We start from the raw sequence: 70656 nt of genomic DNA, 5'->3' as shown, positions 1-70656 counted from the left end.
CTATGGACCATCGCAGTCCTGCCATGCCCCTGGGAGGCAAAATTGTGCAGACAGCCTTCAGCTGCCAGTGAGTCTTCCTGCAGCCACGAGAGAGCTGGGGTGGGGAGAAGAGGTCCAGACAGTGCCATACAGCCGGCTGTGCCATCTATCCCGGCCTCCATCTCCCCTCTCCTCCAGCCCTTGCCACTCCCAGCAGCATCTGCGCTGGCCATCTTGGCTGGGGACCACTGAGGAGGGCAGCACTGCTCTCCAAAGAGGAAGAGGAGGCAGAGGGATGAGGGGATCGGGACTCCTGCATCATCCTGCAATACCCAAGCTCCCAGTAACAACTGATGCACCAGCCAAAAATACCAGCCAAGCAGCGCAGACGCTCTCCCCTCTGTACACCCATCCTCGGTGCAGACAGCTATGGCAAATCCAAAAATAGCCAAGTTAGATAAATACAGAGAGAAGAGTTTACAAATTTCCAAGAGGGTGACAAACAGCAGCGCTAGCTAAGGAGGGAACTTTTTTTAACCCAAAGCCTTTTTCTTTCTGCAGATTCTTTCCTCACACAGAATAAAAAATAATTTACTTCTAAAGCAAAGTGACCTGAAACTTGAAGACTGTTTGACTGACAGAAAGTGATGCTAGGGGCTGAGCTGCAGCAGAGAGAAAATTTGTGGCAAATACATGCCTGCAAGAGAGAGAACAGTCTGAGCCTCGAGTTTTCTTCGTCACAGTGCCATCGCTTTCTGCCTGCTGAAAGCTGGAGAGAGTAGCTATTTAGGAAGCATATAGGAAAAGAAATATGTAATCTAACTGGAACAGGGAACTGAGATACCTGTTTTTTCTCCCAGCTCTGCTGAAAGCTTCCTGCGTGAGCTGGATAAACCACCTTGCTTCAATGTACCTGCAGGGATACAGATCATGGCACTGGCTTCGCTGGAGTCAGTGAGGCAGGTTCACCTGCCATTTCAAGGGAGTAACACTGGAAAACCTTTACACACTGCAAAAAGAATATTTTAAAATCAGTCTTTTTGGTTGTATCTGATCCTCGTGCTGTGCTCGATGAGGGAAATGCATGGCCGTAGGTTGCCTGCTGGGGATGCACCATCCTCTGCCAGTGCTCCCAGAAAGGTGCACCTGTGGTTGGGGCGAAGGGGGAGAGGGGCTCGATGCCATCCTCATTTTACTGACAAATAGGCACTGGGTGCTTGCAAACATCCCAGCAGAGAAGCTGAAACTCCCTCCTGAGCTCCTGTGCTTTTGGTGGCGGGGACACTGGGGTGTCCAGCTACTGCGGCATGTGCAGGGCACCCGCGGGGACGCTCGCTCGCCTGAGCCACGGCTCGGCTTTCAAACCAGACCGGGCGCACTGGATGTACCGGAGACCCTGTCGGTGCCCCTTTCTGAAAGGAGCATTGTTATTTCACGGAAATGACCTTTGGAGTCCAAATGTCTTTATTTAAAATGAAACAAAACCAACCCTAACCACTCTTTAAGCAAAAACAAATTAGCTGTTATTGCTGCACAGCCCTAAATACGATGCGGTAATCTTCCACGCTTCTCCCTCTGACAGGTCAGTCAATACACGGTGCTGCCTTAACTCATCGCTACCGCTGCTCCCACGCAGGTGAGAACGGCAGGGAAATGGCAGGTCTCCTCCCACGCCTCGTATTTAATGTCCCCACAGAAAAAAGATCTTAAAATGACCGGAAGAAGAGGAAAGCAGTTAAGTTGGTTTAAAACTGTTGAGCAGGAAGCAAAAACCACAGCAAGTCTGTAGTATATTATTTGAAATTTTACAAAACCCACTGTCGTCTCACTCGGGCTCTCCTCTTCCTGCCATGAGTTGCTGGCTTTTTTCAAGCATCTCCCTTTGCTGTCACTCCAGCAGAAGGTTGCAGGAGCTCTGCTTCATCCACCTCTTGGCTGGGCAGTGAAAACGAACTGTAAAAAGCAAAAGGAAAAAAAAAAAAAAATCATTTGGAAATCAGTTGCTCTGGCTGAACCGCTTGTTCACTTTCTTTTTAGAGCATCTAACTCTTTGCTTGGACCTTCATGTCCAGAGAGAGCAAAGCACCATTTCCCACCCAAGCTTTGTAGCAGTAAAAAAGGTGTGAGCTCCTATTCCTTCTCTGTCTCCCTCCTCTTGTACAGACCCCTCAGACAAATAGAGTTTGCGTTAAAAGTTGCTGACTCTGCATGGTATTTTTTGAGCCTTTCCAAGCCAAACCGAGACTTTGCTTCCAAACAAACTTGAGTTTTCCATTGGGAGCTGGATAATCACAGTGTGGAGGAGGACACTAAAACCAGAGCTTGTGCTCTGGAGTTGTGTATGTCTAGCATCCCTCATCTGGGAAAATCCCAAAAGCCTGCTGGCTGCAAGAGGTGGGTGGTCAAGCGACCTGCTTGCTTTGAGGATGTTAGTATTTGACCAGCTATTTCAGGAGGCAGGAGGGGGCTGCCCAGGGCAGCCAGGAGAGTGGGGCTGACCTGGGGAGGGGGCTCTGGCACTCCTGTGCAGCCTCAAGGACAAGCACGAAGCGCCACTGGACACCTTGTCCCCTTGTCCCAGCACTGGAGATCAAAGTCCCCTGCACCTCGGAGGAAATCTCTGTGGGTACTGCCAGTGTCCACCCTCGGGGGTGCAAGTCGAAGGGGGCTGTTCGGAGGGGCACAGAGCAGGCAGCATATTTCTGCACCAGCCCCTGCCTGAGCCTGTATCCATGGCAGAAAGAGACTTCCCAGCCCGGGCAGACATGCTGTCTCCTCTCCCTAATTGCAGCCTTGCTCAGGACTCATGTGTCCCAGAGTGGGAGCTGGTTCCTTCCCCTCCATCGCATTGTCTTTTCCCGCAGCCCATCTCCCGTGGGGCTCACAGCTTTTGCTCCCCGGCTCCCAGCCCGGCGCTGCCTCACTGGCTCTGTCTCACTCCTTGCATCTCAGTGTTGTCTCCTCTACTTTCCCCTTCCTCTTCATTTAGATTTTCCTTTTGTTAGCCCCCACCTTGGTGTTCTTCCTTACACTGTCTTTTGCACAGAAGTCCAAAAAGCGGTGGGGCTCTGCTGGGGAGATGCAAAGGTGGGTTACCCTCTCCGGATGCTTTCCTCTGTCCCATTTGCCTTGTCATCTGTGCTGCTGGGCTGCTGAGGTCCCAACCGTGCCTGCCTGGTGGGGATGAGAGGCCCCGGAGCCCCGGCCGGACAATAGCGGCACTGTGCTGGAGAAAGCAGCTCTGTCAGGCTGCCAACACGCCCCGCATCCGCCGAGCACATGGGATGGAAAGGGTGTCCTGCTGCTCCCCTGCACACTGCTCGCTGGGCAAAATCAGGGAGAAGATGGAGGGAGGGATCGATGCCTGAGAGCAGTGTCACCTTACTCCCCCATGTGCTGAGAAGGCTGGTGCCGCTTTGCAGGTGTTGGACTAGATGATCTTCAAGGTCTTATCCAGCCTAGATGATTCTGTGATTCTGTGGCTCTGCAGTCACCAGGCACTGAATGGGTCAGATCTTGGACCTTCTCTCTGCTACAGGCTCCCAGGGGAACCTTGGGCAGGTCCCTTGGGCTATGCTGGTGCTTCGTGATCCCTGCAAGGCATCAAGGCTGCCTGGGCAAGCTGCACAGCTGGGTTCCTGCAGCTCCACACTCAAGGTATGGGCAGGGATTCAGGCACGGAGCCATGATGGTGTGTCACAGCCCCAGACCAACATGGTGCCATGAGATGCACCAGCTTGGGGGTCTCTGAAGCAGCCCCATGCTCTGTGGGTTGGGAAGACCCACAGACTGTCCCTGTGTCCTCTGCCTGGGTAGCAGTGGAGGGGACAGCAGCACAGCTCCGCTCATGGGGGTCATCAGACAGACTGACCTCCAGATCCTGACTGTGCTTCTGGCATCACTGCTGGGCTGGTATAAAAGGTGGCTTTCTTAGCCCTCTCCTCATCCATTAGCACCTCACAAAGCAATGAGTTATTGTAAAGGAGGGATTGCAGCATCAAAACAATATTGCTGCCACTTGCAATGCTGTGGTTGCACCCAACTTCCCTGAAGAAGGGCAGGAGGAGGCAGGCTCCTGCTGCAAGTCCAGGAGGAGAGCTGCTAGTTGCAATGTGATGGTAGTGCCGGGTGGGTGGTACGGGCTGGGTGCTTTGCTCTGTGGTCTTGCAGCAGCCCTGGGAGGGACAGGAATTGGGAGGAATGTGGGGGCTTGCCCACATGCAGACATTGCCAGCTGTGGGTCTCACCTAGAAAAAGAAAAGGCAGCTCTTTCCAGGCTTGCTGGTGCATTACCTGCTGTCATCATGCAGAAGAAATCACAATTTTCTTCCTTCTGAGCTGTCCCTAAAGTGTAGTTTGTGCTGAGGCAGAGGCAACCTTGAAAAGAGATTTTCCCATCAGAGCTATAAACTCCCTTTGAACCTTGACTCAGAAAACACTCAGATTTCTTTTCCCTAAGATTCCCACTGTAAAAGCCATTTGCAGAGCTTCCTGCTTCACAGCTCAAGGCTGTAACACAGTACAGGTGTTTTAGAGTCACAAGGATCAATGCCATGCTTTATTAAGCTGGGGCCCTTCCTGAACCCAGCCCCGCTCACTCTGGCCTGTCCAGGGAAGCAGTGGGTTGGTTTGATGGCATCTGGGGGAAGACACGCTGCTTGGTTATTGTAGGGCAGCTCGAGATCCTGCAGACAGCTGACCTGTAGGTGCAGTTTTATTATTGTAGTCTTGCTCTCGAGCGTCGCCGTGTGCCCACTTGTTTTGCAGTTTTATTATTACTGGCTTGCTCTCGAGCGTCACTGTGTGCCCACTTGTTTTGTGTATGACGGTGATGGTCTGGTGATGGCTGAATCACTGATACCGATCTCCCACATCTTCCTCTTTCCTTCCCACCTCCTGAAGGCCGCTGCAAGTGTCTTTTGGAGAAGGAGGAAACACAAAGCGCTCTGCAAGCCCACAGCAAGCAACAAAGGGCCTGTTTGGGTTTCCCTGCATGCCCTGATTCCTTCCATGCACGTGTGTGCGCACGCATGCTGTGGGCACCATCCCTATTAAAAAGCCTCCTCTGCAAACCTTCTTTTAGTTCTTCGAGAAAGGGAATACATGCGTTGAATTGAAACTGAGTCTTCTTGCTTCTCCCCTACAGAGACTAGCAGACCAGGCTGGGAGTTAGGGACCAGGAGAAAGTGGGGGTCCCAGGTGTCCCATCACATCCATGAGGGCTGTGGTGGAGTCACCCCCTTGCAGCCGCAGGCGTGCAGAGAAGCTCGCTCATGCGGAGCAGGCACAGCTCATACTGGGACATCCCAGGGCCAGCCCTTCTGTAGCCCATACAAATGTTTCTCATCAAGTACAAGGACATAGAGGAGGTACTGTAGTCCACACAAATGTTTCTCATCAAATACAAGGACATATAGGGTGTATCCGTTAGGTCAGTCTGTCCTTTAAGCTGTCGGCAATGATTTAGTGAGGAACTTCTAATCAGGAGCTACTGTCCTTGAAGAAGATCTGGAAAATATGGAAGCTCAGTAAAATTGTATACTGTAAATCAGCTTAATTAGAGATCAGAGTGTCCTTTGGAGGAACCATCCTCATTGTAATAGCAAAAATCACCCCCCCTGCTCTGATGACCCCTGCCCAAATAAAGACCCTCACCCTTTGAGCTTGCGCAGAAAAGTTAAAACACATTCTAAGTTTAAATTCAGGTGAGGAATGTTACTAACCAGTGAGGGATAAAGTGTTAAGAAACTAACCAATGGTCATTATAGTAAATGTGTATTCATGTAGTCTGAAGAGTTCGTTTGTGTGGTGTGCTAGCTTTGTGGAATTACCACCCAGCACCCATCTTTGTGCAAATATGGAATAAACTGATATCTCGGCTCTGGGTGTAAGACTGGCTTTTTACACCCTGGCTAAGGAAGCCTCTTTGTGGGATGACAGTTTCTACTTCCTTCATCCTCATCAAAAGAGGTCCAAATCCAGCTGGCTTCCTGGCAGCAGAGCTGGGAAGGGCCTGAGCACCCGTCAGGCTGCGAGCCAGTCACTGTGAGTGCTCAACGCCTGCAAAGCCTGGCTCCTCAGCTCCAGCAAGCCCTTCATCTGGGACAAAAGCCTCCAAACAATGGCCCGACTTCCCAGTGGCTGGTGACCCAAAGAATGCGGCGTCCTGAGGCAGTCAAGTACACAAGGATTAATGACAGCTAGAGGAAGCCGTTCTCCTGCCGAAACACCGTGGCATTCGTGGCATTCGGCAATACAATAGCCAGAAGGAGCACGTGGGCTCCTCGGCTTTTTCTCAGGGCCTAGGTAAATAATCTCCTTCCACCGGAGAAGTATGGATTCCCATAAAGCTGAATAGCAAAAGCAGTTTCCCAGGCTTATGGTTAATAATCATTGTTTCCCAGGCCACATAATTATTATTTTGACTGTCAGGAACCTGAGAGAAAAAGCGCAGACACAATATTTTCCCAATCAGCTCACTGAGAGCAATTTAATTCCACTTAAAAGGAGCCAGCTGTGAAACAGTAAGCACACTCCGACCCTCGGGAAAGGAGCATGGCCTGTGCCCACGCCACTGTGGTCCCACCGCTCCCTGCACTGGCGAGGACTCGGAGCTAATGGCACGTGACACAAACCACATCTCATGAATTTGTCTCTGGGTCTCCGCGCCACAAAAATGCTTTGGAAATTGCTGCAGGGCAGAGAGAAGTGGGGTGGGAGGAAGGAATGCGCTCAACCCGGCAGGGGAAAGCAAGGCAGCTTCTGTGCAAGGGCAAGGAAGAAGCAGGGTGCAGCGCTTTTCTGAAGCCAAGGTGCAAATATTTTGCATGGCTCACACAGGAGAAAGCAACAAGCAGCTGAGGGATGTTTGTTCACAGGCGAATTGGCAGTGCTGAAAGCCCGGTCTCTCCGGCTGGGGGTGGGAAAGCAGCTATGGGGAGCTGACAGCTTTGGGGCTTTGAGCAGGGAGAAAAGGAGGACAGGAATCCCAGCAGCTCCAACATGGGTAGATGGTGCAGAGCACCGGTTAGCTCAGCTGCTCGGTTACCAGCAAATTAATTTGCATGGCTGGAGAAAAATAATGCTGTGGGCAAAATCCTGCCTTTACAGGTTGGAGCAATTACCCCGGCAGCAGGGGTGGGACCAGCCTCAGACATCACCGTGAGGAGACGGAGAGGCTCGAGCCCGTACAGTCCCACCGCACAGCGGGGCACATGCCGGCGAGCCCATGCAAAGAAACAGGATACGTGCCCTGCTGCTCACACGTGCCAGAGCCGGCCTGCCACGGCCAAACCCTGCCCTTGGGAGCAGCAGGGCTCCGGCTCGGGGAGGAGCTGGCTCTGTGGCACAGCATGGCACAGCATGGCATGGCACAGCACACTTGTCGGGGCAATGTGGCGAGGAGGTTGGCAGGTTGCACATTGCCCAGCACCTTCCCTGCCCTGCCTGGGGGGGCTTCACCTGCTCCCCCAGCTGTGGTAGCATTGGGAGAGGGAAGACACAATACAAGTTGGTGAACACATGGCTGACAGGAAAACCTTGGACACCAAAAGGTGATGCTCGAAGCATGTGCAGGGTGAACATCATCTGTGCGGGTTTCCTGTGTGGTGGCTTTTTGGACCCGGACAGGTCTGCTAGCCCCACTTACCAGCAGTGTCATCATATTGTTGTCCAGATCTGTCCACGCTTCATGGCAGAGATGGTTTGGGAGAACAACAGCCGGGAGGGAGACAGTCGCTCAGGTGGATTTGTCCATGTCCTCTCTCCCGGGCTCCTCGGGGGACGTGTGGGTGTTCGCCCCAGCAATTGGAGCCTCCCACCTGTATCTCCTTTCACATCCCCTTGCCAAAAGGGTTTCACCTCTACATATTGTGTAACCGCCTTCCAGCGCCAGCACCAATTTTGGCTGCTCAGGTTACAAGAGCATTGCAAGAGCCATTTGAAATAAAGGCGCAGCATTTAAAGGGGCACGGCCACAGCCCCGGAGGGTCTGCTTGTAGCAGCACGGCTGCAAAATCGCCCAGCTAAATGCAAAGACTGGTATGTGCTGGGCTTTCGGAGGAATCCACGTTCTTGGAGAGTTAAAGCAAGATCGGGAAAGATTACTTTTAGCAGGTTTGAGGTGCAGGCAACCGAGGCGGTGACTTGCCTGAGGTTACACGCAGCAGCGGGGTGTGTAAACACAACCTCCTCCCCGGCATTAGGAACAGCGTGCTTTTGGCTGCAGTCTGGTTTCAAGGCGGTTCGTGGTGACTGTTGTCCTCAGAGCCATGCTATGGAGAGAAGAAATGTTGGCTTTTCTGCTTCCAGGCCTGAGTAAAGGGTTCTCCAGCTTCAAGGCTTTTCTTGCAAGCAAGCACATGATTGCTCTGAGGCTTGTGGGAACTGCAAGTCCCTCAGCCACTGCGGCTCTGCCAGCAAAGGGGGAGCCAAGTTCAGGGGTCTGCCTTGTGCCCGTTGCCAGGACAGTAACATCATCAGTCAAATGCAGAAAAATAAATGCCTTTTCTCTGAATCCAGTTCTAGGACAGATCAGTCGTCATGGGTCCTGTGGGTGAGATTCTAGCTCAAAGGGGAATCTTCTCCAAATAGACCTACTCCAGGGACTTTCCTGGTATAACGTCCTCTGCAAACCTTTCTCTGCAGATCATGATACTGTCATGGAAATGGGTAGTTGAAGTTCCTGGACTGTTAGAGAGGAGCATGGATAAACCACGTGCTGTAGCTCTCCCACTGCCCAGAGATGGAAGGAAGCTGGTGGTGCAGGAGAGCTTCTGGCACAGAAGGGTGAAGCAGGGTGCCTGATGGACATATAGACTGGCTCTTAGGAAGTATTTCTTTGCAGAAGGTGTTGTTGGGCGTCGGAATGGGCTGCCCAGGGCAGGGGGGAGTCCCCATCCCTGGAGGGGTTGAAGAGTCAGGTTGACCCAGCGCTGAGGGATCTGGTGGAGTTGAGAACGGTCAGTGTGAGGTTAATGGTTGGACTGGAGGATCTTCAAGGGCTTTTCCAACCGAGATGATTCTGTGATTCTGTCCCTGAGCTCCACGCTGCATGCATAGCTCTTGGAAAGGTAGGGCACAGGCCAGGCAGTGGCAAAGCAACCTCTCCCCATGCCTGCTCCTTTGCAGGACAGGACCTGTCTGGACTACTCACTCCTTGGCCATTCAGCTGAACTGGCCAAAAGAGGGGCCACGTCAAGCCAGTTGGCAAGGGCTGGGTTTTGTCAGGGGAAGTAGATGGCAGTGACATTCAGCTTCTGCCAAAGGCGGTGCCACAGGAGATGGGCACCTTCTATATGGTTTGAGCTTTGAGTAATGGGCTTGTTGATTCTTCACAAAGATGCCTGGCCCCTCTGAGCAGCCAGAAGCTGCTCCCAGCAACACAGACAACAATAACATTCCTGTTGCCTTCAACTGCTGTCGTATTTGAGCCATTGTATCTGTTGACAATACGCTGTGGGAAGAGCTGAGGTGCTTCCAAAAATGTCTCTTCAGAGCCAGCCAGTGAGTGATATAGTTCTTTGGTACCCTGTCAAGGCATCAGTGCAAACATCAGCTCATCACCCCGAGTGGCAGTGGCGGTGGCATGCTGGAGGGGAAGCAAGTCCAGGAGGGATGAAAGACGGAAGAGGGGGTGAGTGGAAGGATGGAGATGATAACCCAGACCTTCTTGCTTTTGTCTCTGACAGTCCTCCCCTCCTGTAGTCCTTATGTTGAGAGAACCTGTTTATATTTTGTTTCTGTTTTGTTTCTCTCTTTGGGCTTGATAGAAAAAAAAAAAAAAAGGCAGTGGATGCAATGGAAAAATGAAGTGAGAACAGCAATGCTCCTAGGTCACCCTCTTTTTCCTTTCCACTGCTCTTGCCAAGCACAACCCATTTCGGTCTCTGCTAACAATGCTCTGCACTACAAGCAAGCTCCCAGCCCTCCGGGGTGTGAGCTGAAACAGAAACCCCTGGCACCCCCCCGGGAAATTCAGCAGTGAAGGACTCGTATAACTGCCGTGAGACTTCTACCCTGAGTCCAAGGCTGTGGGGTGTCACCGTGCTGAGATGTGTGTGTCAGGGTACTTTGTGAGGGTTGCAAATGGCCTAGGAAGACACCACGTCCAGCATCTCAGCAAATGGCTAGCTGTGTCTCTGAGTGCGTGAGAAATGGCATGGCAGCTACGATGAGGTTGTTGATGAGCCCCGGGGGGTTTATAAACCAGTTATAAAGAGGTTGTTGTTAATCAAAAAGATACTTTTTTTTTTTTTTTTTTCCACTCTGCCTGTCCACAATCCTCTCGACTCTGAATGGTTTGCTTTTTGGTCTGTCCTGAAGAAGAGTTTCAAAATACAAAATCCTCCCTGGAAGCACAATCCAAGGTAGGGCCCCAGGCAATATCACATTCAGATGCCTGATCCCTTTCACTTGGTTTTAAAGAGATTAAATCTGAACTCTCTTTAGCAAAGTGACCTTTTGGCCTGCAGTCTGCAGACCCCCTATTTCTGAAAGGTCTGTGAAAGGTAATTAAGGAGAGCAAGCCTTTTGCTGCCTAGTTTAAATTCACTGTATGGGGCCTGAATCTTCAAAGGGAGAAAATCTTGTGAAGATCTGTAATCTGAAGGGTTGAAAGCCACCAGTCCAAGAAACAGGAGGCACTTACAGGAGAGATGGCTGTCTTGGCTGTGGAGTATCTTTTTGTTCCCAAAGGAGAAGTTTTGCCTGCTTTTAGAAAGCACTGCAGGACCTGGTTCCTCTCACAGTCCTCCCTTATGTATTGGCTATGGAGTAAATGGCGGATGTTTTCCTTCCCTGAATAACTATTTCCTTCCTAAATAAACCATGGGTGAGTCTGTTGGTTGTTTTGTTTTTTGGTGTTTTTTTTTTAATGGAAGAAACACAAACCAGTAGGAATCTTACAAAGCTTTTAATAGCTGCAGCTGGTCCCTGGGTACTGTGAGGACTGGTAAAATCACTGAACACAGAATTGGACAGGACCTTGGGATCAGCTAAACCATCCTCCTCTCTAAGGCAGGATTAACTAAACCTAGCCCATGCCTAACAGATGGTTTTTGACATGTCTTTATCAGCCCTCCAATCCTCCAGCCTACTCAGGAAGTGATTCACTCACCTTATTATTTAGAGATGGCTCACGGTATTGACCTGGATCTTCTCACTGTGTTTTAGGCACGTGAATTTGACTTCTCCCCAGTGGCAAAAGAGAACTGGTACTGCCTTGCCTTCTGCAGTGACCTTTCACATGTTTGAAGACTATTACTATGGCTCCTCTCAGTCTCCTGCAGACTGGTTGAAAACACAAGCTGTGCTTTCAAGACATCCCATGACAGTCGGTGGGAGCTGTGACGGGAAAGCAGCGGGGCAACTCTTCTACTGTCCGTGATGGTGATGATACAGAGGGAGTGGATGAAACTAGGCTAGGTCGAATGCCACCAATGTTCTGTACTCACTGAGCTCATTTGAGAGCAATTCATGTGCATCAGCACCAAAATGCCCTTTTGCAAACCATCCAAAGGCCTGAAGCTGTGATTCTGCAAAACTCCCCTCTTCCTCATGACTCACAGGACAAAGGAGCTGCTGGATTTGGACTCTGTTACCTGGTCTGTACCTTCTACTGATATGAACCCTGTGATCTCTTCTGCTCTGACTCTTACCTCTTACACCACTGAGCTCCCAGGAAGGCTTGGACTGAGACTCAAACACCTACTCTGCGTGGGCAAGTTCAGACACAGGTTTTTGAAAGCAGGTCTTTGCTTCACCCATGGCCAATTTTCATCTGGATGATTTGCCTCCAGCCCCATCTGTTGTTGTGGCCTCACACATACAGCTCCTGTCTTGTTCTTGCCTCCCACTCCTTGGCCTGCCAAAGTCCCATCCTTGCTACAAATACCACAGCCCTTTAGCAGCCAGGTACAGTGCTCCTCTCATGTTACAGGAAAATTGATCCTTTTCACCCACAGAGAACTAGAATTGCATTTAACTATTTTCTGAGTCAGTGCCACTCTTGAAGCTAATGAAATGTCAGGGTCCGGTCCATGGTTTCTGCAATATGGTAAACCTAGGCTGATCCCTTCTACGTAGGTGAGGCCAAACTTTCTGACAGGACATTGCTCCATATCTAACCTATTGCATGGACACATTTTCTATCTCTAATGTTGTTGTCTAACCCTCCTACACTTAAGACCCAGTGTCACCCCATCAATATTACAGTGGAGTTCAATATTGTCTCACTGTATTCAGCAAGACAAAATCATGTTTGCAGGTAACATTTCAACAGGTCTCCTTAGCCAGGCTGAAGCCCAGGGCATGTTTAAGGTGTTTGGCTGGCTGACTAAGTGCAGATAGCTTCATTCTGGCCTGCTGATGGCACCTAACACTGTGGCCCCATCCTGCAAAGGCATCCCTTTAGCTGCAGTGCCACAGCAGCCTTCCTGCCACAGACATACCTAATGGCACGCCTTGCACTTCTCCTGCAGCCAGGACCATGGCTTGTACCACCTGTGTGTGCTTGCACTGGTATCATCCTCTTCAGGCACTCAGAAAGAAGAGCCTCTGACCCACCAACAGTGTGGTAATGAAATGGTGGGTTTGGTCATACAGGTGGCCTGGGAAATGCCCAGCTCTAGGGTTTCCTCTGCCAGGTGGTTCCTTGCCTCTACCAGAAAAGGTTTCACCAGTGCAGCTTGATAGAGCATCCATGCTAGCATGGAAGTGCTACTGATGGGGAGGTTCTGCCTGTAGAAGGCAAAGCCAGTACGAGGCCCCTTGTGCCGGGGCTTTCGCTGGGATACAGTTGTCACTGCACAGTAGACCTTTTGTAATTCCCCCCCGTGCATACACATACAAGCTTTCAAAAGCAGGTGAGCGCTTTTCGCAACCACAGCAATTGTGTGCTGCAAATCATGGTGTGCTTCATGTTGGTGGTTGGGTGCCTTCTTCCAACAGGGGGGTGGTCACTGACACACATGAGGACCACACCATGACCTCAGCAACAGGCACAGCAGTGCTTCTGACAGCTTGGCCTCTCTGTTCTCAGCGCTCAACGGCTTTGCCTCCATCTCTAGAGCAAATGTTTCACTCACAGGTCCCCACTCAGGCTGCACACAAAAGAAACATCCTCAGAACCATAAATTATCTTGTATTACTTCCACTGAGGGCACAAGTGGGAGTCCCTGCCCTGAGACAAGAGGTTTCCAGTGGAGATCTGTGCAAACAGACATGCTCTGTGGAAACTACTGTGCCGGTCTGCTTTCCACCTGGGGTCTGAATGAGTCACCACATCTCTACTGCGGAAATACAGTTGCCAATACAAAGTCTCCTGATGGATACAGACCAAACACTCGCTGTCTTGTTGGGTTCCCGGCTCCAAATGATGATTTTTGAAGTCCCTGGCAAAAAATTATTCTGAACTCATATTCTTAAAAGGCAGAGACTGTTCATGCATTTCCTTATTCCAGAAAAGGCAGAAAAATTCTTGGATGGTGACCTACCCTTTAACATGCTGCCCTTGTTCAGAGTGGTTTTTTTTACACGGAAAGCCAGGTCTGATGGTTACTCTGAGCAGTGTGAAAATGTTGTATTATGTGGTTGTCAGAAAACCATGATGAGGCTTGTCCACTTGGGAAATTTTACTGACATAACTTCTCTGACTGTATGAATTATGCTGGTGTAGCTAAACAGATGATAGATATGACCACATATTATATGTCATTCCTTAGCTAACAATACCATGAAAAGAATATGTGGGCAATACCCTGTTTTGATGTCTCTGGCCTGCATAGACAGCGGCTTCCTCAGACTGCAATCAGTTCCCAAGATTGCACAAAGGTTATGGAGTGCCTCCAAGCTTCCAGTTGGGGACAACTGTTGTGTGCAGGGGTATAGCAATAGCTAAACTATGTAATTACTTATGATCACATTCACATCAGGGACTTCAGGACCAGGCCTTCGCTACATCTGCTATCAGTGTGAAGAAGCATGATCTTTTGCTTACTGAGCTGTGTCAGCAAGTCCCTGCTGTGTTGTACGTGGAGAAGTTGAAATAAACTACAAGTGGTGTAAAGCCCCATGTTTTTTGTTGTACAGTATAGCACTGAGCTACCTTGGGAAGGAGTTTCTGAATGCAGACCTTGCAAGAGAGGGGCCAGCCAAGAGAGTTTTGCAGCTGGCAGCCTGAAATCAGCCTCCCCAAGCACCTGCATGAAGAAAACATAAGGGTTCTCTGGTCTGAAGGGCCGCAGAGGCAGGTCCCAAAGCAACTGAGTCCTGTGAAGGCCAAGTAAGGCTCCGATCCATGCAGTGGGAGCTGTTTGGTAGCAAAGCCTAACAACTCTTTGCATCCTGCCTGGTCCTCCCTGCCTATGGACACCTTGCCAGCTTCAACAGCTGGTGGGGAAAGCAGGCTCCCAGCAAAGAGAAGCAAGATAACCCTCTTCCACACCACCCAGTCCCAGGTCACTTAGCCTGACCAGCTCCATCTGGTCAGCTCGAGATGGGCAAGACACAACTAAAGTAGAAATGTAAGATGTCTTTTGGGGGGGGCAAGGAAAAGACTCCAGTCTTTTATGTTCCCTTGTGCAAGGGAGTTGATTAGGAAAGGGCAAATCTGGGAGACTGAGTGCCCCTGGTGTAACTGAGATCCGTGTTATGCTAACAAGGAGCTTTGCTACACACAGCGACATTTGTTATGCCGCTGTTTGGCCAGGCTTTTGCTGCTCAGCCAGTCACGCAACAACCTCTTGCTCTCATTAATGCCAGATGGGGTTCCCACTGCCGCTCTCCTGCTGCTTTTAATCATGTGGCCACCAGCCAAGGACTGCTGGGGAAAACCCTACCCTTTAGGTTGGGTATCAGCTGATCCTAACTAAATCATAATGCTCTTGGGATGGGGGGAGGGGCATAAAGGAAAACAGCAGAAACGGGGACAATTTATGGGAGAAAAAGGATGAAGGTTGGAGGGTTAAAAGTGCAAGAACAGGGAGCCAGGAGGGGACACACTGCCGAGCCCTGTCATTCATGCTCACCTCTCCCTGCGAGCATCCAAAGTGTGGGGAGAGAAATAGTCACTGTGGTCACCCCTCTTCATCCTCCTCCTCCTGGGTCTGCAGGTGGTCAGGGCCAGGTGGTCAGGGCCAAGAGGAGGCTGCGGAGGTGTCACACGGTGAGGCCACTGGTGGAGAGGGTGCGAGCAGAAAGGTGGGGAGAAAAACATGTATCCCTCAGGGGAGATGGGAGAGGGGCTGGGGCATGCCAGGTGCATGTGTGCCAGGGTCTCTCTCATGCTGCAGAAGGGATTTGTGTCTGGGGACCTCATAAACCATGCTGTGACTATGCCTGTGACTGCTGCTTCTGCGGGCTGTGGAGGTGGCTCATGGAGCTAGCAGTCCTGCTGGTGTCCTTCAACATCTTCTGAGGGTAAGGGCTGACTCCATTTAGGGTTTGGGAAAAGGGAGCAAGTTGAGTCCAACCACCTGTAGCCCAGAAAGGCTCTGATTTTATTGACACCTGCCAGGACTGTCCTCTGGAGCACTGGGGTCTCTCTGCCATCTGCACCCAAGAGGTGGAGGATACACAGTGGGGACTGACCAAGGACATCCCTCCTCTGCTCCTTGGTGGTTGCAGGAGACCTGGTTGCTCTGAGATGTTCACTCTGGGCTGGAGAGGAATCAGTGGCAGAGACAGGGCTGGGCAGAGTGTGGAGCTGGTGTCCCCAGGGATGGCACAGGCAAAGGGACCCATGTGGCCAGCAGTCCTGGCCCCACTGATGTGGGCAGGGGAGGTGCCATGTAGGTGAGCAGATAGTCGCCCCATGCACCAGGTTTGCTGGGGGAGGAGGAACCTCTTCAGCACAGGACATGAGCAGCACCTACAAGCCCACCTCGCCTCGCTCTGCAGAGAGGCAGAGGGCCCTGGCAATTCAGAAGGTCTAGCCTGTCAAGACCAGCCCAGATGACACTTTCTCTACTGGGGTACTGCTGTAGCACTGGTACTGCGTTGCTATTTTTAGGGGCAAGGACACTTTGTGTTCCCAGGCATACAGACACAAGGTCAGTCTGACCCTGGTGCTCCTTCCTATTCCCCAGCCCCAGGCAGCTCCCCACACAGACCCCCTGAATTTCTCACCAGCCTCCTAGGTGTCCCTAAAAATCCCCGCTGTTGGCACATGGGGGCTTGGGAGGGACACAGGACACCTGGATGAAAGGACAGTGTGGTGGGATGACCATGGCTGGCTGCCAGACACCCACCCAAGCCACTCTCTCACTCCCTCCAACTCAAAAGGACAGGGGAAGAAAATAAGATGAAAAAAAAAAACCCTCAGGTCAGGAAAGCGACAGTTTAACAAGAAAAGCAAAAGCCGCACACAGAAACAAAGCAAATAGAGGATTTATTCACTACTTCCCATTGGCAGGCAGATGTCCAGCCATGCCCTGAGAAGCAGGGCTTCAGTATGCACAGCGGCTGCTTGGGAACACAAACGCCATAACCAGAAACACCCCTCCTTCCTCCTTTTCCTGAGCTTTTATTGCCAAGTACAATATATGGCACAGTCATATGGTATAGAATGTCCCCTTGGTCAGTTTGGCTCAGCTGTCCCAGTTGTCCTTTTCCAACCTCTTGTTCATCCCCAGCCTACTTACTGGTGGGGTGCAGGGAGGAGAGAGACAAAGCCTTGACACTGTGCAAGCATTATTCAGTAGTAGCCAAAACATTGGTGTGCTGTCAACACTGTTCTAGCCACAAATACAAAGCACAGCACCATACTGGCTGCTGTGAAGAAAGTGAACTTCTAACTCTGTTCCAGACAGACCCAGTACAGACAGTAGGCGTGTCTTGTCTCTTTTGGACACACACAATCTCTCACCTTTTTTTTTCTTTTTTTTCTGCACACTCTTGCCATCTCACTTGGACCTGGGTCTGCCCCCCAGCGATACCCATTTCTTAAATGCCATCATGTCAGCTCTATTATGTACACAATGAACCACTCTCTGATGTCCTCAACAACTTCAGGAGTGCTCCCACTCAGAGATGCCCATTTCCCTCATGCATGCTACCACGAACACCTGCAAATGAGCCATTACACACATTCGTGCTCATACACACCCATTTGTTCCTACCACAAATACAGCTTGTACATGAATCTGAACTTCTGTGCTGCCAAGCTACTTAGCAACCTGAACTTTTAACATAAACTAGACTGCACCGGTGAGCAGTATTTGCAATAAAAATCACATTAGCTTCCCTTCTGGCTTCCCATCCAGACAATGTGGCAGCCTGGGAGTCATGTTAGGTCAAGAGATGTAGAAGTCTGAACTAGCTGCAGCTGTCTCAAACAGCTCTGGAAGGATCTTTGTCTTTGTTCAGTTTTGATCCTGCTTTAATAGGCAAGAGTAGCTGGTTTGAGGAAGCATGCAGAGTCCCTGGGAAACCCACTGCTAAAGCAGACAGTTGGCTTTGTCTGGTGCCTAGGCATGTCATGCAGAATGGGAACTTTGTGTTTGCTTTTAGAAGATAACTAATTCATATAGGAGGTTCATGAATATTCATCTTCTGCTTAGGGTTGGGGAGAACAATCCCTAAAACAAAGAGGAAAATTCTTTTACCCTTCATTTGGGGGAATGCAGTTTTCAGCCTACGAGCTGCGAGTAGCCTGCAGTCTCTGTCTGTCTGTCACAGTAGTATCCATTAATGACATGTGTTTTTCCAAGCCTGAGCGTGCATTGCTTGTGAAAAACAGATGCAGTCAGCAAGGCTTGAAGTTAATGTTTCTGGAGGAAGGAGAGTTTGGAGGTGAGTCCAAGAGCAGAAGGAGCTGGGCTGAAGCCAGTCAATCTGGCTGTTGTAGCCTCTCTGGCTTTGTCCCCTTTCTATAGCTGTACCTGTCCTGGGAAGGTGTAGCAGAGGAGTCTCACAGCAGTTTGGACATGGCTTTTTCAGCACAGCTACCATAGCTATTCTCTGTGCAATGAAAAACAACCAGTGAAGACTTTGTCTTCACCAAAGAGGTTTGTCAGTAGCACGCTATTCCCAAAGTTGTATATGGCCTCCTTTCCCATTTTCCTTGCACAGCACACATTTTAGAGCTTAGACACACACAGTCAAGCTATTGATGGCAACAAACTACTAATAAATAATGATTGTACCTTGTTTGTCTACGTTCAATGACCCTGTTGTGAAGTCAAATATCCCTTCCCAGGCAATATGTGGCTGATGAGCAGGAATTTGCTGTGACCTCAGTGCATATCTAGGCCCTTGTATACATACTCCTCCACACAAAGGAGTTGTTGACATTGTCTGCAGGGATTTCCAAGTGAAATAAGCTTTCCTTGTAAAAGTGAAATAAGCTTTCCTGGTAAAAGTGCTCTTTTGCAGCTTAACTGTACCTACACTCGGGTTGTTACTGCTCTGATAAAGTGCTGTCTTCCCTCATGACCCCAGCCCCCTTCCAAAACGATTACACTGGTAGCACTTTTAACTACAGCCTTGTTTTCCTTGTCTTCACCCTCACAGGAACTCTCCAGGCTCCTGTAACTGTTCCGTGTTGTCCAACCAAAGCAGCAGAACAAGTTGGGTGACCACCCTGTGACTGATCACCACCCCGCAGCGGGGAAGGCAAACAGCCGGGGCTGGAACTGGGTGAAGTGGGCCCTGCTTGCACCAAATGAAGGTGGTGTTACTTTTGTGGCTTCCTGGTCTGCTCCCAAAACTCTGCTCCAGCAGTGGCTGGTGAAGATGGTTGTTAACTGTGTACATCAGTGCTACCTCCTGGGTGTGCAAGGCACCTGCCTGGAGATGCATGTGCTGGGAAGGAGGCTCTGTGTGTCCTCCCATCTTTTGCCACTTGCCAGGAAACGTGTGCAACACCAGCTCCCACAGCCAGGCCCTCCTCCATACTTCCACCTGTTGCCTTTCTTCTGCAAGGGTGTCTGCATGCTCCTTTCTCCCCTTCCCTCTTTTACCCCAGATCTCTACTTTCTCCTTTTGCTCAGCTCCCGATTTTCCATCCTGCCCCATTACTGCAACCCTGCATTCCCCCTGCAACCCTGCATTCCCCCTGCCTTCCTTCAACCCCGTCTTCCCCCTCCATCACCATTCCTCTTTTTGTTTTCCCAGGAGAAGGGCTACTCAGGTCCACTTGCTGACCAAGGAGGAGGAATAGGGATGAAGGAGAGACATGGGCCATGGGCAGCAGGACCTGGCACAGCACCATATGCTGCTTTTGCCCCGTGCGGTGATGGAGAGGGCTGTCATACTGGTATTGTGGTGTTGGCATGGCAAAGGTGGGAGGGAGGGGGCAGGGGATGGGAGGGAAGGGACTTCGAACTTCAGCTGCCCCTTTGTCTTTTCACCTCCTCCAGTTTATCTGGTGCCCTGTGGAATTTATGATCCTCCCCCCCACAAAGGGTTGTTGTATTTCAAGTCACAGAGTGCCTTCCAGATGGGTGATAGACCTTGTGTCCTTTGGCCAGCTAGTCTGCTCCTTAACAACTTTGAAGGGCTTAATGAACAATAACAAACTTTCTCCCAGCAACAGATTTGGGAAGACTGATTATCTCTGTTTTACAAGTGGGGAAACAGTGTTGATCCAGTCCAAGTCTCTGTGGTGGAGCTTAGCAATGGATACTGCCCACGATTTCTCATATATTACTCTGAGGCTGCTAATGATGCCTCGTCCTTTCTCCCTCTCCACGCTCAGCTGGATATTTACCCGATTTAGAGAATAAGGATATTAACTCCCGTCGCCTGAGGAGGCAGAGAACAGGTAAAGCAGAGGGGAAGTCAGCCAGAAAAATCCCATCTCAGCAGCAGGAGTTGTCATCTAGGTATTGCTTTTCAGGTAACCCAGGTAAAGGACCTTAGGAGTGTCAACCTTATCTGTTTCTTGTCTCATTGCTATAGTGTGTTGCGAAGGGGACAAGAGGGATGGTTTGAGAGGATGTAGCCCCTATGACATGCAGTTGGAAAACCACAGATTCCAGAGCAGTTCTGCCAGCAATGTCTTTGACAAACAGAGAAGCCCTTCAGTGAAGTCCCAATGCCAGCAAGCATGAGGGGCAGCCCCCCACCCCGTGTCAGATCAGTGATCAGGGTCCACCTTCCCCTATCCTCCAGGCAAAGTCACACGTGGGATGGGCCCTGGCAGCACCAGGGCAGCCCTGGCAGCAGACTCTTTCTGAGCACTGTGCCTTTTTCTGGTGAACAGGACATGGCTGAGAGGCATTGAGAATTAGAGATAAGCCCCGGCACTGGAAGCATTTGTTCTGCCAGCCCTGTGGCATGGTGGGAGAAGCAGAGATGTGGATTTCATAATCACTGTACAAGGTCTGAGGCATCCCCAGCTCTGGAAGAGGGAGGTGAGCTCTGAGCAGAGGACATGGCAGGCTGACCAGAAGCCCTCTGAGGACATGGGTAGGTGCTGACGCAGCCACCTGTATGCTGGGTGAAGCACCAGGTGCCCCAGCTTCCACTGGGGGTGGAAGGACACACAGACCTTGGGCATGCAAGTATGGCTTTGTCTGAGCATTACCAGCCCAGCTTTCTTTGCCTGCGGAGCTGGGGTGGCTTTGCTGCACTGGTAGGAAATGCAGCTGTACCAGTGCTTCTTTGTGCTCCCCCATCCCCTGCAACCATCCCTTTCCTTAAGCAGCCTGAGGGCCCTGTCGTCAAGCCTCCTCTCTGTCTCTGCATGTACAGTGCCTTCAGGCTGTACCAGGTTGCTGTAAGACTGTTAACTCCTTCCATCCCAAGAGGGAAACGCACAGATGCAGTCATGCCAGGCAGAGCTGCTGTGCAGCTGAGGCCAGACTGCTGGCCTCCTCTATATATCACCCAGCACTCCAGATGTGTCTTCCCCTCCTGGACGCTGAGTTTCAGAGGTCAAGCTGATACCTGTGCGATTAAGCTCTCTTGCCATTGCTTTTCTTTACGTGGTCTCTCAGGTTCTCAGGGGCACATAAGCTGCAAACCTGTTGGGTTTGCATTTATTTTGCTTTTTATATTCATAAAACACTAAATGCCTGTGCTTCAATAATCTCCTGTACTGCCGTGCTGACATCCTGTCTTGTTTCTTGGATAAATTTCAGCTTGCCTTCCCTCTGGCTCTGCTACGGCTTCTCCGATTACCACTCATAGATGTGCTGAAACCCAGATCAGTAATGCACACCGTGCCTTCTGCCACCCGTGCTTGTGAACAGCAAGAAGGGAAACCACCTGCAAAGGCTCCTCCACCTCTGCTGCCACAGAGGAGTCATGCAAGTCTTGGTGCTAAGACCTGCAACTCAATCCATGGGCACGACCTTTTCGGTAAATCAAGCCAAGTGTCCCAAGTTTCTAATTCGCCTGCATTATTAATGTTTTGCTCAGGAATTAATGTGGGTCAGGCTCTGCTTATGGACCCATGTGCTTATTGCAAGTGTAAGCTTACCCAGAGTTTGGAGATGGCAAAAGGCAGGATTTGGGCTCAGTCTTTCTTTTTTTAAAAATGGAATTATGACCCAGGGACAAGTATCCTCATAGGCAGATGGAACCCATGTTTCAGTTTTGTTTCTACTCCCTCACCAGGGAAGATGTTCACTTAGGGCCACAGGGAATTTTATGCTGGGGTCAGAATTCAGACTAAATTTGCGGTATATCAGGTTAAAAACTTGGAGAGGTAAGCAAAAACTTTAAGAGGAAGCAGCAAACTGGGCAGAGGGCTCAAAAACATGACCTCTGAGGAACGGGCTCAAAAACATGACCTCTGAGGAACATCTGATAGTTCAGCATGTTTCCCTCCACACACAACAACTGGGGAGAGACCAGAAAACCTGCCCTTTTGTAAAAGTTGCAATGCATTATTCTCCATGTCCACAGAGGCGAGGCAGGCCTGGCTCGATTTACAGTAACAATGATTTATGGTAGGCATTAGGGAAATATTTTCAAGTTTTTAAGGGTTGCTAATCCTCCAATAAGCGCCCACAGCCCCTACTGCTGGGCTTCGACCCATCAGTTCTTAGAAGCCTCTGCAGTTTAGGCAGGGTGGGGTAGGTATCCTTGATCCTGCCTCAGAGAAACAGGTGGCCTAGATCAGCATGAGCTCATCAGTGAGGCAATTGGGTATGGCCCACTCCCTTTTTTCTTGGAATGAGATGGCTTTTGGGGTATGCATTCAGTCAGCATCCCTTTCATTCAGCTGTGTGGGGCTGGGTGATGAGAGCCAGAGATCTCCCCACTGTACCACTGTAGGAGAAAGTGTGAGGGCACCTTGTATGCAAGTGCATGACCTGGTGGGGAACAACCGTTTTCCATTTAGGGTGTAGCTGGAGTGTTCTAGGCTTCACGGTGAATTCTCACCATTTAGTACCTGGTGTTTCAGACTTAAGTATGATGGATGAGAAGTGGGGCAAGGCCTGTGCAGTGAAGCTTACATCTTGATCTTCTTCATGGTTCAGCTCTAAACCCTTCGGATCAAAATTCTCTTTCAGATTTAGGGTAGAAATCTAGTCTCACGGACTGGTGTAAAGGTCTACTAAAAGTGAGTAATATCTCAGCTACACAGTGCTAAACACAAAATTAGGTGCAGTACTTGGATTACTTTTTTTATTACACTACAATCTTCCTTCAAGGCATTCCCTTTTATAGTGGCAATGACCCAGTTCATACTCATTAACTTGGGTGGACTGACAGCAAAGAGCTTGCCTTTCCTGCCCCAACCACATCAAACAAACAAGAAAATATCCTGCATCCACAGAGGCACAAGCACTACTTACCAGCAGGAACCAGAGGTGTAACCTGCATCCACTTGCATGTCTGTTTTTCACCTCGGCCTTATCTGACCATTACATTTGCTAATGGCATTGCATCTGTGAGAGACATTTTGCAATCTACTGCACTGTTCCCAAGCAGAGGAAATGAGGCTCCACATGGCACAACAGGAGAATGAAAATTTAAATAACAGCACAAGGTGGAGAACCAGTTATGCCCAGGTCCCTCTGCAGCCCTGTGGACCTTCAGGTGAAAGAGGAGAGCTGACATCTTTCCATTGTGCTCCAGTTTGCCACAGATGCCTCATGGCACACTGCCTGAAATCCCCATCTCTGGTCACACACGGGTCATTCTTGTGCTGTGAATTTTAGGGTTTTTTTCCTGCCATGTTATCAGCTGATTTCCTGCCATGGATTATGAAGGCACACATGTTTTGCTGTCAAGGACTCTGGAAGCACAGCTAGAATCTAGCTGACCCCTGATATAATGCTGCCTGTGCTAGCAACACAGACAAAAAGTATTTCCAAAACTCAAATCCAGAAACTCCTCTCCTTTTTTACCCAAACAGCCGCCTTTTTTTTTTTTTTTTTCCCCTTCCCCCCTCCTACTTCTGAAGGGTTTATGCCCTTTTATCACCCTGTCTGTTCTCTGTCAGCTGGGAGAGGCAGAAAACCCAACATGACAGATCTGTCTTTCTTAGGGTGGAAGCTCTCCCAGAAGCCTCATCATATTCATGAAATCTAATACCTCAGAGAACCACCCACCTCACTCATGCTAAAACCATTTCTTGAAAGATCGCATGAAACAGTCTGTTGCGCAATGCTCGGAACATCAAATAAACCCCCGTATTTATAGTATATACACTTGCAACAATAAACCTCCCTTTTGAACTGCATTGGCCAATATAGATTTAAAAGGCTTTTTTCCTTTTAATCAACATCTCAATTTGTTGTTTAAGCATTCAGTGCTTTGGCTTGAGAGGAGCTGGTCTCGTGACTTCCCGTAGGACTAGTTGATTAGGTTTGCAAAAACTTCTGTTTCCTCTGCTGTGGTTCTCTGGGAGAAGGTGGTACCGCTCCAATTTCATAATGCCAGCTGCTTGCTCAATACGCTCAGCTTGCATCAGGAAGCCTCTGTTTTGAGTTTGGAAGTATACCTGGGAAATGTTGCCCCAGAAATGAAGGAAGAGAAAAAAGGTTATTTCTTCAAGCTGTTAAGCAAGATTACAAAATATATGTAAAATTCAAGAGGCCCTTTCTGCAATAGGTCCAGCCTGTGAAGGCCAGCAGTAGAGCATCAACTGCAGGCAGTGCCCTCCATGACCACTGCAGCTCCTTTGGCTGGTGAGCTGAAGTAATGTCTTTCTGCCAGTGCCCTGGGCACTAAGAAGCCTCAGAAGCCACATATTTCTCTTAGCTCCAAGCTAGTGGCCCTGGCCAAGGACAGCTGTCCCTTGGCCAGATGAAGTCCCTCCGTGATGGCCAGGAGAGCCAGGCTAGCTCAGGCCGGGTGGCAGGTCCTGGCCAGGCACGGCACTTGAGCCACACTGGTCCTGCTGGATGGGCAGCACCCTGAGCCCAGCCAATGGCCACTGCAGTTGATCAGCTCCAGGTGCACTGAGCCAGGAGGGAACCCCTCTGCCCCACTCCCTGGCCCTGCTGGCTAGCACGGTGATTTTGGAGTCTCCATCACCCAGCTTGTTTTAGCCACCAGTTATTTCAGCTAGGGAAGAGCCGACTCCCTCCAATTCTTCCCTGGTCTTTTCCATGTCTTCATTGCTGGTGACTTCCTCAGGGCAAGGAAATACTTTCTTTTACACGTTGGTGCAATACTTAGGGAATGATTTGCATGTTTTTATGGGCAGTGCGTGCCCTTGCCTGGAGATGCAGGAAAAGAGGATCGCATGGGCGTGACGTGCATTAGCTCTTCAGAACATACCTCGGGGAGGCCGTCTGGTGAGTTTGGCAATGCCCTTGGAGAGGCTTGTGTGCACACTGTGAAGGTAATAAGCTGCAAAGAATGAAGACAAGGCTGGTGGTGTTTGTTACTGCTGTCTTCCTACTCATCAGGGCATAAATAACACAGAGGGAGCTCCCACTGTTTATGTAGAAACTGGAAGCAAGGCAAAGCTTTCTCATCTGTCCATTGGAGCAGACTGGAGATGACCCAGGATGTTTCCCTCACTACCTCTTCATATATATATTCATATATATTTACCTCATAGAGGTCTTAGTATTCCAGAAGAGCCATCCCAGCAAACCTTCCTTGTGGGAGTACTGCTTTTGCTGTCACAACAGAGTTCTGTTGCTTTATCTGATTTTGATAAGTGAAACAAAAATTATTATATATTGGCAAGAAGACTTGTAAGTGGATTCAACTGCATTTGCACTAAGGTTTTTGTCATTATGGAAATTTCAACTTCTCTGCCAAAAAAAAAAGAAAAAAAAAGGTGGAGGGAAGAAAAATTGTTCCTTAATAATATTGCTATTCTGGCACAAAGAGACTTTTACAGTCCTGCCTTAAAATTAATTTTCCCAGGTATTCACTCAACTCACAATTAGCCTCTCCCCTCCAAACACTTTTCAGTGTAACTAGAGACCAGGCTTGAAACAAGCTAGTGCATCCAGCAGTCCTCCTGAACACTCATGTATGGGAACATGATCTGAACTCTGACACTGAGCCCTCAAACCAAAATAAAATCCTCAGACTCTCTAGAACAGGGAAAATTCAGCTCTGCAAGTGCTGGTTCTGGTGTTTTTTTGCTTTTATCTGCAACAGAGGAATCTGCTGGATTTGAGTATCAGATCAGAACATCTTGAGGCTTAAGGGTGGATCTCAATTACGCAGTTCAGGTCTATCACTAACCATAATGGGCTCTCTGCATTGTTTCTTGAGGACATGCCCGTGCAGACAATAGCTATGTGCTGGCAAGCCAAGGTCTAAATGTATCTAAACACTATATAATCATTAAAAAACCCCACACTGGGGGACAGGGAGCTGGGCTGCTGTACTGTGTGTACTTGGCAGATACCTGTGTGCTTTAGAGCAACTGAAGGAGCAAAGCACGTTCTCCTGGGACATGTTATTCCTCAGAGCTGCTCCCCTGGTCTACGGTCTCCACTGTAATTGCCTCTTGGAGTGCTAGATGTTAACACTATGGCTCCAGAGAATGCTGCTTTCTTAGCAACCTGTAGTAAAGAACAAGGAGGGCAACAGGAGAGTGCTGAGAGCAGAGCAGAAGAGTCAACACCTCACTCTTCATCGGGGAAAAACCCAAGCTACAAGTCAGCAGATTTACCACAATTTCAGGCACTGTTAATCCAACACTGCAGTCCTGGTACATGTATGTCTTGCATGTAAGTAAAGCTGCACTTGCCCAAAAGCAGCTGGTGCCAGAAGGACATTGAAAAGAACCTTTAGTATCCTGGTGAAGAGCTGACGTCCACCTAAGCGGAGGCTGGGCTTTCAGGTTACCCTGGAACTGGAATCCCAAGCAGAATATGAGCAGATTTTAGCTCTGCCATGAACTTTCCAAGAAGCTAAGTCAAGACAATTTTGGTGCAATTCACTGCTCCTAACTTTAGCTTCTTCAAAAGTTTAAGTTTTTGAACAGGGCCAAAGTCAGAGGAGAAACAGGGGGTCTTCCAGATGACACCTCACTCTTGGTTCAGTGGTGGATGTTGGTAGAATGAATTGGTCTTTGGAGAGGTGGTCTCTAGTGAGTATGGAAACAACACAAATCCCACCCTTGCTGTGTTTCTTTCTCCCTCCTGTACAATGTAGATAAAGGCACAATGATGCTCTTAGTGTGGGACTGCAATTGGAGATACAGTTTGCCAGCTGGGTAAATCCACAAGGGGTTAATGCAGTGCACTAGAGCAGCTATGAGAGCACAAGTGGGATCTCAGAAGGGTGTTCCTCGAGCACCTCTTTTTACTTATGGAAAATGGATAGCATCCTCCCCTCAGCAGGCATCACCTTGGGCAACCAAGGGAACTGAATCATTATAAATCCACATGATCTTCCCCGGCAATAACTTGTTCCCATGTCTGTTGTCTATGCTCCTGTCAGCTGCCAGCTTGTACTTCAGACTTTTGCTAATTTGATTAAACACAGGACCACTTTTTCTTAATTGGGGTGTAAAGTCTCAGACAGAGCCTATTACAGCCTCTGCTGATGTGCCAATCTTTTATCTAGGACAGACAGGAGTGTTGCCCAAGAGTGTGGCAGCTGCATGATAGTCTGCCTGGTACAATGGGGTGGAGATGTGGGGCCACTAGTTGGGAAGAAAGGACCTGCCACCCTGTTGGCCTCAGCAACATGGCAGGACCACCATGGTGCCTTGCTTCTACAGCGGAGTGCCTGGGGCAGCCTGAAAGTTATAACTCAGAAGCACATCTGGACAGATAACCCGGAGCAGCCTTTTGGCCACCTCATAGCAGGGCTGTAAATCCCCTTGACCTGCAGAGCCCCAGGGTAAGAGAAGGTGGAGGAAGAAATGGAGCAGCATCCTTCCCAGAGCTTCTCCTCAGGGCTGGCTCTGCCCTGCCAACAAGGACCGTGTTTGCACGCCTGGAGGAGACAAGGCGGGTCCTTCCCATTTTTGAGTTTGAGACATCGCTGCTCTGCACTAACTTTTGGAAAGAAGATGAGCTCCCTGCTGCTCTGCTCTGTGGTCAGACCACGGCTAAGCTCAGCATACAGTCGTGCAGGGTGCTAGGCTGGCAGTGTCCAGACATGCTCCTGTGAGTACATCCATGCCCATTCAAACCCTTCCTTTACAACACATGCTGAAACAGATTAAAGTAGAAGAGCCTCCATGTCCTCTGGTCTTTACACAGTGTAAGCAGCAATACAGACAACACATGCTAGAACTTCCTTCTAATTTTCCCAGGTCTAACAAACTTCATCCACAGTAAAGGTGAAACTGCAAGTTTATGCAGGTTCTTTCCAAAACTGTAGAGGAACTATATCTCGTCCTTCCTGTTGCAGTAAGCAGCCATCCCTGGCTTATTTAAAAAATGAAGGAAACATATATGCATGCATTTGTGTGAAACTCTGCTGGAAAAATCTCTGGGCTAACCCTTGTCCTTGTGGACACCAGAAATCCCAAGTAACACCACTGACAGTGATGGGAGTAGGCTGAGCTCTTGTAACAAAGGACAGAATGGATTTCTAAGTATTTGCTTTTTAAGAGATGCTTGAAATGCTCTCCACCATGCAGAGGAATCCTTCTCAAGATGTCAATTACTGCTAGTTGAGGCTGCTTTTTAGACTCTTTTGTTTGAGTTCTGAATATGTAGACACAAAATTTTTAAAATTACTTTTTTGTAAAAGCCAGCAACCTTGTCAACTATACCTGTGATCTGAGTTCTCTCACTCATCAATTCTCTTCTTGCAATTAAGTTTCCTTACTTTTTCCATGGGGTATATATTACAGAGTGTTGATAAGCAGCTCTTTACTTTTGCCCCTGAACAGTGATTAGCACAAATAGGTAGGTTTTAAAATCGTTGAAGAGAAAGGTGTTCTGCAAACAGAACTTGTTACTGAATTAAAATTGTGTTGCAGATAAGGAAGTCTCATAGACTTGAAGCAAAAATCTATAGCTGGTCAGCGCTTTGCTTGCTCATGCCTATTCGAGTTGCTCTGGGCAGTAAACAGTCTGGGAATACAACACATCCTTGGGCTATAGCCCATCTGCACAGAACAATTTTGGTGCTGAATGTGCATTTCTTACTAAGGGTAACTGCTCATCTCAAGGCTATAATGATACTGATGCACTCACGCCATGAACTGCAATTCACTGTTCTGGCCATTCCCTTGTTTTATTTCTCTGCCGCAAGAGCTGGAATGAATTGTATTTGTTGGTGAAGCTTATTTTTGCTGGCTTTCCATCTCAGGCAGGGGAGGATTTTATGGAGCTATCTTGTCTGTTTCAAAACCTTTTTTTAATCATCCTTTTTCCCAGTAGTTACATGGTCCTGAAATAGCTACATACTTAAACACCAATCATGTGTATGTGCCTCATGTTTCCCAGGGTACAAAAGTCCCCCTACAAACTCAGTTCAGGAGAACTACTGTGAGCCTGCACCTCCTGGCCATCGGGCTGGCTGGCTGGCTGTGGCTGGTGTAGGTGACATCCTTGCTCTTTCACAGACTTCTTGTGCATCTCAGCTAAGGTGACAAGAAATTTCTCTGCACGTAAACTCCAGGAGTCAGGAGTACTTCCGAGCATCAGGGATTAGGACTGTACTCAGACTGTCCCAAATCCAGACCAGGGTGAGACTGGGGTGTTTCCTAGTCCCTTCCTCAGCTTTGTCACCTTTTCAGGATCCCAGGGACATCCTACTTGAGGCTCCACTTCTGTGCCTCAGGGAGACAAGCGCATTTCCTTACTGATTCCAGATGGACAAGATGTTTTTCCTGACAGCTGTGAAGCACTTGGCCATTATAAGCTATGGCACCTGGATAGAAACTATACTCGATTACCAGCAAATGTGGGGCTCCTGGCTCCCACACTGCGGTGGCAATGCCAGTCTATAGCAATGCTGCCTTGTGCTGGCACTGCTGTTTGTGCAGACCTGATGTGCGAGCAAATCTCCAAATAAAAGACTCCAAGGAAAAAAAATGGGGGATGCTTTCTGCATGTTTGTTTCAAGTGGGATCGGTTCTCCAACGCCTTTCAAAGTGTTTGTCCACAGCACTTGGGTCAACACAGTTGCTGGGAGAGATGGGAAGTGTCACGGGTGAGGCAAAGCTTTTTCCCTGCTAATGATGATGGATGTTTGGGACACCCAGGCACAGCCCCAGATTCCTGAATGATGGTATTACCCTCCCTCTTTCCTAGTGAGACAGCCTTCAAATGTACCTGGGGGTTATGCCCTTTTTTCATTTTGGTTTCCTCCTTACCACGTGCTGCTTTTTAGTCAATTACATAGAAGCACTATGAAAACATCCATCCTGGAGCTCTTGCCTTATCACAATTCCTGGTTTTGTAGCTTTTTGCAAAAGTCTTCATGGGGGCTGGATTATCCCAAAAGAGAACCTGCAACAATGACCGACTCCATTTCAGAGCCCAATACTTTCCACCTTTTCTCTATAATCCTGAGGCTGTATAGAATTTCCCTGGTTCGGGGGGGGGGGGGGGGGGGGGAACCCAAACCCCAACGAATCTAACAAAAAACTAGCTCCTTCCCAAAGCTAAAGCACTCCCATGCCGGTTTGATAACTACCAGCTGAAAAATGCATCTGGTGGAAGACCCAGAGTGAGAGTCTGGGCCTTGAGAACAGGGTCCTAATCCATAACCTATTACTGTGTGCAGCACTTGCCAAGAGAGCCCACACAGTGAGGTAAGGTTGCACCATGCTCTTTCCTTCCTTGAATAAAAAGTGCCTGCTCTAATGAGAAGCAAGTCCCTGATTCAGCAAAGCACTTAAGTGTTTTGATGAACCAGGGCCAGACTGAACATCTTGTGCAGAACTCAGTTGTCTAGTGAACAATATCAAATATTTTATTGATGGATGCAGACTTAAATGAAAATTAAAGACATGGATATTTAAGGCTGTAGGTGCCCAAACTCATATTGTTCACTTTTTATTGTATTAAAGTAATCATCTGTACAGGAACAGAAGCAGCCACCTCCAGAAAATCCATCCCTGTCATGCTGGGAAGAATATTCTCAGTCCTCCCCCAGCGCCCTGTCAATTTGATGGCTTATGTAGCTTGCTTAGAAATTTGTCACATTCAGGCTATTTCAGATCAACAAGCTTCAGCCATATCTTCTTTTTTCCTGCCAGGAACACCCAGCTTTAATACCCCCGTTGGTTGCACAAGGTATGGGGAAGTGAGGCACGGCCTCTTGTAGGCCAGATCAGATGTTGGAAGGTACGAGCGACACGGTGGAGCACCACTAGACGGGTCTTAAGATCCTGCCATCACCCTTTCTTGGCCGTCAGTCAACAGGCAGGGCACTGAGCTCCGCGCTGACCTCAATCTCTGAGGTTGCAGCCAGCAAGGGTCCCCATCAGCCTGCTCTCCTCCCTCTAACACCTCTGGCCGTCCTGCTAAAAGGGGCTCTCAAACTCAGAGAAGTTAGTCTTAGAAAATGAAGTGTTATGGCAGGTGAAGATAAACCTCAGTCTTGTTGAAGCTGTCCCCCTCTCATTCATTGTGCAGCGTTTCACCTGCAAGGCTGGATGCAGCTGCAGGTTGCAACCGAAGGCTGCACCGCAGGGCACGCAGACAGGCGGAGAGAGCAGAGGTTGGACTTTGGCACATCCTGATTTCGGGGTGTTTCTCTTTGAAAATGTATTTTTCTAACGCAGATTTTTAATGGAGAGTTATCAATGCCTTTTATATGTTTGAAAACGGATCTGTAGCATAGTAAAATGCTAGAGCTCTTTCTAATATGGTAACATGTACTTTATTTTTCCTGCTTGTTCACCCTAGAACAACAATCTTCACTCCCTTTTACTTGTCAATAATACACCCACTTGCCCTCTCAGCTTGGTAAAAAACAGTGGCAGCATGGATTAAAAAAAAGAAATATGGCATTTCTCACCAGCTTGTATATACTTAGATGCAATCACCTCCCTGCCATGGAATACAGGCAGGTGCAAACGAGAGGAAAAGGGAAAGAAAGAAAAAAAAAGGTACATGCAGGCATTTTTGGCTCAACCTCGTGCTCCTTTAGATACATTCCCATACAGCCACTAGCACTCAAACGATTTGAAGAGAAGGCAAATGTTACATGGCACTCGGTTTATCTGCTCTGGAATGGCAAAGTGCACACACAGATATCCACTGTGGTTCCAGGGAGTCTAGGGATTTCAAAGCTGCTTTATCTCCCAGATAACTCACTGGCAAAGAAGGGAGAATTAAAAACTGCGTTGGTAACTAAAAATGGAATGATAGATTATGATTATGGGCTTCAAAAAAAAAAAAGTGTCACTTAAATGCATGTTACAGATTTATCCAGAGCAAGAGTTTAAACCTTTATTTTTTTGATTTGTGGATTCCTAAACATTTTTCCTGGAGAAGCACAAATCCTTGAATAGTGTATTTCAATCTATTGGCGATGGCTTTGCTTTTCATGCTCTCATAGCATCCCCCCTTCCAAGCAGTCTTTGGGAATTTGTGAACCAGTAGTTCCTAGAACCCATTTCCTAGCAGTCAGAGAGGAACCATGCTCTCCTAAATCCCACACATCGATCTACTTCACTGCATGACCCCAGTAAGCCTCCACCTCCTCTCTGGTAAAACACAAAAAAATCCACAGATTTTAAGTTCTTGGGCTGAGGCACTTTGAGCTTTCTGTTGAGAAAGGCTGAGCAGCCAAAGCTCCCACCTACGGAAGTGCCAAGAGCCCAGGAATTTTGTACAGGCAGAGCACTGAGGCACGTGAAATGACGGGAATGCTGCATATTTCTGCCCTTCGCCTCTGCAGCCTGTGACGCCGTCGCTCTGAAGGAAGGTAATACCATTTATATGTAATGGCAAAGGCCAGAGCCCTAATTTTCACAGGGACTTTGAGAAGCCTTTGCCATGTTTTTGCAACAGTATTTGAATGACTCTGAAGGCTTCAGAAAAATGCAAAATACTGACAAAAATGAGAAATGTTTGTATCTCTCAGCCAGGGGAAGGAAAAAACTGCAGGAGGAAGCTTAGCCAAGCCTGACTGAGTATAGTGGATGTTGATCTTTGCTCACCCCATAGTTAGATATTGTTTTCTCCCCCTCATTTAATGGAGTCACTGCCTTGTCTCTTAAAGTGATCTCATTAAAGGCAGGGGACAAGATGGCAGGGAGTGTGAGACCTGTAGTTAGGGGGAAGGTCGATAGAAATACAGTTATATACAATCACCTTGTCTTCTCTGGGTCACCTCTTAAGGGAAATACCCTTCAAAAAGCGTGAATCCCTTTTGACCACCTTTCTGAACCACACTGATAGAAACCTCATGGTGGAACACATCTTGCTTTATCTGCACTGCCGCTGTTTTTGTTGCCTGCTTTAGCCTGCTGTAGGTAACCCCATCCTCTGGAGACTCTTGAGATAAGGTACAGTGGATGAGGGAAAATAGCTTATTTGGGCCCCGCTCCATTCCTCTTTTTTTTTTCTTTTCCCTCTTTTTTTTTCCCCCCCTTTTTTTTTTTTTTCTGAGTAAGTGGGAGCCGCAGGAGCTTTTCTTCTCTGCTGAGAAGGGCATTGTCTGTAGGCAAACTGCCCCAACGTGTACATATTAGTCACCACTGAAGAAGCGGCTGTGGTTCTTAAGGTAAAGGCCAAAGTGTGGCTCCTGTTGCGCACATGCAAAATGCTGGTGAACATGAGAGATGTCACAGAAAGAAAAAACAGGTGGGACATGACATTCCTTCCAATTCTGGGCAGTATCCACTGCTGGGATCCTAGTTTTCCCAGCAAATGCAGCCCTAGGCTGTGCAGTTGCAAAGGGATGAAGAAGACTTGCTTCACTGTGTTGAGCTACATGCGGTCTGTTACTGGAAGCAGGAATATGCCAGAGCAGAAGCTGTTACATCTAGCAGCGAGAGCAAAGGGCTTTCAGACCCATGGACTCTTACCTAGAACCTGCTACGGCTTTTCTGCATGCCTGCCTTCCCTCTCTGTGACTCTGTGTTCCTGTTCCTAAAATGGCCATAATAAAACTCCCTGCTGTAAAACACTCCCAACTTCTTGGAAGTAAAAAATGCTGCAGAAGGGCCTTGTGGTGTCCACAGCAGCTGGCATTCAGATAACACCCTGCACTCTTTACCTAAGGGTCACCCTTCTCCTTTCATTGCATCCTGTGCTACCTACCCCTGCAGTTCAACTGCTGTTCAGCAGCCCACTACTGCACCGCAAACAGCAAGGGGTCCGAAGGGAAAAATGATGTATTGCTGCAAATATGCAAAATAACCATTCATGAATACTCCCGGGATGAACCGAGAGCGACACGCAAGCCAAAGAGAAGGATTTTTCAGGTGTTATAACCTGATTTGGATCTGACCTGCTGGCAGGAGTGAAGTTCCCTGTATGTTATCTCTGCTTCTCTCAGTTGCCCAGCCAAGGTATCAAAAAGAGTTTGTAATTGCTTGTAGATACTGAAAACAGAGCTCTCCTGATTTTTCTTAAGCTAATCTCACTGATACCTATTATAGGAGGAGAGCACAAGTACTCTACCCTCCCTGCCTGGTTTGACATAATAAAATTTCCTTTGCCCTGTATGGATTTGTTCTTTGTTTAAGTCACTGCCAGTAACAGAACTGAGAGGTATTTTTCTCTTGAAAGAGATACTAGGTCTGTGTTTACAGCAGCACAGTTGCATGCTACAGTTTCATGTTGTGAAGAAATGGCAACACATCAACTATCCCATGGGAGGCTATAGGATGGATCAAACTGATAGTGTGCCAAATCAACTACACTGGGTAGGTGGCACTTCAAGGGGCAATATGGCTCAGAAGCTGTCTGGAGGTCTTTTAAAGTCCTATTCATGATACCAAGTTTGGTACTGTGGATTGGTTTTAAGGAGTAAAATGCTATTAAGGAGTGGAAATGAATAGGTGATTTCAGGCTCTGCAATTTCTACCCAGTTCCTAATGCCTATCCCCTTCTTCCCACCCGCTGACAAGAGCCAGGCCTTTCATGACAAGTCTTAAAAGAAAACCTCAAAGATGAGTAATGAGAGCTAACTGAGAGCGCTGCCTCGGGGTCAAGACAGTGCAGCTTGGGAGGGCAACAGCTGCCCAGGTTCCTGTATTTTCTAGGTGAATCGAAAGCTTCAGTCTCCCAGTCCACCAACACAGTGACAGATCCAACAAAGACCATCAGAGGCACAAAATGGAGCTTCTGCAGAAAGACTACAAAAGTGTCTCTGACATGCTGGCCTGCCATCTAAAATGATCTGATCTCACTGCTGGTTTTTACTTTAAAGTTGACTATGTTCAGTCCCAGAAGCACCTCGGTACTGAGCAGCTTGAGCTCAGTTTATAAGTCCATCTGAAATCACAAAGATGGAGCGTCCTGTACGTCAAGTGCCAGATCCATCAGAAGCTCTAAAAGCAGGTCTAGAGCACGGTGACGGGACCAAGCTCCCCCGCAGGTGTGGTGCCTCTACCACCTTTTAAAGACCTGTGATGGTTGTAGTGACATCCTTTGCCCTTACACAGGTGGGTCTGTGGGCAAACAGTTCAACAAGCAAGCTTTCGTGCAGGATGTTTAAGGCCTGAATTCGGTTCTTTTCTCCTGCAAAGGGGAGTTTCAAGGCCTGCGTGTAGCAGGGAAGTGCCATGACTACGTTACTCCTCCACGAGAAAGCTCCCAGCTAATTTTGGGGGCCCTCGGTGGATGAAGCCTCCCACGGGGAAGAAGCTACTGAGACACTTTCTCATTTCCAAGTTCATACAGTCCTGGAGGTTCTACTAAGCTGCCAAAGAACGAAAAAGAGCGGGAGCTGATTTTCTTTGTCAGAGAATCTAGAGAAAAGTAAGAAGCAAAGCACAGTCACAGCTTGCATGTCCATCTTTCCCAGAGGCTGAAGCGTAAGGGAAGGGTGGCAGTGCCCCGGCCGGGCTCCCCGCGGGCACTGCAAGATGCCCTGTAACTCTTCACCCCGCCCTTGATCCCCGAGTGTAGCAGTCGCCACGCTTTAACGCAGTTTTTGGCAAGTGTACACGCATCTCCCGGGGTTCCGAGCGGACTTAGCCGCGGAGGGTGTGAAGCACCGCGGGCGCCGTGTCCCCCTACGGCTGCCCCTCACAACGCAGCGACGCGGGGTCCGCTTTCGGTAGAGAGGGGCCTCCGGGGGTCCTGTCCCCCCTCGTGAGGGGCGACGAGACCCGCGGGAAACCCCGCGGGGCACCCCGAGACTTTCGGGCGGCGGAGCGGGAAGGAGTGGGGTGGCGGTGCCCGCCATGGCGGCGGCGCTGGGGCCGGCCTCGCCCCGGGAGGGCGGGAGGAGCTTCCCCCGCCGCGGAAGGAGCCTCCGCGGCCCGACCCGGCGAGGCGCGGCGCAGCTGGGGCGGCCGAGGTGAGCCCCAAGGTGCACCAGGGGGCGGCCCCGCCGGCCCCGTTCCCGCCCACCGCCTTTCCCAGAGCCGTCGCCGCCAGCCCGCCTCGGAGGGGCGGTGCGGCGGGACGGGACGGGGCGGGGCGGGGCGGCGTGGCCGGAGCTCTTTATGCGGCGGGAAGCCGGCGGCTCTGTGAGCTGCGGGTGGCTGCGGCGACAGAGAGGAGCGACCCGGCTGGGGGCAGAGGGGGTGCGAGGCAAAGGAGAGTGAGCCGCGGAGGAAGGAGGAGGAGGAAGGCGAGCGGCGGTCGGGGCGCTGCTGCTGCTGTTCCGCACCTGCCGCCGGCCGAGACACGTGGCGCCGCGGCTCCCCTTCCCCAGCCACCGGACCCGCACGCAGTCGCCCGCCACCATGGGCAAGGGGGTGAGCGGCGGGGACCGGGCGGGGCGCACGGACCGGGGTGGGAAATTCAAGGGGAACCGGAGCGCGGCCGGTGTTCCTCTCCCCCCCCACGACTTTCCCCTCCGGTTGGGCCGGGCGGGGCTCCGCTTTGTCTGTGCCGGGCTGAGGTGGCGGGGGCGGCGGCCACGTCGTGTGTGAAGGCGACGGGCCCGGGGCCCGCGGTAACGGCCGTTAGAGGGCGGCGCCGGTGCCGCCAGTCCCGCAGCAGCGTGCCCCGGCGGCGGGAGAGGAAGTAGCGGGGGGGGGGGCGCGGACACGGCGGGGCGAGGCGCCGGCGGGCTTTCCCCGCAGGCATGGCCGCTGTGCCGGTGAGCCCGGCACTGGGCTGAGCCCGGAGGGCTTGGGGGGGTTCAAGCCACCTTCCCCTCGCCGCCGAGTCTGCCCCTTTCCCCCCCCAGCTCCCCGAAAAAGGGCCTCCCGGGCGTGTGGGGCCCCGCAGCCCCCGGGGCCGGCGTTATCTGATGCCCTTTTGGAGCTGGGCTGCGGAGCGGGGCTGCTCCCCCGTCTCCCAAGAGTACTTTAGACTTACGGAGACACGAGGGCCCCCCGGGGGGGGTGGGGGGGGATCGGAAAAAGGGATGTTTTCAGGATTATTAGGGTTTATTAGGGCGAGTTGGCCTGTTGGTAGCATTGAGAGCGCGGGGGGGGGGTGGGGGGGGTGGTGGTGGTCGCCTCGACTCCATCGTATCTGCCCTGTGACTTGGGGTGATGGAAGCCTCGCAGACAGTGGTTTCCACCCCGTACCAGCGTTGTTTCTGCTTTTAGGAAGGGAGAAGTCCTTAGTTCGGTTCATATCTTTTTTTAAAGAAAAGCATATCTGAAGACTCTTGAAAACAGGAGCGAAGACTTCCCGAAGTTGGGTGTTGCAGCACCTCTGGGGTTGCTCTGGTTTTGCATGATGGTGAAAATGTAGAGACCAGTTTCTGGGCTTTATTGTTTGGATGTTTGTTTTTTTCCCTTGAAATACTTCCCTGTGTATCTTTTATAGTTGGAGGTGTGGAGACTTTTTATTTACTTTTGGTTTAGACTCATTCCTGGAAAATTCCCAAATTTCTCCACTCTTCAAGGAGAGAGTGACCGTGCTGGGCCTTGGGCCGTGGAGGTGGTAGCATTGTCCCTGCCTACAGGTGTTCTGTGCTTCCCAAGTGCTGTTCAAACCCTGGCTTGACTTTGCATTGTCCTCTTCGGTGCGGCGGCAATGTTGACATAACTGTGTGAATACAAGAGGAGCTGCAAGAACATGGCTGAACAGACAGTTATTGGGAAAAGAGGGTTGAGTGTGTGGGGTGGGTTTTCAGGATTTCTTTGTGTGTCTTTTTTTTTTTTTCCCCTCAGTAAAGTCCTCTTGATGCTTGGCAGCCCAGTGTGATGTATTTCAGTCCGGTGGGTGACGGGCAGCGTGCATAGTAAGAGGTCATTCAAGAGATAAAACATTGAGGGGGGATTTGGTTTTGGATGCTTTAAATCATCAAAGAAGCCTTGGGGTTGTGTATGTGTGACTGCAGTGCAAAAGGCTTTGCGGGCTTAGGCTGATTTGGCTGGATGAATAGGAGCTACAAACACTTTCTAATATAGAAGGCTGTTAGCTGCCTCGCTTCCATTTCAGATCTTATAGGTGGCCTAGATAATAAGGCAATTGGCCCGAAACTGAAGCGCCAACACCAGGGATAATTCAACAGTGTGCGGGTGCCTCAGGCTTTCTGGTAGGAAGTCACAAGGTTAATTTGTTTAGCGGTGAGAACACATGCGGATAACTGGGGACCCTCTAAAAAAAGGGGATGTGAGAGAGCAAGGCTGTGAAAAAGGCAGTGTGTGGATGCAATGCTGAACATCATGTGCCTGCCCTGAGTTAGGGGTGCCCAAGAAGGAAACCTCTTTCCCATGAGAGCATGGGATGGAAGAGAAAGTAAGAGTGTTAAGTGTGAGAGAACAAGTTCCTTGTCTGTACAGCTGTGAGGAGAAGCTGAGCAGAGCGTCTGTTTTACTTTAAATGGTAACAGGATGAGGGGAGGGCCGTGAGCTGCCCGGGTATGTTGTTCAGCCCAAAAAACAGATTATCCAAGGGGGTGTGTGTAGTGGAGGAAAGCAGACAGGATTTCATTTCTGTTCAGCACTGCCTGGAAGCTGTCTGCAGGCAGCAGTGCTTTTTGCTCGATCTCCCTCGCTGTACAGCCATAGCACTCTGTTAGTGTGTGCTTTGAGTTGCTTCTGGAGGTCACTGCTTCATGCCTGAACCCCGCCCGGTTAGGAGGGGTTTTTTCCCCGTCAGAAACTGGGAAGGCTTATTGCATAATGGACCAACTGAGGGGAAATTATGCAAATCAAAGCAATCTTTATCTGGTGCGATTAAATCTTAATGTATTACTCTTCCCCCCTCCCCCTGTCTTTTTCATTCCCACTTTTTATTGCTGTGGCTAGAGGATACTCCTCTTACCAAAGAAAGCTCTGGGCCTAGTCAACGTGTGTTTTTTGCAAAAGCAGTGTAGCAGGATGAAGGGTCTCAGCCAACTGGCTTGTACCTGCAGGTTGCAATCCCACAACCCAGTGGTGGGATCCTGACCTGCTGAAGATTGGAGATCATGTTTTACCCAGGCCTCTTCAAGGCGTAGCTGAAGTCACTAGCTCCTCTAGGTGAGAACTGTGTCCGGTCCACTCATCTTCATGTATTTTGTGCTACTGGAGATTGATGGTAAAGATGCACTGATATTCCAGGCAAAGAAGTGTGGGAGATGACGCTGCGTAGTTGGCACAGCACTGAAAAAACCAGGAAGGGCTCCTCAGCTGTGCAGTGGTGGCATTTGGAAAGCCAGCTCTGCTCTTGGGTATTCAAGCAGCTTGGAGAGATTTTTGTCCCGATATCCAGGGAAGATATAAGGTGTGTGGATGGTCCTGGTTTTACCTCGATGATGAAAACCTTTGAGAGGTTTAGATCCCTTGTCATGGGAGGAGAGCTTTTAATTCTGTAACTTGGAAAGCAGCAGTCTGCTCACAATAAGCAGTTAGTACCTGTTGAGTAAAAACTGCTTTGTACTGTCCTAGATGCTGAGAGTCTGTTCTGTCGATGCGGTTGATTAGACTTTTGATTAAAGATAGGAGATTGAACACAGCTCTTGGGAAGGAGTAAGAAAAATCCGGAGAAGGCATTTACTTCCCTTGCTAAGATTATGTAGGGTCATGGAGCAGTGTTTTCAGACCAATAGGTATAGTCTGTATCATGCCTCACATGGTTAATATGTTTACTGAAGACTCTCATGAGGCAGCGGGACAGTAACTTTTCTGTTTTCTCTGCACAGTTGATTATAATGACATAAGTACTAGAACAGACCAGCTCTCCAGAGATGCTTAATTTATTTTGGCTTTTACTTGACATTTCTTGTTGAATTAGGTGATGTTAGAATAGGGTACTTCTGAGCTTGTCTGCTGATTTGCACCCCTCCCGTTTCCTGGTCAATCATGGCTTGTGTTGAGAACATCAGCCATGAATGACTCAATTAGTCCAGGGAGGAAAAGCATAAGCTGTATCTGAAAGACAATAAGATCTTCTTGGGATCTGTATAAAACTTCTTAACACTGGTGTGTACAAATGTTGTGCTTAAGCCAATGGGGAAAAAATAATAATCTTTCATGGAAAAAAAGCTGTGTTTTTTCTGTGGCAGTTTTGATGAGTCAGAGTTCCTAGGCTAAGTCAAGTAACAGGGGTGACATTTATGACGAGACAGACCTTCCTTTGTGTTCAGACCATGTGATTAATTCTTGATAAGATGTGGATCTGGAGTACCGTAGGCTGCCTTCTCTTTGTACAGCTGGAAAATGAGGGGAGAGCAGGGAAATCCTACAGTGCTGAGGGGTGGGATGGACCCCTCGTCCCCTGGCAGCCCAGCCCGTGCAAGCCTTGGGCTCATCTTGCCAGAAAAGAGAGTCCCTGAAGGCACTGAACAGGGGCAGGACTTTGACCGATGGGCCAAGTTCAGATTTGAATAATGGAGCAGGAGGTTCAGACTCTGCATGAAATCTTTCTATGTCAAGAACAGAAACTGATGCTACTGACTGACCTTTTCTGTAAGGTGGTACTAAAGCAACAGAAGGGAATGTATTGTGCTTTTTTTTTTTTAAACTGAGGAGCTCTGAGCTGGGTAAGATGGACTCCATTAAGACCCAAATATTTGGATGGCTAAAGAAATGAGTAACTGTCTGCCTTTTGTCCTGACTGCAGCTGATCGCTGGGGTTTTTGTTCATTTTTTTTTAAGCAAATCATGCTTGAACAAGGGCAGTGAGCCTTTTCACGTTTGCCCACTTGTAGGACATCTCTGCAGCTGAAAGAGCTTAAACACTTATACTCTTGGGCTGCCCTCCATAAGCTGAGTAACTGCACTTCTCTCGGAAGTTTCAAAGAACCGAGAGGTTTTTAGATTGCCTGCAAGAGCTTGCCAGGCTTTTCTTGGGGGAAAGGGTGAAGGTGAAGGTGATGAACTGCTAGTCAAGGCACCAGCTCCTTCCCCTTCGGTAGAAATCATTTATTGTCTCAAGCAGTAATCAAGAAGCATGTGTTGTGTGCAGAACTGTTTGGACTTGTCTGCTAGAGCTCTAGCGGAAATCAAAGTTGTTTCCTTTGAAGACTGAAGGAGAGAGAAGCTTCGTGGTGACTTTCTGTGAATTGCCCTGTGGCAAATTCTTGTGATGCTGGAATGCAAGGACCGTGCTGGTTTAAGTTCTGTGGCTTTTTGCCTTTTTTTAAGAAGTGAAATGGAAGTTTAGGTGCAGGGATGAGAATGTCAGGAATGCTGACAGTCTGTAGTTCCTTGTCCTTTGCCTGGAGGAGAGGAGGCAAACAGCTTGGTTCTGCTCCACTTATGAAAAACTCTTTCCATTGCACATCTCTGGAGCTGCTTGCAAGGATGTGGGGGATGCAGAGCCTGCCTTCACTGAGCAGGGCAAGAGAGGACGTCTGTGCATGTGGAATGCATGAGTGGCCTCAGAGTGGTGTGCACAGAGCTTTCTCAGAACAATAAAAATCGTTGTCTAGATGTGACTGATGGTTTCTTTTAGAAAAGTAATGATTTTTTCTTTTTTTTCATGTAGTTTCACTTTTGGTTTTGGTTTCTACTTCTCTTTCAGTAAATAATAAAAATAACCTGTGCTTGCTGCCCAACAGGACAGTTCTTGGATCCTAACAATAGTTTCTGTGTCCAGATTGCTCTCAGGAATCCAGTTTGTGATTTGAGGTGCTCATGCTCAGTGCCTTTGGAAACCTTTTCTTAATCTTGTTAACAGTTTGACTGTGGTGCCACTAACTGCTGTTTCATCTCAAAATACTTCTCTGGAATGTTATTGATGAAAATCTCATAGCAGAAAACTTGGCAGAGATGTAACAGGTCCCACAGAAGTGAAGGGAGGAAAAAGCTGCCCTTGGAGGCTTGTGACAGTCTGGAAACATATGGAGTACTTAATGAAGGAACTGCACTGTTAGGCTATACTGGTGCCTGGTTTTGGTATCTTACAGGGTGTTCAAACTTGTTGCAATTTGGGATTATTTCTGCCTGTAACTCTTCTGTACTTTTTTGTCTTTTAAGTGATGCTTGTATGTGCTAAGTTATAATTTGTCCTTTAGATGCTTGTTTACCCAATCATGACAAGATATAAATCTGCATGATTTTATGTAGAATTAACCATAATGAAAGTGAATGGAAATCCATCTGAATAAAGGGGCTTTAAGCAGATCATCTGCTCTGTGAAGTGTAAGCGGGACTGAGCACAGATTGAATCTGTGAAGTGCACTATGGCTTTGTATACCATTCTCACTGGTCAAACTGCCATAAATTGAAAGCAGATTTCTGTTGCGTAACCAGCCAGCTAGAGTGCCAAACTGAGAATGAAAGCAGTGGAACTTATCCCCCAGATTCGACCAGTCAGAGAGATACCACCTCTTATTTATCTTCAGTTGATAGGCTGTTCCTTGCCAGAGGATGTGGAAGACTGAGAGCAGGGAGGAGGAGTTAATGCCTTGAAGGGAACATACGTATGCACTCAGGAATTGGTTTCTTCTGCTCTTCATCACTTTTTCAGCTTGAGCTGGGGCTCACACATCAAGACTGACTGAATAGCATGTAGCTTGCTTTCGTCCTAGCTAGACTTCCACAATGGATGTAATTTGTGTATGGGGGATACTGTTGAGGAGACTTGTCTGCTCACTAGCTGTAGGGTTTTTTTTAATTGAAGTGGCATAACTTTAATAAACTGTAATCATTTTGTCTGCCTGGTAGCCTTGTGTGCATAGTTCATGTCGACTCCTGTAGATTGTTTATAAGTTGATGGTAAGGTGTTTATAACGGTACTGTGTCTTCTCTTGCAGGCTGGAAGGGACAAATATGAGCCCACTGCTACATCAGAGCATGGTGCAAAGAAAAAGGGGAAGAAGGAGAGGGACATGGATGAGCTTAAAAAGGAAGTCTCAATGGTAAGAGTGTAGGGCATGGAAAGAGCAGCTTTAAGAATGTTTACTACCCCCAAAGCCCCATGCCTCATGTGACTTAAAGAAAAGAGCTGGTGTGCTGACAGCATGGTGTGGCTGGAGGCACTGATCTCCCTTCCTGGCCCCTTTGTCTCCAAGCCAGACATGCTGCAAGTGTTTCAGCATTGAGATGACCATACAGTAGGCCCTGAAAACATCACTTCTCAAGACACTTGACACGGAACCCAAGTATCTGCTTGCCTATGTTACCCATAGCACAGCATAGCTGCATTTCCTCACCCAGGCAAGCGCTGTCTGGATAGCAGCATTGCAGGCTTTATTGTGCTGTCATGTGAGTGAGACTGCTGTTTTCATTGCAGCTGAGGAGTTGAGTCTGTACAGCTCCATTTACTGCTCGTCTCTGCTCAGACTGACCTCAGTATTATTCCTTCTAATTGTGTTTAAGGCTGTGGGGAGTGTCTTCTGTCCCCATTTGTGGAGGTTGGATGATGCTATGCATCTATGAGCATCGTCCAGCTTAGATCTGCTCTTCTTGAAGATGATGCTGGTTTTGTCTGTGCTGTGGATTTGAGTCTGGGCTTTCACATCTTTTGCCCCTCTGTTAGGGAGAGGGGATACTAATGCTTGCCCCAAGATGAGATTTTTGTGTTCAGTAGTGATGTTAACTTGAAGCATCTGCTCCTTCCAGTACAACCTTGTAAGTGAGGCACTCCTCAGCACCAACATGATCCAGTTGAAAAATAGCCTGGCTGTGAAAAGGAGCCCCTTTCAGGGAAGAAGCACTGCTTAAACTGGCAGCATTATTTAAAAATGTGTGAAATCACAGGGTTAATCTTCTGTACATTCCTACCTTCCTTCCCAACTCCTTTTCCCATCCCCACCCCCCTCAAAAAACCCTCAGCCCACTGAGGCGTCACAAAATCTGCTGGGGGGTGTAAAGACTGCACTGAGACATAGTTTGTTTTAAAAGCTGTCATGTTGTACCCAAATAGCCACAAGAATGCTAAAGGTGGAGACTGCTTTGAGTTGCGGAATGAGTTTGAAATTCTCCTCAGAGAAGATGAGGTAGAGTCTTGGTATCTCACCAAAACGTTACAGATAGGAAACTTGGGGTGGGGGATGGAATTGCTGAGCTCTTTCTGATGAGCCTGCAGGCACTGTGATCTCTTCCCCTGCAACCATTTCTTGTCTTTCAGGATGACCACAAGCTGAGCCTTGATGAACTTCATCGTAAATATGGAACAGACTTGAGTCGGGTAGGTAGGCTTTGTTTTCCCCCCCTCCTTGCCCCGATCTGAAAAGGGAACAGTCTTGGCTCAGAGCACTTCACAAAGGAAGATCTGGGTGGTCTGGTTTTTTTCCCTTTTTTTGTTTAATCTCCCCTCTTCCAGTTAAGTTTCCCAGGCTTTGGGAGAGCTGTTGAGCTCACAAATGCTTCTCTTCCTCCTCCCACTGTACAGCCTGACTGCAATACTTCAGTGACTTTGGTTCTAACAATGTCACTGTTATCTGCCTCTGAATTGTTCCAAGGTCAAGTTGATTCTTGGATTTATTTTTTTTCCCTGAGGAGCTTGTAATAAAGGCAAATGTTTGTTATATTGCAGATGTAGTCTAGTGAGCTAGCATATGCCCAGAGACTTAATGATGGCTAGTAGCAGTTAAAATTTTACCCTTTTGTAGTAAGAGGTGTGCAAATGTCCTAGCTAACCTCAAAGTCCAGTGCAGAAGCACTGGAGTGGTTTTGCACCTTTGCTCTTGTTTGCTTTGCTTAATGTGGTTTTTTGCATGATTGCATATAGCAGCAAGTCTGCTCTTACTCTAGAACAACAGAGACTTGCATATTTCTGTTAAAGACCTTGGCTTCTGAAAGCTGAACTTCCTGGAAGGCCAGTCCAAAGTGTCATCATCTTTATGGCCCCCAGCTTTCACTTGTTCCATAATTTGATAGGATGGATTGCACTGGGCTGTTCCTCAGGGCTCAAAGTCTGCTGCTGTAGCCTTCTTGTTCTGCTCGTCTTGGGCGTTTGTAGCCCTGTGGCCTGCAGGTTCCTCAAGTAGGATCCAGCATTCTGCACTTGTGTTGCAGAGCCATGGCAGCTGTGGAGGTCTCCATTTCTTCTTAGCATTTCCTTGTTGCTGTGGCAGAACACAAGTTCAGAGCTACCTTCCCCAGTCAGTCTTGCCACAATGCCTATAAAAGGAACCTCTCTTCTAGGGTCTGACATCTGCACGTGCAGCTGAGATTTTAGCTCGTGATGGCCCGAATTCCCTCACACCCCCACCCACCACACCTGAATGGGTAAAGTTCTGTCGACAGCTCTTCGGAGGATTCTCGCTCCTGTTGTGGATTGGTGCTATTCTATGTTTTCTGGCTTACGGCATACAAAGTGTGATGGAGGAGGAGCCCAACAACGATAACGTAAGTAAAAATGTCTGTTTTGCCTCAAAGGCAGGCTGAGCAGCCTGTTTGTCTCAAAGCAGATTAACTTCCTCTAAGCATTCAGTCCAGAAGCTTTTCCCATAAGCATGGGAAATTCAGTGTGTGAGCTTAACATGTCTTGGAGTGCTTCCACATAATGAAATGAACAGCTGACTTCCTTCGTGCTGTGTTAATGACACTAGCTTGTAGATGGCCTTTGTGTACAAAATGCACGGAGACTGCAAGTACCTCCATGCTTTGTAATGCGGCACTTAAAATACCAAGCAATTTATGTGGACAAACTGGAAGCCTTTCAGGCAGATTGTTTTCTGACTTGCTTTCTTTTCTCCTTGTAGCTGTACCTGGGTGTTGTGTTGGCAGCTGTAGTTATCATTACTGGCTGTTTCTCTTATTACCAAGAAGCAAAAAGTTCCAAGATCATGGAGTCTTTCAAGAACATGGTGCCTCAGGTATGGAATACCTCACTTCCTTCATCTGCCAAGCTGTAGCTTGCTCAAGGTTATTAACTGTTTGAAACACCAGCTTCAGTTGCAAAAGACCTGGCTGTTAGTGTGGGTTTCTAGCTCTTAATTTCAAGGGGTCTGAGACTCCTTCCTCTTTATGCTCCCAAGCATCTATGCTAATAGGCCAAGGCACCCTGTGAGTTTCGCCAGCTTGTTAACATTCATAGGACACTTCAATTGATAGTCTGGCGAGTTCAGTAACTGGTATGATAAATACTGAACCTCAAGATTCCTTCATGGAGAGTCTGTATCATACGTAACTATCTTACTGTTTCCTTGGCAACAAGGAACTTTAATATCAAGAAAACAAAAATAGCTGTTTTTCTTAAATAACATACATAACTGAGAAAATCTTAGTACAAGTAGAAACCTCATAGAACCATAGCAAAACTATTTTAAGATACTTGGATCTTTTGAGTCCCTTTCGAAGAGCTGCTTTTGACATAGGTTGTTTCTTTACTGTCTTTCAGCAAGCTCTTGTAGTCAGAAATGGTGAGAAGATCAGCATCAATGCTGAAGGTGTTGTAGTTGGAGATCTAGTGGAGGTGAAAGGAGGAGACAGGATCCCAGCTGACCTTCGGATCATATCTGCACATGGTTGCAAGGTACAGCAGTGGCAGACTGTCTGAAAACTTCATTGTGAAGGGTGATGAATTAGTCTGGTTTCAAAGAATGTCTTCTGTGCTGTGAAGGGGGGGTGGAGTGGAAGAGAAGAGTTGGGGAAGTGCCTGGTGTTTTATCTGCTTTCACCACTGAGGCATCCACCTGCTTGCATGTGACAAAGTGCTCTCTTCCATGCAGGTGGATAACTCCTCACTTACTGGTGAATCAGAGCCTCAGACCAGGTCTCCAGACTTCTCTAATGAGAACCCACTGGAGACCAGGAACATTGCTTTCTTTTCCACCAACTGTGTGGAAGGTATGTGACTTTCCTACTTCCCTAAAGTATTAACAGTGCTAGAGATCAAACTGCAGAGGTGAGCAATGCAAATGTTGTGTGAGTCCAGTGTATTAGTTGGTAGCCTACTGCTACCATGCAGGAGCAGGCTGGAAGTTCCCAGCAAAGGCTTTGCCAGTTCAAACTAAATACTGTGCAGTGGGCAAAGAAGAGTCGACAGCACTACTGTGCTTTTTCTTTCTTGCTTCTCCTAGAGGAGCAGCTATGTTGTATTTTGAGACTGACTGTCTTATTACAGCAGTGTTACAGATAACATAATGTGAACCAAGATGGTTAGGCAGAGCTGTAAGAATTATGACAGCTGCTACAGGAGTTTCAAACTGGCAGAACTTCCTGTTGCAGCTCTGTATGGTGGTAGATAGTTTGTGCTGAAGCTCAGAGCATCTTTTCCATACCCACACCGTGTCAATATGTGAATGTTCAGTGATGGTGTAGAGTTCTGCCTGACTCCTTTTGTGTTCTCTCCTGACAGATTCTCACCAGCAGACTGTCCCCTGCTTCCCCCCCCCCCCCAAAAAAAAAAAAAAACAACCCAGAAAAATTGAGGGATATTCTTACCTTTCTCAAGAGCCTTGGAGAGAAAACAGGCCTCCCCTTAAAGGAGGGAAGAGGATGCTGTCTACTTCCTCTAATTCCCTGCAATTGGCACTTGATTCCCTGGTATAGAAGGGAGAGGGCATAGAGCTTGACCAGTCACGTGAGAATTCTGTGCAGCACTTATCTCCATTTATTTCTCATGCTGCTAGAGAGTAAAAAAAAGCTGTGGTGGGAGACTTTGTCTGTTGGAATGCCTCACTGTGTTATAGTGGGCAAAGCTTGCTAAAACTGTAGGATGGGCTGAACAAACTTGGTGTGTTTTGGGAAGGGTTTTTGTTTTCTAAAACCTATCTCTGTCTTCTAGGCACTGCCCGTGGCATTGTCATTAGCACTGGGGATCGCACTGTGATGGGCCGTATTGCCAGTCTGGCTTCTGGACTGGAAGGGGGGAAAACTCCAATTGCCATGGAGATTGAGCACTTTATCCACCTCATTACTGGAGTGGCTGTATTCCTGGGTGTTTCCTTCTTCATCCTTTCACTCATCCTTGAGTACACGTGGCTGGAGGCTGTAATCTTCCTCATTGGGATCATTGTTGCCAATGTCCCTGAGGGGCTGCTTGCAACTGTCACGGTAAGTGAAGTTGGGGAAAAAAAGGTTGAGTTACGTATGTGGTTCTTAAGGAACGAAGTGCCTCATGGTCAGTGTGCATTCAGAGCTAAAGACTAAAGTAATGGTAGGTGCTCTGTAGTGAGTGCTTTAGAAATTCAGTGTATTTAGACTAGTTGCCCAAATCAGTGTCAAGTTCTGCAGCTGTTCTTCTAATGAAGATGGGTCCCTAAGCTGGACCTTTGCAGGGACTTGGCATTGTAGGACTGAAGTGAGCAAGACAGGGCCTTCCTGTTAAAATTGTTCAGGGTTTCTACATGCACATGCACACTAGCCCCTCCAACCCTGAAGGGCTGGCAGAGCATCCAGCAAGCTTTGTTCTAGTCCCAGCTTTTGATCTGGGACCTAGCAGATGTTCTTGTAAGTTTGTTTTCCAGAAGAGATGCTGGGAGTATCTAGGTGTGCTCAGCTGTGTAGAAGGTGGTGGTAGACAGGGCTAGAGGCTTCCATGCAGCCTTAGGAAGCAGAGCAGCGACTGAGCTGGAGAGTGAACAGTTGGGAGCTGGGACCAGGTGATGGCCTCTGGTGAGAAAGGGTAGCTGGGGCTGCTGGCTTCCTACACCAGTAGGTTGCAGCCCTATCACCAGAGCTATTTTACGCATTCTCGTATGTGGCGTATGTTACCGCATATTTTGAGAGTCCCTATGATTAGGGAACTTTAACTAGAATGTTAGTCCAGGGCATGTTATTTCCTTCCAAATGTGCTGGGAAGCCGGAGTCTGAAGCCTTGAGAGTCCTTTCCTAGAGGTTTTGTGATGATGATGATGTGTAGCTTAAACCTAGCATCTGGCCTGAGTGTTGCTGTTTATTTTGCACTGTCAGGGTGAGCACAGAGTTAGGGAGTCACTGCAGGGCATGTAAGCTGGTTGTCATTCCATGCCTGCAGTGAGCTGGGTAGCAGTGTATTAGTGCATAAGCACATCTAACTAGCGCATCTTCCTTGTCTCCAGGTATGTCTGACACTAACAGCCAAGCGTATGGCTCGTAAGAACTGCTTGGTGAAGAACCTGGAAGCTGTGGAAACCCTGGGCTCCACATCCACTATCTGTTCTGACAAAACAGGCACTCTGACACAGAACCGCATGACGGTTGCACACATGTGGTTTGACAATCAGATTCATGAGGCTGATACTACAGAGAACCAGAGTGGTAAGACCATCTCTTTGCACTTGAGGCATCTCATTTAAAAAATGGCTTTTTTCTGGGGTTTCCTGTATGCCTGTACTTCTAAGAAGCTGTGTTTCTAGCTCTCCAGTCCAAGTGAAGTTCATAGTGCAAGGACTTATACGATCTACAACGTACATTAAAAGATGAGGTGACACACAGAAAGCTTTGCACTGTACCACAGTTGTGTTTAGCCCTTAAACTCCATATAGGTTGCTTTTACTCAGATTTACTCCATTGGAATCCAAGCCTCTTGAATGTTCAGCCCATTATGTTTGTCGTTTATGTAGAACTATTTGCTGTTCTGTACTTCAGAGTACTGATCGCTTTTGCTGAAATGTATCTGAAATTGCCCCATCTTAAGTCTGCTGAAGGTGTGGACAGCAGAGGTGTTGACCCTGCTAATAATTCCTTGAGACTGGACACAGATGGAAATTTCTCTGTCAAAGTAGATGGCTGCTTTTAAACCAGGGGTTTTCCCAGAACATCCTGGTTTGGTGTTTGCAGAGTGGTAACAATGAGGGAAGTGACTGTAAGACTTCAGCAGGAAGTTTCTCCTAGATATTGATAAGAATCTGAAGCCTTGGAATGCTTTGCAATTAAGAAGATGTACCTACCTCTCCAGAACTGTTCAGTACGACCAAATTCAGGAGTGTACTAGCTGTCATCTACCTTGTGGAATGTGCTTGTGACACATTACTAGCATAAACTTCCTGGTGGTGCTACTGCACCCTGCCCTCAGCCACTCTAAAACATTGTGCTTGTCTGAACCAGTTTAAAAAAGCTACTTTACTGTTCTTGGTCTTTAGCACTAGTGCAAAGTAACAACCTATAAATAAAGTGTCATTTGGAAGCACTTGGTTTTGGCCTGGCAGCGGTTGGCTTGGCTGCACTAGAAATAAACCTAGAAGATTTCACTTCATGGGAAGTACATTAGCTTATCAGTTAACCGTCTGTTCAATTCATCTCCCTTGAAGCCAACTTAAGAGCCAGCATGGGAGAAGCAGTATCTTTCTTTATAAGCATTGTTCCTTTGGGAGCTATTTCTTTTAGTTCCTGAGTGATGGATGAAGTGAGACAACCTGGAGGTGGAACCCAGCATCTCTTACTCAAGTCCCTTTGAAAGAATGTTATCTGTCCAGGATTCCTTGGCTTTTGTCAGTATGGCTCCTGCTGTTGGGTGCAGCAGTTACTGGAATGTCAAAAGCAGTCAAATCTCATGCACTGTTTCACCCTTGGGTCTTAAAATAATGATGAGGATGAGGACTGAGAGATGTAGTGTGCTAACAGGTTTAAGCATTTCCTATTCCTGAGGTAAAGGCTTCTTGCTCTTTGGGTGTGGGATTTGGGGGTTATGTGATTTTTACTTTTTTTGGATAGGAGCTTTTTGACATTTGTCCTCTGCTTTCAGGCGCTTCTTTTGACAAGAGCTCGGCTACTTGGACTGCTTTGTCCAGAGTTGCAGGTCTCTGCAACCGTGCTGTGTTTCAGGCCAACCAGGAAAACGTACCAATTCTTAAGGTGAGTTCCTAAAAGAAATGCTTGTCCTGTTCCCCAGCACTGCACTCTATATACTGGTAGTGAGATTAAATCCTGTGGGTTGCAGGAACCTTCATAGTAAAGTATCTGCCACTCCTAATCTTTTTGCAGTCTAGCAGTCTTAAAGGAGATGGGACTGGGAAGACAGATTTCCCCTGGCAGGCTCCCTGCCACCCACTAGCATCTACAGTCTGTTTGGGAGGTCATATACTTCAGACAGGGCTAGGAAGGACCAGAAGGCTTTCCTAGGCATTTCCCAGTGTCTGGCTGTTCCAAGAATTGCTATATCTGGCACCTGTACACTTAAAAGCTACAAATACCTGGTTCTGGGAACTGGGAGAAGTAGACATCAGAGCTGGAGGAGCAGCAGTTGTGGGAGACAGTCTTTAGCCAGTCTGTTCTCGCTGGCGTGTCTTGGCTTTTTAAACTTTTGCTGGTTCAGCTCTGGTGCAAATGCTGGTGTAACATTCATTCAGATTCCTGCTTCTGAACTGTGACCCAGCCAGGGCTGAAATTAACGGTACAGTGCTTATCTGTCAAATAGTGGTCATGTTGCTTAGTAAACTTCTTCCCAAGCATGTTTTTTGATGCTGTGCTAATAGAAATGATGGAACAAACTGTTTTTCCCTAGCACTCCTCTGACTACAGGTCATGTTTTTTTGGACCCAAGATAAAGACCTGGAGTTCCTCCCATCTAAGAATGGGAGAGGGGAGTTCTGGAAGTCTTTAGATACTAAAAAGCAGCATAAAAATGAACAAAAAAAATCTCATGGACAAAGAGACCAGAAGGGCAAGAAAGACTTCATTTAAATTGCAGCGAAGGAAACTCAGGCAGGACATAGAGCACACACAGGTCTCCAGGGCTAAAAAAATCCGCCATCTATTCTTTGCTCTTGTACCATATTATGTAGAAGCTGGGACTGGGCTGAGATAATTACACTTTTCTTTGAAATATCTGATCTGTGATGAGTCCACTGGGATGTAGGCCTTGACAGTTGTCTCTTTACTTAGAGAGAAGTGGTGGGAGATGCTTCTGAGTCTGCACTTCTGAAATGCATTGAATTGTGCTGTGGTTCTGTCAAAGAGATGAGAGAAAGGTATCCCAAAGTGGTGGAAATACCATTTAACTCTACCAACAAGTATCAGGTAAGTGTGTGTCCTCTTGAGGGGGAGCTGATGTGTGAAACGCTTACATAAATTTGCAAGTAGTGTGCCTCAAAAATTGTTGTGGCCCCAGAATCTTGTCTAGCCATTACTTGCTTATAGTTTGGAGCAGTCTACAAATTTAAGTTACCAGACTATACTTAGTTATGCTGTGGAAGAGCTGCTGGAGCTGCCTTGACAGTAAGGTGTCAGCTGCTGAGAAAAGACCAGACGTGCTTCATGCCTGTGTAGCAGTAAAGCACAGAATGGAAGAGCTCAAGTCTGGGAATAGGAATGAACTGCTGGGAAATGACCTGAACAGGTGGAACTGGATACAAGAAAGGCCACTGCAGCATCTGGGGTTATATGCTTATGTTAAAGAACATCCAGTAATTCCTTTGTTTGTGAAACTTTTTTTAAAGTGAGGGTAAATGAAAACTAGAGCAGAATATCAGACTGTCCTGAGCTGCTGTAGTCACAAAACACTGAGTTGATGGTGGTAACTCAGACCTTCACCGTACATATCTTTTAAAACATTTTCTTTTCTTTCACCCTAGCTGTCTATTCACAAAAATGCAAATCCATCAGAATCCCGTTACTTGCTGGTGATGAAGGGAGCTCCAGAGAGGATCTTGGATCGCTGCAGCACCATTCTTATTCATGGCAAGGAGCAACCACTGGATGAGGAAATGAAAGATGCTTTTCAGAATGCCTACCTTGAGTTGGGAGGCCTGGGGGAGAGAGTGTTGGGTAAGGAAAAGCAGCCTTAATATATTGGAAAAGATTTGTCCCTCGTGCTTCTGTGTGGAGTCCCCACAGATTAAGTGGATGGTGGTGTACTCTGTTCCTGCAGTGTAACCATAGTGTTGATTCAAGCTCACTTCAGCAATTCATATAGGAACAGTCCTGCCTTTAGCCTTTAAATTAAAAGGCAGCCTGCAGGGTCTTGTCTTGCCCAGAGCTGGGTCACTTAGATCAAAATGAAGCAAAGGATTTGGGACCTTCGGTCTCCATGGGGCCACATGGTATTAGATTTGCTCCACTGCATGTGAACCAAGCTGTGTCTGGGCACCTAGCAACAGCTATTAGTTATCAGAATATGAGAGTGGCTCCTGCCTCAATAGTCCTGGCCAAACCTCTGATGCTGTCCTGTTATTCTTGCGCTGCTGTTTGCAGAAGCAATAAGCGTTCGCTCTCTGCCTCCTGATATGTAGGAACAGAGTAAACACGTGTTTGATGTGTTACAGGATTCTGTCACTTGGCTCTGCCGGATGATCAGTTCCCTGAAGGCTTCCAATTTGATACAGATGAGGTCAACTTCCCTGTAGACAAGCTCTGCTTTATAGGACTGATGTCTATGATTGACCCTCCTCGTGCTGCTGTGCCAGATGCTGTTGGCAAATGCAGAAGTGCTGGCATCAAGGTAGTTCATTCCTGGATTGAAAATTGCCTAGCTCTATACCTGGGGATATAAAGGGCTTCCTTTACTCTCTGTGTTCTGTAATGTGAATGAGTGAAGGGAAGTATTGATTGGGATTTAACTAGTACTACTTCAGGCTTCATTTCTGAGTTAAATACAAATGACTGTATGTTAATGGACTGAAAAACAAGTTAGACTCCAATTTGCTAGGGTACTGGCAGGGGCTGATAGCATGGTGCCCCAAAGTGTGTGACTTGGCTCAGGTGTGTTCTGCATGTCCCACTGTACTGACTGAGATGAGAGAACAAAGCACCGCCTGGAAACGGAACTGCATCTGTTGTCTCAGGATTAACAATTTTCTTTGTCTTTCATCCACCTCTATCCCTTGCGTACTGGTAACAGGTTACTGCCTGTACTTTAGCCTTGCTCTGTGCCAGGGCTCACTGGTACAACAAAAGCCACGTGGCCTTTTCAGTCTCAAGGGACCCTGCCTTTGGGGCAGTGTTGCTCTGCAGTACAGGCAAGGCTTTCATGGCAGTCTGTTTACATTTCAGGTTATCATGGTTACTGGAGACCATCCGATCACAGCCAAAGCCATTGCCAAGGGTGTCGGCATCATCTCTGAGGGCAATGAAACAGTTGAAGATATTGCTGCTCGACTCAACATTCCTGTCAGCCAGGTCAACCCTAGGTACTGACTGGTGGGGAAGGCCAGAGCTGTTAAAAGAATTAAGCATTTGCCTCGCTCCTTGCCTTGGATAATCCCTCAGCATCTCTTCCCTAGGCACAAAAATCTTGGCATCTGCTTAGCTCAGCATATTGTGGCTCTTTAGTGTGTATCATGAGTTATGTGAAGAATGCACAAAGCTGTCTTGAATGCATGTGGCTCTTGTGCCTGGGAAGTAGTTAGGGAAGAGTAAGCCCTGTACAGAAAACCCGGGCAGTTTCCTCTATCCTTTCTCTGCCCTGTAGCTGTCTGACCTGATGGTCTTGTCTCCACGCTGGGGAAAAGAAACACCTGTCTGAGTGAAGTCTTTTGGGGGCTAATTTTTTTCCCCCTGAGCTGAGTATTTGCCCTGCCTGGTTCATGTCACTGCACAAACATCATGTACTGGCCCAATGTAGCAGGCAGGAAAAAGGATCTGAAGTCATATAGGGGAAGGGGGTGACTGTTTTGAGCAATGTTGCTGCAGACCCTGAAACCACATACTCCTGTGATTCTACATCTCTAAATAGAGGCTAAGTCTAGTTTTGCCCCCAAACATATACTTAGTAAAGCTTATTTAGTAAGATAACTTACAGGTTCATGGAAAAACTCGAATAAAAGGAAAGTACCTAGTTAGTCACAATCCAGACTGAATGGGCTACTGAAAGTAAACTTTCAACTATTTCGTACTGTTTATAGGTGGTGTTTCAGCTCTTTTTCTCTAAACTTGATCTCTCAAACCTCTGTTCTGTTCCTCTTGCTCTTAAGCTCTCTGAGTCTGACTGCAGATGAGCAAAGGGAGCAGGAGTTGACACTAGTCAGTAGCTACAAGCAGAATAAATGTGAAAATGGATTTTCTTCTTGTGGGTTAATGTTTGCCTTCATAGCCTAGTGCAGAACTGAGGCATCCTCAGAAAATGTGCTTTGGCATAAGCGGGCTGTTTGCAGAATGGCTGGGCTGTCTGTGTTGCTCAGCTTGACCCAGCCTGTGTTTGGGCTGGAGGGTAGCCATGTAGCTTATGAGCTGTGAATAGAGACACCCTGTGGAATGACATTGCTTGGGGAAGACAAGTATTGTGACTGAATTCTTCTCCTCTTTCTTTTTTTTGAGAGTAACTTCACAACCTAGCCATGCAAGGCCAGGGATTACTGGGCTGTGTGTCTGGGCAGGTCAGCAGCGGGCTGTAAGGGTGGGGAAGGAATTTCCCTGTCTAAACTGGGTGGTGTCATGAGCTGTGTCGATAGTCTCCTAGACCTATAAGGGATGGTATGCTGGGTTGGAGAGGTGGTATTTTTCTGTAGCATGCATGGTACCAAACCAGTCTAAATATAACCTTGCATGCTTTTGTTGCTGAAGAGCATAAAATAGTCTGAACTGGCATAGCATGAGCTCTCTCTGGGAAGAGCCACTTGTAGATTGTCTGTTGCAAAAAGGATTGCACCGCAGCATCTGTTGTGGTGTTGGAAGCTAACTGCCTGAGTCAGGGGTTCCTTTCTTGCAGAGAGGCCAAGAGCTGTGGAAACAACTAATCTTCGCCTTGATGCATTTTTAAAAAGTGATAGAATTTGTCCGCACATAGAGCTTTTAGTCTGTTCCTTGGCCCTGTCTTGTTGTCCTTTTCTTTGTTCCCCATCTACCTTTTAAACTTGGAGCATCAAACTTCTGTGCAGAGGCTGCCTGGATTAGTATTTAGTCACAGCAGGAGTTGGCCTTTCCCTAGAGCACTGGAGAGCCATATTTTTATGGGGCAAAAACAACTAATGAGGAACTTAGCTTAATTTGTGAAGTAAAACATTATATTGTCTCTTGATTGCAGGGATGCCAAAGCTTGTGTTGTTCATGGCTCACGTTTGAAGGACATGACTAGTGAGCAACTGGATGAGATCCTGATGCATCATACAGAAATTGTCTTTGCCCGGACATCTCCTCAGCAGAAGCTTATAATTGTGGAAGGGTGTCAGCGACAGGTAAAGAGAGGGAGCCCAAGGATTTCATAGTGGAGAAATTCCCAGACATGTATATGAACTACCCACCAGTGCTGCCTTCCGAAGTGTCAGGGCTTAGTCTTCTCAGTACCCTCAAGTAAAAGGCCACTAGTCTGTCAGTAGCCTTCAGCTGCTGTCAGGCTGCTCTACAGTACCTAAGTATAAGGGTCTTGCAGGAAAACATCTTCAGTTTGTACTGAGGCTTGCTTCTGATCCTGTGATGTTTAACAAAATTCCTAAATGCTCTGGAGGTGCTTAGGAGAGGAGGATTTGGTGTCCAACATCTTCTGAGAGAGCAGCATGGTTGTGTCATAAGCCTGATCAGAACAGGGAAAGGGGTGCAAAGAGGACAAGGAGAAACTGATGTCTCTTAACAGCAAAGTGAAATAGCTTTTTTTATATTTCATCTTCTGGAAGACAGGAGAAAGCTTTTCCTGCCCAAACCATCTTATGATGATTTCAGTCTTTCTGTCTCTCTCTTTGACTAGGGTGCCATTGTAGCAGTCACAGGTGATGGTGTGAATGATTCCCCAGCCCTGAAGAAGGCTGACATTGGTGTTGCTATGGGTATTGCTGGCTCTGATGTCTCCAAGCAGGCTGCTGACATGATTCTCCTGGATGATAACTTTGCCTCCATTGTCACTGGGGTTGAAGAAGGTGAGTTAGTAACTTGTGTGCAGTGTTGGTGAAGTGGCATGCTTCAGCAGTGTTACTTACTGATTCCCTCTGAAACAGAGGCATCTGGAGGGTGCTCCTTTATTTGAGCTTGTCTCCATGACAAGTGTTTTCAGGGAGGGCAGCACTTGCCTCCTCTCTTCAAAGTCTTTTCCTTTTCAATGGGACCAGCACAACCCTTTGGGATGATCAACAGTAGGAAGCGGCTGAGTAACAAAAGCTACTTTGTCCTTTTGCCTCACACTGACCCTAGTCATCTTTGCCATCTGAGTCTGACATATTTTCCTCCCTGATGGAGTAATAGCTCTCAAACAGGAGCAGAACAGAGGGTACCTCCAGGGGCTCTTGATCTTCAGAAACCAGGGCTTAGTATCCTACTGCTGAATGCAGTGAACCCTGATTGCTGTGACCAAAAATATTATTCTCTGTAGGTGATGCCGTGCATGAAGCACACAGTCTCAGCCTTGCATGCAAGAGAACTCTATGATCTGCTCTACTAGCATTTTGCCTATCAGTGTTACCACTGAAGCTGCTTATCTGCTACTGGGCTGCCTTCTGCTAAGTGAGGCTTATGTTGTTCTCTCTTCTTTGCCCCAGGGCGTCTGATCTTTGATAACCTGAAGAAGTCTATTGCTTACACCTTGACCAGTAACATTCCTGAAATCACACCGTTCCTGATCTTCATCATTGCAAACATACCCCTTCCACTGGGAACAGTCACCATCCTCTGCATTGACTTGGGCACTGACATGGTGAATGTCTTTTTCTGTCTCGGGAAGAAATGTGGGTGGTCTTAGGTACCCTAAAGAACTGACAGGTGGAAGGAAAATGCCGAAATACGGTTTTCTCCAGTGTTCTGATTTAAAATAAGTAACCATTTGAATACCCCCTTCATCCACACTCACTGTCTCATGGCTCTCAGAGTCTGAGGATCCTTCAGTTCCACGTAAGGACAAACTGGGGATGGGGAGGATGTAAGGTCCTTCCTGAATACTGCAGCTGGAGCCTGAAAACTTGGGGCAAGGAAGACTTATACACAATGGAAAGTTGAAATGGTTCTAACAGCTGTCCTACCACCTCCAAAGGTCCCTGCTATCTCCCTGGCATATGAGCAAGCAGAGAGTGACATCATGAAGAGGCAGCCCAGAAATCCCAAAACGGACAAGCTGGTGAATGAGCGGCTGATCAGCATGGCCTATGGGCAGATTGGTGAGCTGCTCTGTCTTCTCTGGCAGTGATTTGAGCTCGGCAGTAGCAGGGGTTTATAAACCATCCTGAGTCAGTGACTGTTCTGCTTACTTCGGTGGGGTTGAGGTTTGGGATGTGTAAACCAGAACCTCAGGCTGTTAAGAATTTGCCATGATTCTTCCCCCGTGGCACATAGCAGTGGCTTGTGCAGCTTGATCCATTGAATTGCTTTCACAGTAATTTTGTTTAATTGCATAGCGCTGTAAAGGAACTGGCTGACAACCAGCTCTCCTCTGGTTCAGACTTGTTCAGCAAGAACATAGATCCCATTGTTAGTTTAATTAGAAGTAAAGGATTCTCTCCAGCATATCCCTAAACACACAGTATTAGGAGCCTTGATTAAAGGCAGCTACAGGGACATGCCCAGTTCACAGGACAGGAGCTCATGCTTAATTGGAGCAGACCTTGGGAACTTTCTTGACTGTATTTTGCAATGGTTGGGGGTGGGCAAGGCTTAATGAGAACACAAAGGGAGTTTTATCTTGTGTCCTTGAGTACCATGCCATCACAGCACAGGGCAGAACAGAAGTAACTCTGTACAAAGTTGGGAGCAGAAGCCGCTCAGTGAAAGGATTGCAGCTGAGTTTGATGTTAGTGTGAGCTATTTCTATAGCTGCTGCTCAGGAGACTGAGCTGCACAAGGAGTAATTTTTTTAAGTGGTTGGGCTCTCCTGCAAACTGCTTTGTTATAATTGCACTGCACAGTAGCTACATCCGTTTTATCATCCTTTCTATCTGTTTAGGTATGATCCAGGCCCTTGGAGGTTTCTTTACCTATTTTGTAATCATGGCAGAGAATGGGTTCTGGCCTTCTGGCTTGCTAGGGATCAGAGTTCAGTGGGATGACCGATGGATTAATGATGTGGAAGACAGCTATGGGCAGCAGTGGGTAAGTTTTGAGGCATCACTTGGAGGCTGCTAGCCAGAATACTAATGCCTGCTGAACTTGGTGTGAGCACCAAAGAGCAAAGGCGGCATGCCTGAACAAATGCTCTCTGCTTTATCTGCTTCCTAGACCTACGAACAGAGGAAAATAGTGGAGTTCACTTGCCATACAGCCTTCTTTGTCAGCATTGTGGTTGTGCAGTGGGCGGACTTGATCATTTGTAAGACCCGAAGAAACTCCGTCTTTCAGCAGGGGATGAAGTAAGTCAGGATGTCCATGGAAGATTTAGAATTGGATGCTGTGTGTGTTCCAGCACACAGCATTCTAGTTTTTTGTCCCAGCAGCGTCTGGGCATCTTGGCATAAGTCTTGAACAGTCAGGTGCCTTGATACTGGGTAAAAGAGGGACCTGGGTGCTCTTTCTTCTAGTACCTGCTACGGTTGTCAGGCTGAGACAAAGTGAAATGCTAACTTCTGCAGGCACTGTCTGTGGGAGCTAGCCCACCTCAAAGGACAGTGACATCTGCCAGCACACATCCTTGTGTGGCAACAGAGCAGCTGATGTATCATGAGATCTGATGGCATGAACCCCAGCCACCTTCTGAATTTGTGAAGAAAGCAATTGATGGTTGACTCTAGTTGTGAACTGGAATATATCTGTCTAGAGAATTAAAATACCCTTCTGGCAACTGTTCTATCAGCATGGATGGCCTCATGGTCCCCACCTGATGGACTTCTGGGCTAGACCAGAATGTGTCTTTCCATTCACTACCATGTAGCAACTAAATGTTTTTTGAGATGTCATCTGTGAAAGTGTTTTGTTCCTGACTGCTTTACTGTTTCTACTAGGAACAAAATCTTAATATTTGGCCTGTTTGAGGAGACTGCTCTGGCTGCCTTCCTCTCCTACTGCCCTGGAATGGATGTTGCTCTAAGGATGTACCCTCTCAAGTAAGTTGCATCATGCCTTTTGTGCAGCAGACTGTACCACAGAACAAAAGTGTTTGGGTCAGGAGAAGGATAAAAGTAGGTGTGAGCCTGTGGAGCATGAAACCTAGCCTTAACCCAGAAGAGCTCAGCCTAGAGGGTGTAAGCCATCCTGCTATACTGTGATACAGAAGGGGTTTGCTTTTCTTTACTACTTACGGAATGTTTATGGGGAGCCTGCAGTTAAGTGCCCCACTAAAAATTAGCAACACAACTTCAGTTGTACCAGTGTCCTGTAGCACATCGGCTTTTGTACTTACTTGCATGGGGTATTTTTATGGATAGGAGACTGCACCTCCAAAGAAAGCCAGTTGAATTGCTCTAAAACATAGGCCAGGTGATTCTCCTTTACTTACAGGAACTGGTGATGATGTCTTGTGCTATTTCTGTGGAAGGTAGAAAAAGGCACAAGTAATAAAGCCTTTTGAAAGATACTACATAGGTACAGAAGGCCAGTTGGTGCATAGTAACTTTCCTAACAGCTGGGAGGGTGCCAACATCTTGAGCATTGCTCAACAGCATTGCAACATCTCATGGCAGGGTTTAGTCTCAGACTTCAAACAGTCCTCTGGCTGAAATGCCATGAAATTTTCATGGCAAAAAAAACCCCAGTACCTCTTGCATTCTATTCAGAAGTTTTGTCTGGAGTTGGTTGCTGAAGTGTGAGCATTTCTTAACAAGAAGGCTGGCCTCTGCCCAGTGCCTGCAGCAGCTGGATGTTAGCATGTGTAAATCATAAGGGAAGTGAGTGCAGTTAAGTGAGCAGGGATGTGGGCACAAAGGTTATGTGTGCTTAGAGGAAATATTCCTAGATTAATAGGTGGTGAGGTGCTGGTACGGAGATGAACAAAGGTGCTATGACACACCTCATGTTGGAATTAATATCCAAAAGTGGGTTAACCTATTGGAGTAAGAAACTTGGTGATAATTCTTGGCTTAGAGGATTCTCAGCTGAACCACAGCCTTGTGGGAGCTGGCGAGCTGGGACATGCCAGCCTTCCTGCACTCCTTTGTGCCATCCAGTCAGAGCTTTGTGAGGCAAAGAGCATCTCTGCTGCCTGTGTTCTCACTGTCTCCTCTCCCAAACAGGCCAACCTGGTGGTTCTGTGCTTTCCCATACTCCCTCCTCATATTCTTGTATGATGAAGTCAGAAAGCTCATTATCAGACGCAACCCTGGTGGTAAGAATATGCTGCTAATCTGTGTGTTTCCTTCCCCACCTCTTCATGCTGTTGAGCTCTGTAGAAGCTCTGACAATGCTCAGGGATCGCCAGTGCTGAGCACTCTGCAGGGATATATTTTTGCTGTGTTTTCCCTTCCTCAGCATTAATGGTCTAGTTAGTTCAAATTAAAGACTTTTTCTGTCCCTCTCCCTGCATTCTCCCAGTTGTATATTCAATGACAGTGCACTGAAGTAGAGGGAAACGACTTGATTAATGCTTAGGTACTTCTAGAAAGCTGGGAGGGGGTCTGAAAGCTGCAGGACATGAACAGTTTCCCAAGATTTTTCCATTGTGATAGGTCACTAGCTCAGGTGCTGCAGTGCAAGTTTTCAGAGCTTAAAAGGAGCTCTTATGAACCTCATACTTGGTCTGCCTTAAGACTAACTGATGTCTCCCTCCTTTAGGTTGGGTGGAAAAAGAGACCTACTACTAAAAAAGCACCTGTAAAACATTCCACGCACAGCCCACGCCACCTCTCCACCATCTCCCCTGTGTGCGTACTTCATCTTTGTAAGTGCAGAACTGTGCCTGGGCAGGAGTGAGCTGAAACTAAAGGAAACATGAAGAAACATGGACTGGAAGAGACAGCGAGGGGGAGGTGGGGGTGGGGGGAGTGTCTGACCATCAGTCCATGGGGATGAGAGTTTGAGTAGTTTTATGTGCCTTTTTGTTTTTGTAAAAGGAAACTGAAGATTTTATATGTGGATTTTTACAAATAAAGATGGATTATAAGAGGATGCCCCCACATGGTCTTAGGTGGATGTTTTTCTCAGGCAAAAACTGTTGCAGGGCAGCCTCCCCTCCCTGCCTAGGGTGTGGTGGTGACAGCATGGGTTAGCCCCTGGCTTCCCATTTTTGTAGGAGGGAAGCAGAGCTGCTTGACCCAGAGACAACAGCATATGCAGTTTTTAAAAGCCCTGATGCATCCCACTCTAGCTCGGTGCTTGCAGGCACTTGCATTTCAAAGCCTACAGCTGGGGAAGCTTGCTGGCCTCTAACTACATGTCTTAGCTACTTTCTGCAAATGTAGCACTGAGCCGGGAGAAGAGCTGGTGGCTGGATGTCTGCTCTGGCCTGCTTTAAGGGGCTGTGACTTGCTGGGTTCAGAATGAGAACAGACTTCCCCTGAATGGCACTTGGATCCAAGCAGCCTTGTTCTCAAAATTCTGACGCAGATTTTCCTGCTTGCTTTGCCAAGCAAAGGATAGTGTTCCCTAGTGTCCTCTGTGCATGCACACGCTTGTTCCAGCATGGCCCTTGCCCCATCCCAATACTGGCTTGTGCCTGCAGCAGGGTGAGGGCAGAGGCTAATCATGGGTACAGGGTCCTACATCTTCCACTTTTGAGGAAGGCATTGCTCTTGTCTGGGCTCCAGGTTGGCTCTGTGGGCTGAAGTGAGTCAGGCTGCTTCCCTCTGCATATCTAGCCATTTTCTGTATGTTTTGATTTACTGTTTAATGCTTGTGTGGTTTGCTTCTGAGAACTCGGTGGGAGAGCTGATCTTTTGTATGTGGACAGTCACCATGAAGTCCTCACTTCATGCTCCAAGTGCTCTTGTGCTAAAGCCACCTGGAGATTCAGTCACTTGGTCCTGTTCCTGAACTGCTGGTCAGATGCCTCTTAGATACATGTTGATCGCTGCAAAAGCATTACTCTTAACCACAGCACTGAAAGGATCCACAGTTAAAACTGTGATGTCATCCCTCCTTACTTGTTAATTTTTTTAAGGTGTTATTTTAAAGCCAGGTCACTTCTCTCATGTACTGAACAATATAAACTCAAATAATAAAGAGTGCTGGGGAGGGGGAAAAAATGAGAGGCTGAGGGTGGCAACTGTATTAACTTGTCTTGAACACTCTAATGTGGAACTTCCAGTTGGAGATAATTAAAAAAATAAAGTCTTCCAATTACTGGAGTCTGCCCATGATAACAGCTGAATTGATGCAACTGAGCTTGAGGTGACTGTGTCTGGAAAGGGGAGATCAGTTGTACTGAGGAAGGAAGAAGGTGGGATGAATTTTACGGGATATGATGATGAAGTGATGCAGGAATGACACTTGTTTGAACTTTCTAATTAGTGCCTGAGACTTCCTCAGAGTCCCACTGCAATGGAGTTGCAAAATCAGCGTTGCTCGTTTCATGCAGGCAAAAAAAAAAAAAAAAGGAACCTGTTCCCCCTAGCATTTCAGCTTTAAACAGCCTTAGCTGTGGGCCTCTCACTACAATAGAAGATGTAGGTGAGGAGGGATCCCTGAAGGTCTGGCTGCCTCCTAAAGCTCAGTCATGTTGGTTCCTCATGGCCTTGTTGAGCTGAAATCTGAATATTGGTGGGGAGAAGGGGGGCCCTGTAGCTCTTGAGCACCCGTGCCAGAGCTGAACCCCTGCCCTGTGAGCTCAGACAGTTCCCCACTGGGCTGTCCTTGGGCTGTAGTGTAGCTGAGGCTCTGTTACAAGCTGTGTCTTGCAGGAAGGCTCCTTGGCTATGCTTGCTGCTCAGGAGTAGCATCTGCCCTGCCTGTCTCACACCAGTCCAGGAGCAACTCTTGCATTTCACGCTCACTGGTCTAGTGATCTCCTCAAAGAAAGCTACTCTGAAGCCAAGCCTGGAGCAGGCACTGGTTAATGTTAAATGAAAGCTTCATGCTGCTAGCACTGCTTTCACATCCTTGCCTGGATGGCTGGGGCAAACAGGGCTCTGATGCTTGGGGAAGGGAGCAGGTAAGCAGGGCCAGGGTGGTGGTGAACGCAACACACGATGTTTTCTGTTGACCTTAGATGTTCGTCAACATTTACAAGCTAAGAAGTACGTAGTAATTAGACACAGCATTTACAGCATCTTCCCCTGAGCGTGATGGCCTCTTGCCACACGGCTGAGCTCATGCTCCTGACTCCTTATCCACCCTCAGATGTGCTTCTGGGGGCAATAGCGTCTCTAACCTAGACCCACAAGGAAGACTTTGCACCATATGCCTGTGACTCACCCCCTCCCGCCTGCTAAGGGGACCTGAAATAGCAACAGTCCCTGACTAGATGGGTGCAAAAGGGCTCCCAGAAGACAAAGTTCACAGGGGACACAGGGACAGCAGAGGCGTGTGCTCCACCCATGGGTCTCCTTTGCTCAAGGTAGGGCCCTGAGGCCAGCTGGGGGTGGTGCCCAGCAGCATTTGGGAGCTTCAGCAGACCCCTACAGAGCAGTTACCTCGCTTACTGCCAGGCTCTTGCTGAGGTGGGTTTTGTCCCTGGTAATCCTTTGTTTTCACAAGACCCACCAATTAGTAAGAAGAAAGGCACTAGTGCCTCCTGGGTACCTGCTCCCCAGCACCGTTCCTCAAGGGATAAAGCATTTTTCCACCAGACCTGACAGCAGGCACCTTTGAGCACCTCCACAGTGGTAGCTCTCCCCTGACTCTGTGGCCTGAAAACAGGAGAGCAAAATACCCCCTCCATCCCATTAGGACACTGAACCACCTGATTAGCCAAAACACAAAGCAGATTAACCCCAATTAGGTGGAAATGTGTAAACGAACATATTCATTAAAGCCTTTTGGATAGGCTGCCCAGGAGCCTGGCTTTGAACACACCTCCCAGGGACATCCCATAACTCCCACTCGCAGCTTTAATACTCCATCAGGTCCCAAACCATACCCATGCTTGGGGCCCCTTCTGTGCTCCCCCATAGCTCCCTGCTGCAGGCTTGCTCAGACCCTACCTGCAATTGCTTCAGATATTGCTGTGTTCCTCGTCTCCTCTTCCCTCTCTCCCGTCTTTCACCTCTCCCTCTTTCCACCATTTCCAGCCTCTGTAGCCCTCCTCCTCCTCTCTCCCCTTTACTTCATGTGCCATCCCAAAGGCCTCTGGATTCCTGGGCTTTGCTGATAAAAAGAGTATGGCAGAGGGTCTGTATCTAAGTTAAGTTTTACTTCCCATAGGGATAGAAATCCCTCTCATCACACTTATCTGTCCTGCCATGAGATCACCGGTATCCCTGCTTTTTTTCATCTGGCTTCCCAAACACAGTAACATCTTCACTTGCGTGAACCTTTGAGCCCCCTGACTCTTCAGAAGGCTGGAAAGCAAATATGGCCAGTTTGCCCAGCTCTGGTAACAGCAGCAATAGGATCTTGCATTTCTATGCTTCCTTTCACTTTAAAAGGCCCCAAATTTCCTGCACAGTACACAAAAATTCCCTCTGCCTCCAGGAGGCTTGTGCTGCTGTCAGGCAAATAGCCAGTTCAAACAGCCCAGAGGGGAGATCTGATTGGGAGGGAGATACAGAAAACCCTCTCCAGTGAAATGCCACCAGAACTTTCCTACTAGAGCTGGAAAAAAGCTGTGCTTCCCAAGGAGTGCGGGACTCCGGTCCCTGTGCCTGGGAAAGTTGGTGTCACCCCCCAGAGGCTTGCCCAGCCAGCACCCCATGTCCAGTGCACTTGTCAAACTGGATCCCCAATGTGCAGAAACAAGCCAGAAAGTGAGGGGTGGTTTGAGAAGTCAGTTGTGAGGAATGGGAAACCTCTGCAGGCAGAGCAGCTCAGCTCTTCCCCATACTGCTGCAGAGAAGGTTGAACAGCCAGCAGAAAAAATTCACAGTAGCTTTTTAAATGTTAAAGGGGAAAAAAAAAAGGATTCTTGACAAGGTGTCATGTGCATGGACTGGGACCCACAGCTGACTGGAATCAAGGTTAAAAATAGACATCAGCGCGAACGGGCTCAGAGCAGCCTTTGGTGAATGAGTCCCAAGGTGAATTATGAAATCTAACACGCATTCTCTCCCTAACAAGTGTGGTTTCTATTGAGGGTTATTTACCTTGGCCTTCATACCTGCCGGACACAAGATACTACTCTCAAGTTTCACAATTAAACGGATCTGGGCCTGACGGAGCGACAGACAAGAAGGTGACAGAGGCACTGTTGTGGAGGATTCAGCTCCACACAACTTCTCAGCAACAGCAGTGGCCAAAGGAGCTTCTGGTTGTGGGCCCTTGTCCAGACAAACTGACCCAGCTAAGCTGTGGTGCCACTTGGTGAGCATCCTGAAACCCCTCATTCGTACAACACCCACCTGTCTATCTGTGCATATATTTGGTGATATGTATTAGGTGGGGAGGATCTGATCGTTTACATCCAACCAATACCCACCTGAATTACCCATCCCTGCAAATCTGCTCTGGCTGAGGCATGGTAACAGGGCTGCATTTCTGTCACATGAGCCAGAACATCTTGCGGTGGCTTTGTCCCACGTGATCCAGAAAAAAAAAGCAGACCAGTGCAGGCTGTGCAAGAATTATCACCTCAAAAATTCACAAAAGATTTTGAACCAACAAGTTTGTACGCATCTGCCCCGTGTACGGCATGGCCAGGGTGTGTTTGATCTGATGTCAGGAGCCCTACAGTCAGGTTTACCACATCGTCAAGCTATGACCTGAAAGGGCTGGAAAGAGTCTTCCCTCTCTTGATGCTGCCCCAGAGCCCGAAGCTGGGCTCACAGGCAGAGGAGATGGGAAAAAGACTGAGCAGGCAGCTGGATTTTCTTCTCCCCAGTTAGGCAGTTTTCTCCTTTTTTCAGTTGTAACTGCAGCTAATCATCCAGGCACTTTCTTCCTTGTTCCTTGTTTTTTCCTTTAAAAAATACTTTCTAAAAGCAAATCAGCCAGTCTGAAATGTGGTTGTCCCCAGCCTCCTCTTTGTCACACGTGCTCCCCCACATGCTCTTACTTCTCTGCTCTCCCAGTTTTTTTAGGAAGCGATTAAAATAGAGGAGATTAAAATAGAAATGAAGAGAGTTTTTCCTTGGAGAGAAGCATATTTCCGAGTGACCTTCTTTCTCCCCCTCGGTGTAAAATGACCATCTTGGATGAATCCCTCCCAGAGCAACAGATACCACTTGCAGGCTTCGATCAAAGTCTTCTCATTGCTATAGCCCAGGGGTCACGAATGCTTCAACTGAGCAAGCTGGTGGAAACAGTGTGACCACCTGGAAATAATGAAGGTGTGATAGGAAAGAAAACTTAATACTGGGATGAGCAACCTCAGGAACTGCTGGGAAAGATCTATTTTAGTCACAGGCGGAGAAGTCAAGGCAAGATCCTCACTACCCCCTCTGGAAGCAGTCAGATAGCTACAATTTGTCTGAGCTGCCTTCCTTTTTGTTCTGGATTTCAGCGTGCTTTTGTAATCAGCTGTCTGAACTCATCACCATCTTTAAACCCCCATGTGTCATTACTGGCATCAAGGAACTTGCACTGGTGTCAGCAGGGTCCCCTGTCATGCCCTCATGACGTAGCTGGTTTCAATTTATCAACGATGTGTGAAATCCCCAAATTTGGGAGAAGCACTAAGCATCTCTTCCTCCTCTCTGCCTCATCCTTGAGCTACCCCCTCACATGAAGCTCTCCACTCGCACTGCTGCATGCACGTGGTTGCTGGATCCTCAGCCAACACACATGAACCTACCTCGCCAAAATGCACACATGTGGTATGTAATACCCATGCTATAAGAGGACTTTTCTGTTCCTATTATCCTTAAGGATTGCCCTGTCTTCACTCACATCAGTGGAATATTAACACCTGAACGCGCAGGCAAGATCTAGTTGTTTAAATACATGACCACAGATGTCTGACAGCTACAGCTGTATAAATACAGCTACATAAAAACCCTTTTGCCTGAACCACTTTTCAGGCTTGAATAGACTTGTCTTGCTATCTAGGGAGAGCACAGCCATGCTACTGCCCCCAGGGTATCAGCAGGCCTTGACCCCCAGCAGCTCAGCATCCTGGCCCTGCCCTAAAGAAGAGCAGAGAGCTGGTTCTGGATACCCTCCAGCAGCAGCCTGGGAAGGGTGCAGCAGTCCCCCCCAGGGACAGGGCTTGCACCCTCTGCTCAAAAACACAGGGAGAGGCAGGTGTTTTGCCCAAGGTTTCATGGAAATTAACTGAACTGCTAGCAGCTCTGGGGAGCTGCTTAAGACAGGCCTTGTGAAGCCCTAAGTATGTGATGGCTCACAAGGGATGGGGCTAAGCAAAGCCTCACAAAGCCAGGTTTGAGAAAGGTACCCTGCCAGAGCCAAGCTGGAGTATAGAAAAGCCTTTTCTGTCACAGCCTCACTCATAGCAAACCTTGAGCAGGACAAGGGAAGTCAGTCCCTCTCTGAATTTTGCACTAACATCCATGATCCAACCCTAACAAGGCCTGTCCCACCTCGCTGAGGGACAAAAGTGTCCTCGGATGCCATGTGTTGTGTTACTGTTGGACAAACAGCTCTTCACACGTCCGTGGGATGAATTTCTGTGCTCACCCAATGCGGTGGGAGCACCACCCTCCCATCCCGCATAGCTGAGGAGGGAGTCGCACGCTCCTGGGAGAGCACAGTCAGAGGGGTAGGTTTGATGGAAGGGGATGTGGCACCGGCAGGGGAAGAAAAGTCCTTGAGCCCCACAGCAGCCACATAAGGGATTGCATGGTGTGTCTCACCTCAGCCCACTGCTTCCCCTTGAAGCTGTTCCTCTTCCTGGGGCCTGCCCTTCACAGCTGGTGGGACATCCCCAGTGCACCCTGGACAGCTGTGTAGGCTGAGGCTATTCAGCACCCCACAGCTCACATCTCCTTCCTCGCCAAAAAAAGTGAGAAAGGGCATTGTTGCTTTCCTTCATTGTAAAGCCCTTGAAAGCAGACAGATTTTGCTAAAAATGGCAACTTTTTGCTGGTCTGTGGGGAAAACTATGTCACCCTTGGCCTATGAGTACAGAGCTAGCCAAATTAGGGGTATTCCTCTGCATTCGTATCATTCCCAGCTCCCTAAACTTCCCATCACCAGTCAAGGCTATGCACTAGGAAACATAGGATGGGGGATACAGGAGGAGAAGGGGTTCCTAGGAGAAGATCAAATCTCAAACCATCATGTTTGCATTCATTAAGAGGCAGTAAAGAAGCTAGGCAGGCAGGACAATTAGAGATAAGGGAGAGCAACACACTGTTCCCAGCCCAATGTCCTGCCTGCTGGTAAAAGTGGGGGTGCAGCCCAACGCATTCTTGACATTTTGTTCTCCCAAATGATGCCAGCTCAGTTCTTATCAGATATCTCCACGGCCAATGATTTTTTACAGTGGGTAACACCACTGAACTGCGTAGGAAAAAATTATAAACCTCTGTCATAGGCAGCTAAGCAGAATGTTCCCTTCCTGGCCTTCATATGGGGGTATTTGTGGCTTTACCTTTTTCATTCTTTTTCACTTAACCTCTTTCCTGCCCTGCACATTTATGGCTCTGACCCACCCTGAGTTGTATGATGGTGCAGAACCTCAGACCGGACCACCCCTCCACTCTCCTGGTTTGGTCTGACCTCCTCTTCCACAAACAACCCAGACTCACTCCCCTTTTTCCTTAAAATTGAACACACTTGTTGATCGTTCTCTGCTGGTCAAGCCAAACTTAAATTGCAGGGCCAGCACAGCCAGCTTGCAGGCTTGGAGCTGGGGCAGGAGGGCACAGCCAGAGCAGGGCTGCCATCAGGGACTGGCACAATTCTCCATGGCAGGGCATTGCACCTGTCTCCCCCCCCCTCCCCCCCGCTGAGGAAGGCCATCCCCATGCTCGGGGATGCTCCTTCCCAGCTTTATAGTTTCCACAAGGACACTATGTCTGCGGTCTTGGGGGTGCCAGCCAAGGTGGAGGTGTGCCAGCTGCCCACCACCATTTCAGCCTTAACATGAGGATTGCTGCCAACGGAGCCGCCTCTGACAGGAATCTGACCTTGCGCATGCCGGCCTGACCTCCCAGCAGAAGTGACACCTGAAGCTCCCTCCTGAGCGGATTTTGGCCAAATCTCAAGGATGCTTTTGCCTCTTCCTTTAGGCTGAACTACGTGAAACTGGGCTTGGTGTCACTGTGCCGTGTGAGAGAGACACCCTCCTTGTTCTGCTCTGCATCCAACTCTCTGCTAAAGCAATATTTGAGGAGCTCAGTTATGTGGGCCGAAGCCAGGGGAGATGGGGATGCAATCCAACTGCTTCCCTTTGTAATCTGTGCTCTGGGATAGAAAGCTTTTCAGTAAGTGATCACACCCCAGTGATAACAGTGACAAAAGCACATCCTTGCCTCGGATAACATGTGATGGTACTGTTAACGCAAGCAAGGTGCCGCTCTGCCCCCCACCTGTGTGTACAACGCATTGAGGCTTTTGCAGGAGTGCCTGGGATGGGTCCTCACAAGGTAGGCAACAAGGAGCGTGTTAATTTTAGCCAGGCAGTGCTGGCTTCAACCTACCCTGGGCTGTTCCACCCTCGACTATGCACCCCAAGGGCTCCCCCTTTGCAGCACCCTCAGCCTGGGGCACTGAGCATGTCCCTCTGGTGCTGTCGGTAGTCCTGGGGCTGCTCAGGGCTTCGGGCTCTTTGCAAGTGTTCTGTTTTTTTTTCTGTGCAGCACAACTCATGCTGCATCTTGCCTGATCCACCAGGGCTATATCTGGCAGGTCCCGTGCCCAGTCCCACATCTTCCTTTTCAGATCAAAATGGGAGAACAGCAGCAGACTTGGCTGCCAGAACAACTCACCTGGTGAGCAAAGCCTGAGAGCACCCGCTGTCATTGTTCAGACTTGCAGGGTTCCTCCAGGACATTAGCAACTGCCACCAGGAGCAGACATCTTCCACATCTGAGTGTTTTGTACCCCTGCAGGGCTCAGGGATCTCATTCTGCTGTAGGACTTTCCTGCTCCCTAACTTCAGATCCTGGGTGGTGTTTGCTGTTTGTCTTCCTTGTTTCTTTGTACTGCTTCAAATCTCCCATGTCTCAGGCAGCAGGGTCTTTCGCTTCAGGTTTCTGCTGAAGGTGTTGTCAGCAGGCAGAAACGTGCTCTTCATTAAGTGTTCTATTGTAACATATGTATAAAAAGATATAAATATGTTAAAATATAAATAT

General features: G+C 48.2%; 1 protein-coding gene across 1 annotated transcript; it reads left to right on the top strand.

Moving 5' to 3' along the window:
• The first annotated feature begins 35908 nt into the window (after positions 1-35908).
• On the top strand, positions 35909-61485 carry ATP1A1 (ATPase Na+/K+ transporting subunit alpha 1). The gene is made up of 23 exons (XM_074897235.1): positions 35909-36148; positions 42538-42642; positions 43854-43913; positions 44873-45076; positions 45433-45546; positions 46071-46205; positions 46402-46519; positions 47460-47728; positions 48715-48913; positions 50340-50449; positions 51479-51613; positions 52168-52360; positions 52858-53033; positions 53585-53721; positions 55554-55704; positions 56211-56379; positions 56995-57149; positions 57483-57606; positions 58389-58534; positions 58661-58791; positions 59380-59481; positions 60607-60698; positions 61145-61485. The coding sequence occupies exons 1-23, from the start codon at positions 36137-36139 to the stop codon at positions 61171-61173; spliced, it is 3066 nt and encodes a 1021-aa protein (XP_074753336.1). The 5' UTR covers positions 35909-36136; the 3' UTR covers positions 61174-61485.
• The last annotated feature ends 9171 nt before the right edge of the window (positions 61486-70656 follow it).

This window comes from Athene noctua, chromosome 1, assembly GCF_965140245.1.
Source record: "Athene noctua chromosome 1, bAthNoc1.hap1.1, whole genome shotgun sequence".
NCBI classification, from domain to species: Eukaryota; Metazoa; Chordata; class Aves; order Strigiformes; family Strigidae; genus Athene; species Athene noctua.
Note: the sequence above shows the minus strand (reverse complement) of the source record. Positions and strands in the feature narration are given on the sequence as shown.

Excerpts from the sequence above, each read along its gene's own strand:
- ATP1A1 (XM_074897235.1), top strand. Across the intron at positions 51,614-52,167 it reads ACTCTACCAACAAGTATCAG|CTGTCTATTCACAAAAATGC; the intron begins GTAAGTGTGTGT and ends CTTTCACCCTAG. Across the intron at positions 57,150-57,482 it reads TTGACTTGGGCACTGACATG|GTCCCTGCTATCTCCCTGGC; the intron begins GTGAATGTCTTT and ends CCACCTCCAAAG.